This window comes from Oncorhynchus mykiss, chromosome 19 (assembly GCF_057628025.1).
Source record: "Oncorhynchus mykiss isolate SJ-2025 chromosome 19, ASM5762802v1, whole genome shotgun sequence".
Classification (NCBI taxonomy): Eukaryota; Metazoa; Chordata; class Actinopteri; order Salmoniformes; family Salmonidae; genus Oncorhynchus; species Oncorhynchus mykiss.
In genome coordinates, this window is record NC_143040.1 from 22,040,062 (window position 1) to 22,101,009 (window position 60,948).

Consider the following 60,948-nt stretch of genomic DNA (forward strand, 5'->3'; position numbering starts at 1 on the left):
GATGCTGGAGGAAACAGGTACAAAAGTATCTATATCCACAGTAAAAACGAGTCCTATATCGACATAACCTGAAAGGCCGCTCAGCAAGGAAGAAGCCACTGCTCCAAAACTGCCATAAAAAAGCCAGACCACGGTTTGCAACTGCACATGGGGACAAAGATCGTACTTTTTGGAGAAATGTCCTCTGGTCTGATGAAACACAAATAGAACTGTTTGGCCATAATGACCATTGCTATGTTTGGAGGAAAAAGGGGGAGGCTTGCAAGCCGAAGAACACCATCCCAACCGTGAAGCACGGGGGTGGCAGCCTCATGTAGTGGGGGTGTTTTGCTAGTGCACTTCACAAAATAGATGGCATCACGAGGGAGGAAAATTATGTGGATATATTGAAGCAACATCTCAAGGCATCAGTCAGGAAGTCAAAACTTGGTCGCAAATGGGTCTTTCAAATGAACAATGACCCCAAGCAAACTTCCAAAATTGTGGCAAAATGGCTTAAAGGACAACAAAGTCAAGGTATTGGAGTGGCCATCACAAAGCCCTAACCTCAATTCTATAGAAAATTTGTGGGCAGAACTGAAAAAGCGTGTGCAAGCAAGGAGGCCAACAAACCTGATTCAGTTGCACCAGCTCTGTCAGGAGAAATTGGCCAAAAATCACCCAACTTATTGTGGGAAGCTTGTGGAAGGCTACCAGAAAAGTTTGACCCAAGTTAAACAAGTTTAAAGGCAATGCTACCAAATACTAATTGAGTGTATGTAAACTTCTGACCCACTGGGAATGTGATGAAAGAAATAAAAGCTGAAATAAATCCTTGTCTCTACTATTATTCTGACATTTCACATTCATAAAATAAAATGGTGATCCTAACTGACCTAAGACAAGAAATGTGTACCCTGATTAAATGTTAGGAATTGTGAAAAACAGAGTTTAAATGTATTTGGCTAAGGTGTATATAACTTCTGACTTCAACTGTATGGACATATCTAGTTCAATTACCTGGTACCCTGTGTATATTGCCAACCCAGCCAACCTAATTGGTTCTGTGAAGCTTCCCAGAACATTCGTTATGGCGCGGCAAATGTTCTCACAACACAATAACTGTCGTGGTGATGATTATAGAATGTTTGTATAAAACATTCACATAGTTTGCAAGAACGTTCATAGAACACATTTAAACATATGTTCTCTAAATGTTTCCAGAATGTTTTATTAAGTTGTGGGAAGAGACCAAAATGGGGACATCACAAGATACATGTTCCCAAAACACAAAAACTGTCTTGTTGTGCGAATGATTCTACAATGTCTCTTTTAGGGTGCAAAAAACACTCATCTGATTTTACAAGAAATTTCCCAGAACACATTTAGCATTTTTTTTAAAAAAGGTTCCCAGAATATTGAATTAGGTTGTGGGAACAGTCTGGTGGGAACATTCTGGTGGGAACATTGTTGGGACATCACAAAATGCATGTCCCCAAACTATCCAGTTATACAATATTTATTTTAGGGTGCAAAAAACCATTCGCCTGATATTACAAGAACGTTCCCAGAACACATTTAGTATTTTCTTTTGAAGGTTCCCAGAATGTTGCATTAGGTTGTGGAAACAGTCTGGTGCAAACATTGTGGGGAAATATTTTATACAAACACATACATTTTGGGGGAGTGTTCTGGAGTGGTTATTATAGGTGTTGTGCACAACATTTTTGTGAATGTTAGAACATTGCAAGGATATTTCATATTTTTATAAATAAATAGATTTTCTCAGAAACATTCTCAGAATGTTTTTGAGATGGTATCAGCCTAGACATTAGCTGATTTTAGCAACGCTAGTATACACTAGCATTGCTAGGAATTAGCTTGCCAAAAAAACGGGATAGTCCACCGGAAACCAGAAGTTAAATAAAATTCAATTTCAACTGTCAGTAGGGTTGGTCCTTATTTCTTTTTTCTTTTTCACCTTTGTTTAACCAGGAAGGCAAGTTGAGAACAAGTTCTCATTTACAATTGATAAAGCAAAGCAGTTCGACACATATAACAACACAGAGTTACACATGGAGTAAAACATACATACAGTCAATAAAACAGTAGAAAAATAAGTCTATATACAATGTGAGCAAAAGAGGTGAGATAAGGGAGGTAAAGGCAATAAATAGGCCATGGTGGTGAAGTAATTACAATATAGCAATTAAACACTGGAATGGTAGATGTGCAGAAGATGAATGTGCAAGTAGAGATACTGGGGTGCAAAGGAGCTAAATAAATAAATACTGTAGGGGAAGAGGTACTTTTTGGGCTATTTATAGATGGGCTATGTACAGGTGCAGTGATATGTGAGCTGCTCTGACAGCTGGTGCTTAAAGTTAGTGAGGGAGATAAGTGTTTCCAGTTTCAGAGATTTTTGTAGTTCGTTCCAGTCATTGGCAGCAGAGAACTGGAAGGAGAGGCGGTCAAATGAGGAATTGGCTTTGGAAGTGACAAGTGAGATATACCTGCTGGAACGCGTGCTACGGGTGGGTGCCGCTATGGTGACCAGCGAACAGACATAAGGAGGGACTTTACCTAGCAGGGATGCAGTAGATGACCTGGAGCCAGTGGGTTTGGCGACGAGTATGAAGCGAGGGCCAACCAACGAGAGCGTACAGGTCACAGTGGTGGGTAGTATATGGGGCTTTGGTGACAAAATGGATGGCACTGTGATAGACTGCATCCAATTTATTGAGTATGCAGGGAGTGGGGGGTTTAAAAAAATCATCTGATAGAACATAAATGAAACCCACTTTCCAAACCACAGGCAAAGTGAAAAAACTAACATTTAATGAAACGTATAATTAAACTTGGACGTGCACCATACATATACAAAAAAAACAAGAACTTGTGGGGGACTTTTATTTTGACATGAGGGAAGCAGAGAGGAAATGCATGGCTCCACAACAGACCCACGTTGAATTATACGTTCCTTAAAATGTTTTTTTTTCTCCACTTTTCCTGTGGTCTTGGTTATTTCCTTGGTTATGAGGTTGAAGGTGGTATTGTCCAGGGAAGGGGTAGCCAGTTGCCTTGTGCATTTACACATTCTGCATTCGTGGAGATGGGCTGTGCTGCTTTGAGCTGCAGTGGATTCGTGTTTAACTGTTTATTTACCTTCAAAGGTTTATTCAGCTATGTCTGTGAGTCAATTATCTTTTTTGGTGTCATGTAGAGTTGTGTCTTTTAACATTTTCTTCACTGTAGCCTAAACATGGACATTGGACAACCTGCACCACTCCCTCGCTGTAAATAAACCCTTCAGCACTTGAAGACCTGGTTACAAGTCATGCCTTCCTACATCTCCCTTGGCTACTATGGGTCCGCTATTTTACACTACTATTTGCATAACATAATAAAAGTAATAATTTAGAGCCCCCCCACCCCTCTCACTCTCTTTTGCTCTCTCTCTCTCTCTCACACACACACACACACATACATACATACATATACACACCCACTCCTTCCTGTGGTTGTTGTTTATCAATTTTAGGGGAAATGACGTCTCTATCTAGTCCTTCCATAGGCACGTATAATGAATGACATGGTGCTGCATGTGAATTGCCTTCCTGTTATTGGCTACTCTGCTAATGCAAATAGCATATTTCTGTACACAAGTATTATAGCTGAAAAAAATATATTATATACTGAATTACTTATACTGAAATTATAATTTGGTGTCGGATTCCATCAATATTTCTTTACATTATAAATGTAGCTTTTTGGGCTTTAGAATTGGCAACATTGCACCTGTGCACAAGTCATGTCAATCTATTTCAGTAATTTCTGATCCGTCAGCCTTCGCCTGTCGTGTAAATTCTCACACTCACATTGCTCTCATTCTGTCACTGCTGTTACTAAACAGACAGTTTCCCTCCTACAGTAGCCTCAAAAACAGATGTTTTAGCCAGAGTAGTGCTGCTATCTTCTGGTCATTCCGTGGTAGGACACATGTCTCGTTCATTATAATTGTGAGTCGCACTCAATATTGTTTTTCCGTTTGGTGCATTCAGCTAGGTGCGCATTATACACCCCTCCTATTTTTATTCACAAATGCAGGCACATTGTTTACCATTGTATTATTCGTTTTTAATCTGATTGATTCACAAAGCAATGTGGTAATGTATAGAATATCAACCACTTTGAATTACCCAAATATCTATTCATATAACGTCTATTTATCCAGTCAATCAATTCCCACCGATTTTCTTAAATGATACATGAATTTACATAACACGATCATGATAGGGAACACCAAAACGAAATGCATTGTAGGCAATACCGATTATCATTAAACACAGTGCTTGGAATTACGAATTAGAATACGTGAGTATTCGAACGCTCTAACAATGGAATAGAAAATGAGCGAGTTATTTTGGTTGGACTACAATCAGGCGAAGCCTATCTATGGCGACTAGGCACCACCTACTGGTCAAGATGTCTCTAAATAAACCACTGATATGCCTTTAATCGTGAAAATGACGCTTGGTATCTTTGATTGACAGGCTAAACAACCAATGAACGTCTAGAAAGCAACAGCGTGGCTAACACCGTCCGCTGAAGAAGCCAATCGTTGCAGCCGCAGCAAAGCCTATTTGAGCCTAGTACGTCCTCTAACTCTCTGACAATTTGTGTCTGAGCAGCGATTTCAGCACCACTACGCTGTCCACTGACAGGATCACCGAAGGTAAGACGACTCAAGAATGGCACTTTCTTTTTCCACTTTGAATGATTGTAAAACGTCCCTAAGATATTCAGGAACTCAGACCGATAAAGTGTAGTATTTTAAACATAATTTGTGGTTTAATTAGCTCATAAATACATAACCATGTGTGGGTTATTAGGCTAATCGTATTGAATAGACTGGAGTGGAGTCGCCGACGCACCCTTAGATACTGTGGAAACTCGCTGTAACTCTGTGTCCACAACCCATATGTCAACACATTGTGTCATGTATGCAGGATAAACTTGCTTGTGACTTTTACACGTTGTGTAAGTCACGCTCCTGTCATGCTCTTGGACAGAGTGGGTATTGTAATGTAGTTGCAGCTTATGCTAATATGATACGTGGTAGGATAAACTAAGCAAGTGCTAAGTAGCCTAGTCCACCTGGTGTGTTACAGTAAATCTGGGACAACAGTGTAGCATGCAGAGTTTACTCAAAAAGTATATTTATTCTACACATAAGCATGTGAATCATTACATTGGTGGGTTTAGCTTGAATGCTATTATTGCAGATGAGTTTGATCCATCAGACAGCAGTGCTTAACGTACTGTTGCCCAGTGTTTCATGTAAGTAAAAGCCAACCACTGCCAATGACATGTTGATGTGTTGAATGGCAAATGCCTACAATCCTCATGTTCACCTGTGTTTTATGTTATCACACGTTGCTCTGCGTTTTGCATTGGCGCCTTGCATGCAGTGGAACACTGCGTCCCCGGGTGAATTCTCTCTGTCTCCCCACACTGACAGCCAGCAGTGGCATACTCAGGGGTCTCTATTAACATTTCGCATTGACATTGCAGTCATTTACCAGACGCTCTGACCAGACGCTCTGCTCTGAGTCTGTGCATTCATCTTAGGATAGCTAGGTGGGACAACCACGTATCACAGGCATATTAACTCTGACGTTACACAGTACACTGTCATCAACCACCTGTCAGCAAATCACCACATCGTTAAATATCTCCTAAACGGTCAGCGTCAGTTAGAGGGGAGGAACGACGGAGACAGAATTCCACTGAGGATACTGCAGCGAGTAACAGGTGTTTCGTTTTCACACATGAACTGACTGAATGAATTAAGACTAAGCTATTATTAGCTGCTAGTGGCTCTGCGTACTGTATCATCCAAGTACTGGGGAAGAGAATAGCAAATAGAAGCCATACTGTCCTAAATACAGTCCAGCATGATATTGGGGAAATAGGGAGAGAAGCGTTTAAACGTGTCTGTTGATATAACCTAGTCTTGAGTCTGCCGAGGTTGTGTCCATCTTAAAGTTAACCACAGGGTTCTTGATTGTCAACGTGACTGTGATTGTACAGGTGTGCAAAGAGGATTTCGTCTTTGTTAATTTTTGTCAGGGCTGGACGACATTATTTACAGGTTGATATATGTCACCTTTCACAGTACTGGCACTGTATTTATAAACTGTTGACCAATCGAGAGCTTGGGTCTATCTGCATTTTTGACAAAATTGGGTTATTGACATAGCCTTGTTCTGTTCAATGTATTCACACTGCTTCACTTTTCCTAAAAAAGTTCAGGAGTAATAATGTGCTTAACAAGTCACATAATAAGTTGCATGGACTCACTCTGTGTGCAGTAATAGAGTTTAAAAAGATTGATGAATGACTACATCATCTCTGTACCCCTAACATACAATTATCTGTGTAAGGTCCCTCAGTCGAGCAGGGAATTCCAAACACAGATTCAACCACAAAGACCAGAGAGGTTTCCAATGCCTTGCAAAGAAGGGCACCTATTGCTAAAATAAAAAAAGCAGACATTGAAAATCCCTTTGAACATGGTGAAGTTATTAATTACACTTTGAAGGTACAGTATATCAATACACCCAGTCACTACAAAGATACAGGCGTCCTTCCTAACTCAGTTGCCGGAGCTGAAGGAAACCGCTCAGGAATTTCACCATGAGGCCAATGGTGACTTTAAGCAGTTATGGAGTTTAATGGCTGTGATAGGAGAAAACTGAGGATGGATCAACAAAATTGTAGTTACTCCACAATACTAACCTAAATGATAGAGTGAAAAGAAGGAAGCTTGTATAGAATAAAAAATATTCTAAAACATGCATCCTGTTGCAATAAGGCACTAAAGTAAAACTGCAACAAAATTAGGCAGAGAAATGTTACTTTATGTCCTGAATACAAAGTGTTATGTTTGGGGCAAATCCAACACATCACTGAGTATCATGCTTCATATTTTCAAGCATGGTGGTGGCTGCATCATGTTATGGGTATGCTTGTCATCGGCAAAGACTAGGGAGTTTTTTGGGATAAAAATAAATGTAATAGATCTAAGTGCGGGCAAAATCCTAGAGACAAACCTGGTTAGTCTGCTTTCCACCAGACACTGGAACACAAGTTCAACTTTCAGCAGGACACTAATCTAGAACACAAGGCCAAATATACACTGGAGTTGCTTACCAAGAAGACATTGAATGTTCTTGATTGCCCTAGAAAATCTATGGCAAGATCTGAAAATGGTTGTGTAGCAAGAATCAATAGCCAACTTGACAGAGCCTGAAGAATTAAAAACGAATAATGTGCAAATATTGTACAATTCAGGTGTGCAAAGCTCTTAGAGACTAACCCAGGAAGGTGATTCTAACATGTATTGACTCGTGTGTGAAAACTTATAATAACAAGATATTTCTGTATTTCAGTTTCAATAAATTTGCAAAAATGTATAAAAACATGTTTTCACTTTGTCATCGGGGCGGCAGGATAGCCTAGTGGTTAGAGCGTTGGACTAGTAACTGAAAGGTTGCAAGTTCAAATCCCTGAGCTGACAAGGTACAAATCTGTCGTTCTGCCCCTGAACAGGCAGTTAACCCACTGTTCCTAGGCTGTCATTGAAAATAAGAATTTGTTCTTAACTGACTTGCCTAGTTAAATAAAATAAATAAAAAAATCATGGGGTAATGTCTGTTGATGGGTGAGGGGAAAAAAAGATTTAATCCATTTTGAATTCAGGCTGTAACAGAACAGAATGTGGAATAAATCATGTGCTGATTCCTGTTGTGAGGTTCAAAAGAATACCATATAACAATCGCTGACACCATTCAAACCAATGAGGGTTCTGAACTTAAAGACAATTATCTCAGAACCGTCTTGTTGCAGATAGAACCTTATCGTCCCAAGCTCTCCAAATGTAGATTTAACTTATTGTTTTGTTGCACAGTATGTTGTAGCCTATCTGTGTAAGGTCCCTCAGTCGAGCAGGGAATTCCAAACACAGATTCAACCACAAAGACCAGAGAGGTTTCCAATGCCTTGCAAAGAAGGGCACCTATTGCTAAAATAAAAAAAGCAGACATTGAAAATCCCTTTGAACATGGTGAAGTTATTAATTACACTTTGAAGGTACAGTATATCAATACACCCAGTCACTACAAAGATACAGGCGTCCTTCCTAACTCAGTTGCCGGAGCTGAAGGAAACCGCTCAGGAATTTCACCATGAGGCCAATGGTGACTTTAAGCAGTTATGGAGTTTAATGGCTGTGATAGGAGAAAACTGAGGATGGATCAACAAAATTGTAGTTACTCCACAATACTAACCTAAATGATAGAGTGAAAAGAAGGAAGCTTGTATAGAATAAAAAATATTCTAAAACATGCATCCTGTTGCAATAAGGCACTAAAGTAAAACTGCAACAAAATTAGGCAGAGAAATGTTACTTTATGTCCTGAATACAAAGTGTTATGTTTGGGGCAAATCCAACACATCACTGAGTATCATGCTTCATATTTTCAAGCATGGTGGTGGCTGCATCATGTTATGGGTATGCTTGTCATCGGCAAAGACTAGGGAGTTTTTTGGGATAAAAATAAATGTAATAGATCTAAGTGCGGGCAAAATCCTAGAGACAAACCTGGTTAGTCTGCTTTCCACCAGACACTGGAACACAAGTTCAACTTTCAGCAGGACACTAATCTAGAACACAAGGCCAAATATACACTGGAGTTGCTTACCAAGAAGACATTGAATGTTCTTGATTGCCCTAGAAAATCTATGGCAAGATCTGAAAATGGTTGTGTAGCAAGAATCAATAGCCAACTTGACAGAGCCTGAAGAATTAAAAACGAATAATGTGCAAATATTGTACAATTCAGGTGTGCAAAGCTCTTAGAGACTAACCCAGGAAGGTGATTCTAACATGTATTGACTCGTGTGTGAAAACTTATAATAACAAGATATTTCTGTATTTCAGTTTCAATAAATTTGCAAAAATGTATAAAAACATGTTTTCACTTTGTCATCGGGGCGGCAGGATAGCCTAGTGGTTAGAGCGTTGGACTAGTAACTGAAAGGTTGCAAGTTCAAATCCCTGAGCTGACAAGGTACAAATCTGTCGTTCTGCCCCTGAACAGGCAGTTAACCCACTGTTCCTAGGCTGTCATTGAAAATAAGAATTTGTTCTTAACTGACTTGCCTAGTTAAATAAAATAAATAAAAAAATCATGGGGTAATGTCTGTTGATGGGTGAGGGGAAAAAAAGATTTAATCCATTTTGAATTCAGGCTGTAACAGAACAGAATGTGGAATAAATCATGTGCTGATTCCTGTTGTGAGGTTCAAAAGAATACCATATAACAATCGCTGACACCATTCAAACCAATGAGGGTTCTGAACTTAAAGACAATTATCTCAGAACCGTCTTGTTGCAGATAGAACCTTATCGTCCCAAGCTCTCCAAATGTAGATTTAACTTATTGTTTTGTTGCACAGTATGTTGTAGCCTACCTAACACATGAGAATACCTCAGTTCAGATGCTGGTCTAATCTTCCATGTGTCGAATGAGTTCATCTCTGTTTCTAACTGGATGTGTCTCAACTAAACTAGCGATAGCACGGCGTTATGGAAAGCCTATCGATGGAGGATATTGTGGTGAACCATCTGCATTATTTACAGTTAGATTGGGGATACAGTGTCCCTCTGCGTAATTATCGGTAGCGCTTATAAGCCATTCCCACAGGTCAACAACATGGTCCTAGGAGGTGTTTTGTTTCCACTATGCATATTTCCGTAGGTCCACACGCAACACAGATCTGACACCACACAACGTGAATGGCGTTCTCAGGTGGAAATAGTCTGACACACACACACACAACCATAAACAATTCAATCTATTCAACTCAATCCATGGCATCTCACGCTCTAAGGTCAGGGGTCAGGGAGAAGAGAGAGGAAAGAGTGTAGGTAATCATCCTACTGACTGACATGCTACGCACGACTCAGGCTCTTACTAGATAGTAGTGTATCAGGGTGAGTGAATGGCTCCTGTAGCCTGTAGGCTAGGTTTGTGTCCCAAATGGCACCCTATTCCCTATGTAGTGCACTTTTTTTGCCATAGGACTTTAGTCAAAAGTAGTGCACTACATAGGGGAAAAGGTTCCATTTGGGACACAGATAGTTGATGTCAGGTGGCATTGAGTGTACCGTGAGCACAGGACCAGACATCAGCCAATAGGAAATCAGACTTAGTTCAGTATCCTCTGCAAGTCTCTTTCATTGTCAATCATGCTGATCCCCTTAGGGCATAGAGGGGTGTGTGTGTGTGTGTGTGTGTGTGTGTGTGTGTGTGTGTGTGTGTGTGGGGGGATGGCAACTACGTAGACCTAGTCCTTTTCCACTCTCATGTAGTTACAACACTGCGAAATATAAATTATGTTGTGTATGGAATTGGAAACTAGTATTTTAAGGCTGTATATTAACATGTTGAATTAAAACATTACGGCTGTTTGTTGCTTCTTCAAAGGATCAAGGATTTAGTGTCCATTTTTGTCCAGCAGTCCTTCCTTATAAATGGTTTTCATTTCTTTGAAATGCTTTGAATCTATACATAGCCTTACATGTAGATTAGTACTTGATGTAAGAGGTCATTTCCATGTAAAAGGATCCATGAGTACCAGCATGTGAAGTGCATTAGAGCATATCAAATTGGATGTCAAATAAAAGATAAGACTATATATACATGTTTTAATTAAGGCATATATTTATCTTTCAACCATTTTGCATCCTAAAAATTGGGAATAAGCAAAGAATTTGATTTCTGATCTAACAGATGGAAAAGAGTTCTTAAAAATCATGTACCAGGAAAAAGTCTTAAAAGTTCAATAATATCAACACTTACAGTGCCTTGCGAAAGTATTCGGCCCCCTTGAACTTTGCGACCTTTTGCCACATTTCAGGCTTCAAACATAAAGATATAAAACTGTAATTTTTTGTGAAGAATCAACAACAAGTGGGACACAATCATGAAGTGGAACGACATTTATTGGATATTTCAAACTTTTTTAACAAATCCAAAACTGAAAAATTGGGCGTGCAAAATTATTCAGCCCCCTTAAGTTAATACTTTGTAGCGCCACCTTTTGCTGCGATTACAGCTGTAAGTCGCTTGGGGTATGTCTCTATCAGTTTTGCACATCGAGAGACTGAATTTTTTTCCCATTCCTCCTTGCAAAACAGCTCGAGCTCAGTGAGGTTGGATGGAGAGCATTTGTGAACAGCAGTTTTCAGTTCTTTCCACAGATTCTCGATTGGATTCAGGTCTGGACTTTGACTTGGCCATTCTAACACCTGGATATGTTTATTTTTGAACCATTCCATTGTAGATTTTGCTTTATGTTTTGGATCATTGTCTTGTTGGAAGACAAATCTCCGTCCCAGTCTCAGGTCTTTTGCAGACTCCATCAGGTTTTCTTCCAGAATGGTCCTGTATTTGGCTCCATCCATCTTCCCATCAATTTTAACCATCTTCCCTGTCCCTGCTGAAGAAAAGCAGGCCCAAACCATGATGCTGCCACCACCATGTTTGACAGTGGGGATGGTGTGTTCAGCTGTGTTGCTTTTACGCCAAACATAACGTTTTGCATTGTTGCCAAAAAGTTCAATTTTGGTTTCATCTGACCAGAGCACCTTCTTCCACATGTTTGGTGTGTCTCCCAGGTGGCTTGTGGCAAACTTTAAACAACACTTTTTATGGATATCTTTAAGAAATGGCTTTCTTCTTGCCACTCTTCCATAAAGGCCAGATTTGTGCAATATACGACTGATTGTTGTCCTATGGACAGAGTCTCCCAGCTCAGCTGTAGATCTCTGCAGTTCATCCAGCTCTCTGGGCATTTAACGGACCTCTGAGACTATCACAGTGCAGGTGCATTCATACGGAGACTTGATTACACACAGGTGGATTGTATTTATCATCATTAGTCATTTAGGTCAACATTGGATCATTCAGAGATCCTCACTGAACTTCTGGAGAGAGTTTGCTGCACTGAAAGTAAAGGGGCTGAATAATTTTGCACGCCCAATTTTTCAGTTTTTGATTTGTTAAAAAAGTTTGAAATATCCAATAAATGTCGTTCCACTTCATGATTGTGTCCCACTTGTTGTTGATTCTTCACAAAAAAATACAGTTTTATATCTTTATGTTTGAAGCCTGAAATGTGGCAAAAGGTCGCAAAGTTCAAAGGGGCCGAATACTTTCGCAAGGCACTGTATATTTCGTTTTGGAGAAATGTTTCTGCCTTCTGTCAGTTTAAGAAACACTGCCTTGTGCCTTGAAATTCCTGTCCCAAAAACTGACGTATCTGTAAGGCACTTTCTAAGGGAGGATGAGGAAAGTTCACAGAAGTAACAAGTAAAGGTAGACCTACCAATGAGTTATTTTATTTGTATTTATTTCACCTTTATTTAACCAGGTAGGCTAGTTGAGAACAAGTTCTCATTTGCAACTGCGACCTGGCCAAGATAAAGCGTAGCAATTCGACACATACAACAAAACAGAGTTACAAATGAGGTAAGATAAGGGAGTTAAGGCAATAAATAGGCCATGGTGGCGAAGTAATTACAATATAGCAATTAAACACTGGAATGGTAGATGTGCAGAAGATGAATGTGCAAGTAGAGATACTGGGGTGCAAAGGAGCAGGTGGCAATGTAATTACAATATAGCAATTAAACACTGGAATGGTAGATGTGCAGAAGATGAATGTGCAAGTAGAGATACTGGGGTGCAAAGGAGCAAGATAAATAAATAAATACTGTATGGGGATGAGGTAGGTAGATAGATGGGCTGTTTACAGATGGGCTATGTACAGGTGCAGTGATCTGTGAGCTTCTCTGACAGCTGGTGCTTAAAGCTAGTGAGGGAAATATGAGTCTCCAGCTTCAGAGATTTTTGCAGTTCGTTCCAGTCATTGGCAGCAGAGAACTGGAAGGAAAGACGACCAAAGGAGGAATTGGCTTTGGGGGTGACCAGTGAGATATACCTGCTGGAGCGCGTGCTACGAGTGGGTGCTGCTTTGGTGACCAGTGAGCTGAAATAAGGTGGGGCTTTACCTAGCAGAGACTTGTAGATGACCTGGAGCCAGTGGGTTTGGCGACGAGTATGAAGCGAGGGCCAACCAACGAGAGTGTACAGGTCGCAATGGTGGGTAGTGTATGAGGCTTTGGTGACAAAATGGATGGCACTGTGATAGACTACATCCAGTTTGTTGAGTAGAGTGTTGGAGGCTATTTTATAGATGATGTCACTGAAGTTGAGGATCGGTAGGATGGTCAGTTTTACGAGGGTATGTTTGGCAGCAAATACCTAGGTATTTGTAGTTGTCCACGTATTCTAAGTCAGAGCCGTCCATAGTAGTGATGCTGGACGGGCGAGCAGGTGCAGGCAGCAATCGGTTGAATAGCATGCATTTAGTTTTACTTGCGTTTAAGAGCAGTTGGAGGCCACGGAAGGAGAGTTGTATGGCATTGAAGCTCATCTGGAGGTTAGTTAACACAGTGTCCAAAGAAGGGCCAGCAGTATACAGAATGGTGTCGTCTGCGTAGAGGTGTACCAGAGAGTCAACAGTAGAAAGTTATAGTTTCATATGCATTATCAGGTGAATAAAACTGTACTGAACTCTGCTCTACTCTACTCTACTGTACTGAACTCCGCTCTACTCTACTGTACAGATCTCTGCTCTACTCTACTGTACTGAACTCTGAACTCTGCTCTACTGTACTCTACTGTACTGAACTCCGCTCTACTCTACTGTACAGATCTCTGCTCTACTCTACTGTACTGAACTCTGAACTCTGCTCTACTCTACTGTACTGAACTCTGCTCTACTGTACTGAACCGTACTGTACTGAACTCTGCTCTACTCTACTGTACTGAACTCTGCTCTACTCTACTGTACTGAACTCTGCTCTGCTCTACTCTACTGCACTGCATTCTGCTCTACTCTACTCTACTGTACTGAACTCTGCTGTACTCTACTGTACTGAACTCTGCTCTACTCTACTCTACTGTACTGAATTCTGCTCTACTCTACTGTACTGAACTCTGCTCTGCTCTACTCTACTGCACTGAATTCTGCTCTACTCTACTGTACTGAACTCTGCTCTACTCTACTGTACTGAACTCTGCTCTACTCTACTCTACTGTACTGAATTCTGCTCTACTCTACTGTACTGAACTCTGCTCTACTCTACTCTACTCTACTGAATTCTGCTCTACTCTACTGTACTGAACTCTGCTCTACTCTACTGTACTGAACTCTGCTCTACTCTACTCTACTGTACTGAATTCTGCTCTACTGTACTGTACTGAACTCTGCTCTACGGTACTGAACTCTGCTCTACTCTACTGTACTGAACTCTGCTCTACTCTACTCTACTGTACTGAATTCTGCTCTACTCTACTGTACTGAACTCTGCTCTACTCTACTGTACTGAACTCTGCTCTACTCTACTGAACTGAACTCTGCTCTACTCTACTGTACTGAACTCTGCTCTACTCTACTCTACTGTACTGAATTCTGCTCTACTGTACTGTACTGAACTCTGCTCTACGGTACTGTACTGAACTCTGCTCTACTCTACTGTACTGAACTCTGCTCTACTCTACTCTACTGTACTGAACTCTGCTCTACTCTACTCTACTGTACTCAATTCTGCTCTACTCTACTGAACTCTACTCTACTCTACTCTACTGTACTGAACTCTGCTCTACTCTACTGTACTGAACTCTGCTCTACTCTACTGTACTGAACACTACTCTACTGTACTATACTGTACTGAACTCTGCCCTACGCTACTCTACTGTACTGAAGTATGCTCTACTGTACTGTACTGAACTCTGCTGTACTCTGCTCTACTCTACTGTACTGAACTCTGCTCTACTCTACTCTACTGTACTGAATTCTGCTCTACTCTACTGTACTGAACTCTGCTCTACTCTACTGTACTGAACTCTGCTCTACTCTACTGTACTGAACTCTGCTCTACTCTACTCTACTGTACTGAACTCTGCTCTACTCTACTGTACTGAACTCTGCTCTACTCTACTCTACTCTACTGTACTGAACTCTGCTCTACTCTACTCTACTGTACTGAACTTTGCTCTACTATACTGTACTGAACTCTGCTCTGCTCTACTCTACTCTACTGTACTGAACTCTACTCTACTGTACTGAACTCTGCTCTACTCTATTGTACTGAACTCTGCTCTACTTTACTGTACTGTACTGAACTCTACTCTACTCTACTCTACTGTACTGAACTCTGCTCTACTCTACTCTACTGTACTGAATTCTGCTCTACTCTACTCTACTGAACTCTACTCTACTCTACTGTACTGAACTCTGCTCTACTCTACTCTACTGTACTGAACTCTGCTCTACTCTACTGTACTGAACTCTGCTCTACTCTACTCTACTGTACTGAACCCTGCTCTACTGTACTGTACTGAACTCTGCTCTACTCTACTGTACTGTACTGAACTTTGCTCTACTCTACTGTACTGAACTCTGCTCTGCTCTACTCTACTGTACTGTACTGAACTCTACTCTACTGTACTGAACTCTGCTTTACTCTATTGTACTGAACTCTGCTCTACTTTACTGTACTGTACTGAACTCTACTCTACTCTACTGTACTGAACTCTGCTCTACTCTACTGTACTGAATTCTGCTCTACTCTACTCTACTCTACTGAACTCTACTCTACTGTACTGAACTCTGCTCTACTCTACTCTACTGTACTGAACGCTGCTCTACTCTACTGTACTGAACTCTACTCTACTGTACGGTATGGTCTTGCTCTACTGTACTGTACTGAACTCTACTCTACTGTACTATACTGTACTGAACTCTGCCCTACGCTACTCTACTGTACTGAAGTAATCTCTACTGTACTGTACTCTGCTGTACTCTACTCTACTCTACTGTACTGAACTCACTGTACTGTACTGTACTGTACTGAACTCTGCTCTACTCTACTGTACTGACCTCTACTCTGCTTTACTATACTGTACCGAACTATGCTCTACTGTACTGTACTGAACTCTGCTGTACTCTACTCTACTTGACTGTACTGAACTCTACTCTTCTGTACTATACTGAACTCTATTCTAATGTACTGTACTGAACTCTACACTACTGTACTGTACTGTACTGAACTCTACACTACTGAGCTCTTCTGTGCTGTACTTTGATATTCAAACTTGTGAAACATAGTCGTCTATGATTGGTCCGGTCCAGATCAACCAAATATGGTCTTGTTTGGGGCCAGAGCTCATTAAAATAATAGTGTGTAGAATAATACCCAAACATGTGGAGGATATTGCATATTTCTACCTATATCCATAATTATGCACTTCTGTATAGTACAGATCATGGACCCATGAAGAAATTCCATTCCTACAATTCTGTTACCGATTGTAAATCCACTTCACTTACTGAAGTTCAAAACCAAAATAGAATTTTTCAAAGTTAAGGTGTCATGTCATAGCTGACACTCCATTATTTCTGCAGACGTCTTTGAATCATAATTCAGAGCAGATATTTAACATCGTTTTTGGAAAACGTGTTCACCTTCTGTTACCAAACTTTGCATCTCCACAGTTCTTCCAGTAACTGTGTTCAGTGTAACTTGTTAAAAGTCGTCCTTGTCCATAGAGTTGTATGGTTTGTTCGACCTTTAAATCAATGTTTTTTCTTTGGCATACATTTTAAAGTGAAAAATCTCATTCTCAGCGCAATTCCGTTACCGTGAAATTGCCCGAGAGCAAAACGTTTCACAGATTATTGTCTGTTTCATCGCACAACTTTGATTGCCTCTTGTTTTTTCATAGAAAGAGATTTCCATAAACACTATATTGGAAAACACTTCTGGTGTGTGTGTTGTCAGTGTGTACAACCTTCATTTTTTCCACCGTGAACAGAATAAATAGAGGTGAATAACATAGTCTGTTCTTCATGATCAACAGACGGCTAGAGTAGAAAGGAGAGAGAGAGAGACCATTGTAAATACAACCTATATTTATGTTGATTTATTTTCCCTTTTGTACTTGAACTATTTGCACATTGCTATAACACTGTACGTAGCTATAACATGACATTTTAAAAGTCTCTATTCCTTTGAAACTTTTGTTAACTGTTTATTATTTTTATTTATTTATTTAATTTCACTTTTGTTAATTATCTATTTTTCCCATGCCAATAAAACCCTTTGAATTGAATTGAATTGAATTGAGAGAGAGAGAGAGACTCATTTCACTAAAAACACCACATTAAACCCCCATAAAAACACATTGCGTGCCACCCAAACCTCCACACAATCACATTACACAGTACAAAACAATTCACAATCCAGCACCACATTACAAATATACACCCAACCCCTCCTCTCCTGCTGTACAGACAGCCCCCCTGACCCCCCATACCTCCTGAAACATCTCCACACTGTTAATCATTTTATAGAACTCAAAATCGACCCTAAGGCAAAGGCAGAGAGAGAGAGAGAGAGAGAGAGAGAGAGAGAGAGAGAGAGAGAGTTTTTATTCTTGTCATCATTTGTTTTGTTAATGTAAATTCCATTACATTTCATGCCAATTAGACCTAATCTTCCAGAAATCAATTAAATGAAATTCCCAGAGTTAGAAGGAAAGGGGGGGACTCGACGGCAAAGTGGAGAGAGAGGCAGCATATGACTGGCATTTGTAGATCGTGCTGCTGCAAGGTTACAAAAACCTCTGGTCCTTTGGTGGCTAATTAACCCGTACGGCTGTACTTCCCTTGGCGGTAAGGCAACGTGGCTGCAGTGATATAGAGCCTTTGAAAACATCCCCAGCTTTCATGTGCAGAGCTGATATAGGCCTAGGAGTCTGAATAATATTACCCATTGAACATGACCGCGGTCTTGCATTCTGTACTTCAGGCGTCTTCAAAAACATTTGAATTCCCTTGGTTGTCGTGAGGAATTGAATTGTCAGGCGTCATACTAGAGAATGGGAGGTGTTCAAGAAAGGGATAGAACGTTGTAAAACTCTTTATTCGGTTGTGGACTGGTTCGTCCTGCTGCTCCTCTCCTTGGATTGTCCTTGACCTCTGTGACCAGTAACAAACCCTCACCACAGCAGTGTGTAGGGCTTCCAGCCAAGTAGTCCTGCAGGACACTTCTCATCAAGAGATTGGTGTAGCAGTCTAATGACCGGCTGTAGCTGTAGTATTTATACTGTAGCTTAATGGAAAGTGCATTGTCAGGCAACTAAGCCCAAAAAAAGTTGCTTTGTGGAAAAGAAGAGGACTTGGTGTCATTAGTCTATACTTAAGCAATAAGGCCCGAGGAAGTGTGGTATATGGCCAATATACCACAGCTAAGGGCTGTTCTTATGCACAACGGAATGTAGAGTGCCTGGACACAGCCCATTCTTTGGCCACATACCACAACAACTTATTGCTATTATAACTGGTTACCAATGTAATTAGACCAGTAAATACAATTTTTTGTCATACCCATGGTATACTGTCTGATATACCACAGCTTTCAGCCAATCAGCATTCAGGGCTCAAATCACCCGTTTTATAGTTATGATTTTATCATTCGTACTCTGAATGGATTGTTTAACTCTTTCTGTAAGGATGAGCAACTTTCTCTTTCTCACTCACACTCTGTCTGTTCTCCCTCTCCCCCATCTCTCTTTTCTCTCCTTCAAGCAGTGCTCAGTGCTACTCCAGTTGAACAGCTTTCCTGAGTCTGCCTCCATCGCCTAGGTAACGCTGCACCAAGTTTCCTCTCTGTCTCTCACCCCCGTAGCCGAGGGTGCTGGGATGTGAGTCCGATCACGGACATAGTCCTGGCATCACTGAACAAACCCACCTACACATCCATTCACCTCTCCTCCACCCATGTCCACCACATGACACACAGAATAACACATATACCATTAAGTGACTTACAGTCATGCGTACATACATGTTTTTTAACATATGGGTGGTCCGGGTAATACTGTCATGGCGTTGCAAGCACTATGATCTACCAACTGAGCTACCACTTGACTCTCCATCTAATCCATTCATTCATTAGTTGAAGGTACATTTGTCATTCTCTTGCTAATTAGAGACTAGTGTGTCTCTAGTCATTACCGTATCTACTGTCCTGTCCTGTCCTGTCCACACACACACACACACACACACACACACACACACACACACACACACATACATGGATGCCACAGGAGGTTGGTGGCACCTTAATTGGGGAGGACGGGCTTGTGGTCATGGTTGGAATGGTATCAAATACATGGGTTCTATGTGTTTGATGCCATTCCATTTGCTCCGAACGCACACTCCCGCTCACACACAAACTCTCTCTCTCTCTCTCTCTCTCTCTCTCTCTCTCTCTCTCTCCCTCCTCTCTCTCCTCTCTCTCGCTGTAAAATATCATACAAGGACCCTCCAAGGCCCCTCAACCAATCTCAGATCCTCAGATGAGTTTAAAGACCAATCCCATACTCAAAGTCAGGAATATCTCTATCTCCAGCATCCTGTCTTTTTCCACCATCATTGTCATGCAGATTGAGGCTTTATAATAGAGATTGCTAGCCTCTCTAGACCCAGTGAGGGATCTCTCCACTGTGTCCTTATCAGCAGGGGCCATTACGCTGATTGCATTGTTACCATTATCTGACGGATGAGAGAGCCAGCTACACAGGAGACTGGATCCAGGGATGACAAGGGGGAACGGTGGGTTAGTTCGGTGGTTTGAGGTGTGGGGGAGATGGACACTGGGTTGTACACTGAGTCAGAGAGAGAATGGAGGAAAACAACTAACATGACTGGGTGTGGGTGAGGTGTGCAGTCAGGGGGTTAGGGCGAGGAAGTGTGTGTTGTTTACGTTACGCCCCTGAGTGTGTGTAGGTACGTGTATGTTTGTGTGTGCATGCATTGTGCATAGGTGTGTGGAGGTAGGGGATTTATCATCATCATGGTACATGGTAGGTTCACATATGTATGTGTATATCGGGGTGTGTGTGTGTGTGTGTGTGTGTGTGTGTGTGTGTGTGTGTGTGTGTGTGTAGGAGGGAGAGTTAAAAGGCACTAATTTTAATACAGGGAGCTGCAGTTGCCTGGCTACCATCGGGGGCTGCACTTGTCTCCCACACACACACACACACACACACACACACACACACACACACAACTACACTGCACCAGTCAATGAGTGCATACACACACACATACACACACGCACACATACACACACTCCTCCGTATCTATCTCTGAGACGTACACACAAGGCTCCTCTCTCTTCACTCGCCGGCTCTGTCTTCGCTGTGACAACATCACCACACCTCAGCTCTGTAAGTTTAGCTAGATACCTTCCCTCTAACGGAGAGCCTTGTCAATCTGTTAGCTAGCTACCTTGCCTCTAACAGAGAGCCTTGTCAATCTGTTAGCTAGCTACCTTCCCTCTAACGGAGAGCCTTGTCAATCTGTTAGCTAGCTACCTTGCCTCTAACAGAGAGCCTTGTCAATCTGTTAGCTGGCTACCTTCCCTGTAACAGAGAGTTTTGTTAATCTGTTAGCTGGCTACCTTCCCTGTAACAGAGAGCTTTGTTAATCTGTTAGCTGGATACTTTCCCTGTAACAGAGAGCATTGTCAATCTGTTAGCTGGCTACCTTCCCTGTAACAGAGAGCTTTGTTAATCTGTTAGCTGGATGCCTTCCCTGTAACAGAGAGCCTTGTCAATCTGTTAGCTGGCTACCTTCCCTGTAACAGAGAGCTTTGTTAATCTGTTAGCTGGATACTTTCCCTGTAACAGAGAGCTTTGTTAATCTGTTAGCTTGCTACCTTCCCTGTAACAGAGAGCTTTGTTCATCTGTTAGCTGGATGCCTTCCTTGTAACAGAGAGCTTTGTTAATCTGTTAGCTTGCTACCTTCCCTGTAACAGAGAGCTTTGTTAATCTGTTAGCTGGCTACCTTCCCTCTAACCAAGAGTTTTGTTAATCTGTTAGCTGGCTACCTTCCCTGTAACAGAGAGCTTTGTTAATCTGTTAGCTGGCTACCTTCCCTCTAACCAAAAGTTTTGTTAATCTGCTAGCTGGATACCTTCCCTGTAGCAGAGAGTTTTGTTAATCTGCTAGCTTGATACCTTCCCTGTAACAGAGAGCTTTGTTAATCTGTTAGCTGGCTACCTTCCCTGTAACAGAGAGCTTTGTTAATCTGTTAGCTAGCTACCTTCCCTGTAACAGAGAGCTTTGTTAATCTGTTAGCTGGCTACCTTCCCTGTAACAGAGAGCTTTGTTAATCTGTTAGTTGGATACCTTCCCTGTAACAGAGAGTTTTGTTAATCTACTAGCTGGATACCTTCCCTGTAACAGAGAGCTTTGTTAATCTGTTAGCTGGCTACCTTCCCTCTAACCAAAAGTTTTGTTAATCTGTTAGCTGGATACCTTCCCTGTAGCAGAGAGTTTTGTTAATCTGCTAGCTGGCTACCTTCCCTGTAACAGAGAGCTTTGTTAATCTGCTAGCTGGATACCTTCCCTGTAGCAGAGAGTTTTGTTAATCTGTTAGCTGGATACCTTCCCTGTAGCAGAGAGTTTTGTGAATCTGTTAGCTGGCTACCTTCCCTGTAACAGAGAGCTTTGTTCATCTGTTAGCTAGCTACCCTCCCTGTAACAGCAATCCTAGTTCATCTTGCTTTGGAGAGACTAGAGGGTGAAGAGATCCTTCTGGAAAATGGACACAGACAATCTGGAGTGGTACACTAAGAACGATGCCGACGTGAAGGTAGGGAAAAGAGGGGAGGAGTAGATGGAATGAGGGGAGGAGAGAGAAGAGGAGGAGTCAAGCTGTGTTTTGTCTATGAGATTTGTCTATGCGTTTTGTCTATGCATTTTGTCTATGTGTTTTGTCTATGTTCTGTTTCTGTCTGGTTTGTAGCATGAGTGTTATGAGAATTTTGTTATCAATGTTCATAAACTTCAATTAATCTACTCAGTCTGCAACCCAGAGTTTGTAAGATTCTGGTTTAAATGAAACAGACAGATTTCTCAGTTTACAATAGTCAAAATGTTTATTCACGAGGACGTCCTAGTCCGTTGTACAAAAACATCAATTTTATACTGGCTCCTTACGCACATACCTTCACACACAAACAGTAGGTATCCTACGCACATACATACACACACACAGTAGCTGAGTTTGATCCTTCTCCATAGTTCTCACCACTGTTTATCACTACCCAGCCGACAGTTCCGTTCCCCTGAGATGAGGGAAACCTTGAGAAGTACTCCCTATGCTATCATAGGTTCCTCAGAGGCCTAGCCAGGTATGTCCAAACACAGTTGAACTGTTCTCGTTTTTTTTCTTCGGCACACACATACAAGTTCAAATCCTAAACTACGCCTTGTTTTTCCACTATACAGATACATTGTTTGACCTAATTCTGACTAAAACTATACACATCATCAGATTATAATTTTTATGATTCTAATCAATTTCACACGGTTATAAGGTTTCAGAGTGGAATTATTCTATCATTATCTTTCAACGTATACATTATTTTATCAATGAGACAGATTAGGATCTACAGGACTTTGGGATTTTGGGACCTGTCCGCTTGACTATTTATATAAATAATATTGGTCTATCTGCAAAAACCTGTAACATTCATCTGTATGCAGATGTCACTGTACACTACTGTCGCTACGGCTGACCAGGCTATGTTGGAGCTGCAATCTGATTTAGTCTCCTTGCAGAAGGACCTTGTCGATTTTAAATTGGTACTTAATGCCGGAAAAACTAAATGTATGCTGTTTTTTAAATTCTCGTAGAAATATTTGTGATGGCTTACACATTTATGCATTGGATGGTTCTTTAATCGAGCAGGTTCCCGCCTATAATTATCTGGGCTTTTGATTTGACAGTAATTTGACGTTTAAGAAACGTACGGTGACACCATTTATCGCGATGCAGCAGCCACTACTCTTAAACCTTTGGATGCCGTCGACCACAGCGCCCTTCGCTTCATCACAAGTTACAGTTTTACTACGCGTCACTGCATCCTGTATCGAAAGGTTGGCTGGTCCTCATTAGAGTCGCCTAGATCACGCCATGACTCCCTTTTCGCTTACAAAGAGAGCATATTGAGCGACAACCTTCCTGGTTTAGGGACACCGGTCCCGTAGAGGTTCCGACCTACCAAACGTACTGTTCGAAATGTAAAATGCGGGACACCAAACCCGTTCACAGGGATGGTTAACTCTCAAGGTTCCACTAGTACTTATCGATCTAAGTAAATCCTCCTTCAGTTTTAGTCCACCCCATTTTTTTGGAATAGCCTACAAAACTCCCTACATGTACACCTTGACTCTCTGGCGCCTGTAGGGCAATTCAGGACTTTAATGTTGAATGAATCTAATGATAATTGAAACTGTTTGGATTTCATGTAAATAATTGTATTTGTGTTGATTGCAGTGTTGATTCTGTAATTCTGTAAAGATTATTTTATTTGTATGGATCATTTTGAATTTGTTGCATTGTTGTCCTCAGGGCACCATGGCAAATGAGTCTCAGGTCTCTATGGGTTCCCTTGAATAAACAACAGTTCAATACAAAAAAATAGAAGAGCGATGGAGTTAGAGAGAGAGAGAGAGAGAGAGAGAGGCTAGAGGTCATGATCAGATGAGCTCCTGCATTTTTCAGCATTTTCTTTAAAAAAGATAGACTTAGAGTTCGATAAACTTGGATTTTTTTTTGTCAGGAACATATACAGGATGCTACCCTCTACAACATAACCTTCACTTCAAATCAAAACTCAAAACCTACAACCTGATTTTGGATGGAATTACGGAATCACCTGGAAGGTTTACAACTACCAAGGATTATTATTCTATACAGCAAACTCTCTGAAAAACAACAGAAATCTGAAAACACCATCCAACCTGGAACTGAGTGAGTAATGTTTAGTCTGAAACTATATTTGATTTTCCAAAAGCCAAGAAGAAAAATACGCAACATTACTATATAAAGTCTGAATGTTAACATGATTCTGCCAAGCTTGATACAGCTTCAGTTAGCACTGACGTGTCAAGTGAGAGGTGTCAAAGCCCTTTAGCCCAACAATGGCATGAGAGTCAAACAGTCTACCCCAACCAAATGGAGAGGCCTGAGAAGCTGCCTCCCGCTGTTCAGAGGTCATTAAAATACAGTACCCTGTGTATGTAAAGAATGATAAGGCAAGAAAAGATGACAAAGAGACAGTTTTTTCTGACTATTACAAAAATGGGAACATCAGCAACCTTATCTTCCACACAAACCAGCCCCTGGCATGGCACAGTGCTATATTAGCACACTACCCCTTTGTTAAGAGAGGGCGTGTTAACGAGGGGTGGAAACTCAGGATACTTGACAACGAGGACTCTGAGTCAGATAATATAAATCTCTATACGTCTGGAACAGTAATGGTACAGGGCAACCCCAAACAGTTTCAGCTGGACTTTCACCTAATCAAAAAATTAGCCCAGCAGGAGAAGCTCACCCTTGAGAAAGATACCCCCACCCCGAGCGGGTCAGACCAGACTTCTTCGTTATATAACCCCACAAACGAGCCACCCCCAGCGGAAAGTCAACCTCCCAGCACAGAGTACTACCCCTTCATTGAAATGAAGGATACATTTACCTAGCTGGAGGTAAGGCAGGTGGAGCTGGAACAGCAGGTGATTACACTCCAGTCAGCACAGACCCAGACAACAGTCCAGCACAACAACACTCTCTTAACCAGACCTGGAAAGCTGGAGGTAGCAAGAGACATATCTGCACTCTGGACAGTGGTGAGACAACTTCAACAGGAGAAAGACCAGGAGCAGGAGAAGAACAGAGCACGAGAGGAGAGGATCAGACTGCTGGAGGAGAAGTTGAGGGGGATGGCGTGTGACAGAGAACAACCCACTAGAGAGGTGACCACCCCCACAGAGAAGCCAGCAGAACAGCCCACTTCAGCACCCGACAAAAGTCTTGACACCACAGCAGAACAGTCCACACCAGAACCCCAAGCCCAGCGGCTCTCACCCTCTCTGAGCACCCCCCCTGTCAGCCACCCTGATAGCCCTTCTGACAACCCCCCCACATCCACTGATGACATACACAAGACACAGATTGTTCTCCTCATGGACTCAAATGGAAAATATATACAAGAAAAAAACCTTTTTCCCAAACACAGTGTGTCTAAACTCTGGTGTCCAAACACCCAACGCGCCCTAGACCTTCTGTAGGAGGACCAACTAGGTTCACCTAGCCACGTAATAATACACACAGGCACAAACAACCTGAGAGCACAGCAGGAAAGGGTGGCCACAGCACTGAAGGGAGTGATTGAAAAAGCTTATTCTACTTTCCCCAACGCACAAGTGGTTATCTCCATCCTGCTCCCACGAAAAGACTTCCACCCTGCCACAATACAACGGGTAACGCAAGTATTTCCCGTGACTGTGCCTCAAAACCAAATGTTTTCCTGGCCCACCACTCCACCCTGGACTTGAACAGCCTCTATACCTTTGCCCGGACTCTAAAGGACATCGCTCTCAAACGTATCCCAAACACTTCACACAGGAGCAACAGATCAATAGACACCCCGCCCAGACCAGCGAGACACTCTCCCAGACCTGCGGGACCCCCCCTGAACCTACACATAGAGGACCCACCCCAAGAGGACTTACATCCAGACCACAGCACCCCCAGCCACATCCACACCCCCATCCCAACCAATCAACACCCCCCCACGTCAACCATGCCCACACCCCATTTAGGCCCCCTCAGATCAGACCTATGCCCCTCTTTCCCACCCCATGCCCCCCACTCCCGCAAAGAGGGGCTTATCATGGAAGTCACACATATCCCAGGCAGTGAGCGGGCAAACAGGCCCAACCCCCACTCTTACACTAGCCCTAGCCAATGGCATGTACCAGATACTCAGCAGGCTCTGCTCACAAAAATGGGTCACAACTCCTGCAGCAGGCTCTGCTCACAAAAACGGGTCACAACTCCTGCAGCTCTGTCGCACGCTGGGTATGTGCATAGTCAATGGTAGGCTTCGAGGGGGCTCCTATGGTAGGTACACTTATAGCTCATCTCTTGACAGTAGTACTGTAGACTACTTTATCACTGACCTCAACCCAGAGTCTCTCAGAGCGTTCACAGTCAGCCCACTGACACCCCTATCAGATCACAGCAAAATCACAGTCTACTTGAACAGAGCAATACTCAATCATGAGGCATCAAAACCAAAGGAACTGAGTAACATTAAGAAATGCTATACAGTGCCTTGCGAAAGTATTCGGCCCCCTTGAACTTTGCGACCTTTTGCCACATTTCAGGCTTCAAACATAAAGATATAAAACTGTATTTTTTTGTGAAGAATCAACAACAAGTGGGACACAATCATGAAGTGGAACGACATTTATTGGATATTTCAAACTTTTTTAACAAATCAAAAACGGAAAAATTGGGCGTGCAAAATTATTCAGCCCCCTTAAGTTAATACTTTGTAGCGCCACCTTTTGCTGCGATTACAGCTGTAAGTCGCTTGGGGTATGTCTCTATCAGTTTTGCACATCGAGAGACTGAATTTTTTTCCCATTCCTCCTTGCAAAACAGCTCGAGCTCAGTGAGGTTGGATGGAGAGCATTTGTGAACAGCAGTTTTCAGTTCTTTCCACAGATTCTCGATTGGATTCAGGTCTGGACTTTGACTTGGCCATTCTAACACCTGGATATGTTTATTTTTGAACCATTCCATTGTAGATTTTGCTTTATGTTTTGGATCATTGTCTTGTTGGAAGACAAATCTCCGTCCCAGTCTCAGGTCTTTTGCAGACTCCATCAGGTTTTCTTCCAGAATGGTCCTGTATTTGGCTCCATCCATCTTCCCATCAATTTTAACCATCTTCCCTGTCCCTGCTGAAGAAAAGCAGGCCCAAACCATGATGCTGCCACCACCATGTTTGACAGTGGGGATGGTGTGTTCAGCTGTGTTGCTTTTACGCCAAACATAACGTCTTGCATTGTTGCCAAAAAGTTCAATTTTGGTTTCATCTGACCTCTGAGACTATCACAGTGCAGGTGCATTTATACGGAGACTTGATTACACACAGGTGGATTGTATTTATCATCATTAGTCATTTAGGTCAACATTGGATCATTCAGAGATCCTCACTGAACTTCTGGAGAGAGTTTGCTGCACTGAAAGTAAAGGGGCTGAATAATTTTGCACGCCCAATTTTTCAGTTTTTGATTTGTTAAAAAAGTTTGAAATATCCAATAAATGTCGTTCCACTTCATGATTGTGTCCCACTTGTTGTTGATTCTTCACAAAAAAAATACAGTTTTATATATTTATGTTTGAAGCCTGAAATGTGGCAAAAGGTCGCAAAGTTCAAGGGGGCCGAATACTTTCGCAAGGCACTGTATATGGAAGGAATGCAGTTTGGAAACCTACCAAAAAACAAGTAGGCAACAACAAATTCAATCCCTTTTAGACAATTTCCTGGTCAATTTCCACTGTAATAGTGAAGGTGTAAACTTGGCAGTAGAAAATCTTAACAGTATATTTGACCTCTCAGCTTCCCTATCAAATATAAAAATCTCAAATAGAAAACCGAAGAAAATTAACAACAATGACAAATGGTTTGATGAAGAATGCAAAAATCTAAGAAAGAAATTGAGAAACCTGTCCAACCAAAAACATAGAGACCCGGAAAACCTGAGTCTACGCCTTCACTATGGTGAATCACTAAAACAATACAGAAATACACTACGGAAAAAGAAGGAACAGCATGTCAGAAATCAGCTCAATGTAATTGAAGAATCCTTGAAGAATTCCATGAATCCATGGAAAACACTAAACAAACAACAACATGAAGAATTATCTATCCAAAATGGAGATGTATAGGTAAACCACTTCTCCAATCCTTTTGGCTCTATAACAAAGAACAAAGAGCAAAAACATATACATGATCAAATACAAATCTTAGAATCAACTATTAAAGACTACCAGAACCCACTGGATTATCCAATTACCTTGAATGAGCTACAGGACAAAATAAAACCCTCCAATCCAAAAAGGTATCCTGATGGTATCCTTAATGAAATGATCAAATATACAGACAACAAATTACAATTGGCTATACTAAAACTCTTTAACATCATCAACAGCTCTGGCATCTTCCCCAATATTTGGAAATCCACAAAAGTGGAGACAAATTTGACCCGAATAACTACCGTGGGATATGCGTCAACAGTAACCTTGGGGAAATCCTCTGCATTATCATTAACAGCAGACTCATACATTTCTTCAATGAAAACAATGTACTAAGCAAATGTCAAATTAGCTTTTTACCGAATTACCATACAACAGACCATGTATTCACCCTGCACACCCTAATTGACAACCAAACAAACCAAAACAAAGGCAAAGTCTTCAAAAAAGCCTTTGACTCAATTTGGCAAGAGGGTCTGCTATACAAATTGATGGAAAGTGGTGTTGGGGGTAAAACATACGACATTATAAAATCCATGTACACAAACAACAAGTGTGCGGTTAAAATTGGCCGTGGGGTGAGACAGGGATGCAGCTTAAGCCCCACCCTCTTCAACATATATATCAACGAATTGGCGCGGGCACTAGAAAACTCTGCAGCACCCGGCCTCGCCTACTAGAATCTGAAGTCAAATGTCTACTGTTTGCTGATGATCTGGTGCTTCTGTCACCAACCAAGGAGGGCCTACAGCAGCACCTAGATATTCTGCACAGATTCTGCCAGACCTGGGCCCTGACAGTAAATCTCAGTAAGACCAAATAATGGTGTTCCAAAAAAGGTCCAGTCGCTAGGACCACAAATACAAATTCCATCTAGACACCATTGCCCTAGAGCACACAAAAAACTATACATACCTTGGCGTAAACAAGCTGGTCCTGGGGCTCTGTTCACAAACACAAACAGACCCCACAGAGCCCCAGGACAGCAGCACAATTAGACACAACCAAATAATGGGAAAACAAAAAGATAATTACTTGACACATTGGAGAGAATTAACAAAAAAACAAAGCAAACTAGAATGCTATTTGGCCCTAAACAGAGAGTACACAGTGGCAGAATAGCTGACCACTGTGACTGACCCAAACTTAAGGAAAGCTTTGACTATGTACAGACTCAGTGAGCATAGCCTTGCTATTGAGAAAGGCCGCCGTAGGCAGACATGGCTCTCAAGAGAAGACAGGCTATGAGCACACTGCCCACAAAATGAGGTGGAAACTGAGCTGCACTTCCTAACCTCCTGCCCAATGTATGACCATATTAGAGAGACATATTTCCCTCAGATTACACAGATCCACAAAGAATTCGAAAACAAATCCAATTTTGATAAACTCCCATATCTACTGGGTGAAATTCCACAGTGTGCCATCACAGCAGCAAGATTTGTGACCTGTTGCCACGAGAAAAGGGCAACCAGTGAAGAACAAACACCATTGTAAATACAACCCATATTTATGCATATTTATTTTATCTTGTGTCCTTTAACCATTTGCACATTGTTAAAACACTGTATATATATAATATGACATTTGTAATGTCTTTATTGTTTTGAAACTTCTGTATGTGTAATGTTTACTGTTAATTTTTATTGTTTATTTCACTTTATATATTCACTTTATATATATAAGAGAGAGAGAGAGAGAGAGAGAGAGAGAGAGAGAGGGGGAGAGAGACAGAGAGACAGAGAGACAGAGAGAGAGAGACAGACATCGAGAGAGAGAGAGAGAGAGAGAGAGAGAGAGAGAGAGAGAGAGAGACAGCAAGAGAGAGAGGCAGACAGTGAGAGATATACAGACAGCGAGAGAGAGACAGACAGCGAGAGAGAGAGAGAGAGAGAGCGTGACAGAGAGAGAGAGACAGAGAGAGAGAGATTTCAACATTTCAAGGTTTCAAAGACCTCTCTGATGAGAGTAGCTACCCTTCCTGTTGGGGGAGGACGCAGAGAGCTGTGGGTTGGCAGCGCACTACATTGCTGTCTGCCATAAGATGAGGGACAGTGTCTGACAGACCTGCACATGTCCTCTACTGTATGCTTATTGTTATTGTTGAATGTATGGTTATTTTGACCCTTGGTTATTGTTGTTACTGTTGTCCCGTTGACAATTTTGATTCTTATTATTTTCGAATTGTAAGTATAAAAAGTAACATTGTTATGTCATGCGGAGAGAGAGAGAGAGAGCGAGAGAGAGAGAGAGAGAGAGAGAGAGAGAGAGAGAGAGAGAGAGAGAGAGAGAGAGAGAGAGAGAGAGACAGAGAGAGAGAGAGAGCGAGAGCGAGAGAGAGAGAGAGAGAGAGAGAGAGAGAGAGACAGAGAGAGAGAGAGACAGAGAGAGAGAGAGAGAGAGAGAGAGAGAGAGAGACAGGAACAGAGACAGAGAGAGAGAGAGAGACAGAGAGACAGAGAGACAGAGACAGAGAGACAGAGACAGAGACAGAGAGATGTAATTAGGGGGAACCCGACTGTCTCAAGGCTGTTGCTGTGTGCCTCCTCTGAGTGATACCAACATACATGCTGGAGTTTTCACTGATTCATGTACAACATCTCTCGAATCTGTTTGGTTACAAAGTGACTGGCGCTCCATTTGAAACGTCAAACTACGTTTCATATCAGTACTCATTGAAGGCTACTGCGCTGTTATTGTGAGAACGGTCTATTACAGCTGAGTAATAAGCCATGTCAATCTATTATCAGTTCTGAAATGCAAGACTGATGTACATGAGAATAGAACATGCTTTAGACCTGAATGTATCCCTCAATCCATGAATAAGAATCACAGATCATTGCCTGTGTTCTGGTGTAGTCCATCTCCTCCTCTTCTCTGTGTGTCGCAGATAAAGATGTCCCAGGTGAAACAGGTGGGCCTGCTGGCTGCCGGGTGCCAGCCCTGGAACAAAGACGTGTGTGCTGCCAGTGAAGACCGGTTCGCTTACTGTGCAACACTTGCTATATATGTCTACCAGGTAATTAGCTTGGCAAAAATCGGTGTGTGTGCGTGTGCGTCTGTGTGCCTGTGGACGTGTGTGCGCGCATGCGCGTGTGTGCGCCCGTGTTGGCATGCGTGCGCCTCTCGTTGCGTGTGCTCTCTCCCTTCCCTGTCGAAAGGACACTCAAAAGAGATGTCTAATCTGCAAGTGATTTCTGCCATTGACGTTTTCCTTATCTATCGTTATCTCTGCCACCCCATCTGTTTACATATGCAACACCAATACCAATGTATTCCTCGTCGTTCCCATCTGCACCCATGCAGTTGGACCACAGATACAATGAGTTCAAGCTTCGAGCCATCATGTCAGAGCACAAGAAGACCATCACGGCCATATCGTGGTGCCCACACAACCCCGAGGTGTTTGCCAGCGCCAGCGCTGACAACCTGCTCATCATATGGAATGTGGCAGAGCAGAAGATTGTGGCCAGGCTGGATAACACCAAAGGTACTGATAATGAACTATGCCCAGTGGAGGCAGATGTACAGGGGAGTGGGTGGGCCAGAGGTGGGTGTTCAGTAGGGAGAAAACGTTTTGAAACAGAGTGAAACAAGGTGGAGCGGAAAGCTGTGGCCAGACTAGATAACACCAAATGTACTGAACTATAGAGACACGTGGTCTGTATAACGCAAAAGATACTGGTTCTTCATCAGAATGGAAATGAGGGATGACCGTGGACCAGTGGTAAGGGAGTTTACCTGGGAGTAGGCTCCTCTTTAGACACTACTGATGGGAGACGTGTCAGAGAGGCTAGAGAGTAGGTTGGGTTGCCTTGGGAGGGTGACTCAGTGTAGTGAAGTGTTTGTGTGCTTAGTATTGTCATTAGGACTGGCTATTGTTACTGCTACACTGACTCCTATCAGGAGGGAGATGGCTGACGGCTGTTTTTCTAGGAGAGAGAGAGTGTGTGTGTGGGTGGGTGGATGAATGTGTGTGTTTTCTGTGTGTGTGTGTGTGTGTGTGTGTGTGTGTGTGTGTGTGTGTGTGTGTGTGTGTGTGTGTGTGTGTGTGTGTGTATCTAATGTGTCTCTAACCCTTATGTACCATCACCCAGGCATCCCAGCGTCTCTGAGCTGGTGCTGGAACGCAGGTGACGGCGTGGCGTTTGTGTCCCACCGGGGCCCTCTCTACCTGTGGGCCATCAGCGGGCTGGACGCCGGCGTCACCATCCACAAGGAGGCACACAGCTTCCTGTCTGACATCTGTCTGTTCCGCTGGCACCCCGTCAAGAAGGGCAAGGTGGTGTTTGGACACACGGACGGGAGCCTCTCCATCTTCCAGCCAGGTAAGACTGAGGCTGCATCTCAATAATCTATAGATAGTCTAGACTGAGGCTGCATCTCAATAGTCTAAAGATAGTCTAGACTGAGGCTGCATCTCAATTGTCTATAGATAGTCTAGACTGAGCCTGCATCTCAATAGTCTATAGATAGTCTAGATTGTGGCTGCGTCTCAATAGTCTATAGATAGTCTAGGCTGAGCCTGTATCTCAATAGTCTATAGATAGTCTAGACTGTGGCTGCGTCTCAATTGTCTAAAATGGCTTCCTCTCTTTGTCTTATCTCGTTCATTTGCACTGATGTGAAAGAACTGGGCATGCGTTTCTCTATTACAAACAATTTTACATTTGAGTCATTTAGCTAGCAGACACTCTTATCCAGAGCGACTTACAATCATTTTAGTCTGTAAACAACCACATATCACAATTATTGCAAGTACAGATGTAGGATCCACATTTGAGACAGTTTGCTACAGCAGGAAAATAATCCTGCAGCAACAGGAAATGTAAATTATTATGTGGATTATAATTAATGGATATATTTTGTAGAGGTTGATACATTTTTTGTTAAGGCAAATTTTAAAGTGAAAATTACTTTTAAAACCTTGAATACACTACAAGTTCGCATTTCCTGCGGTGCAGGAAAATTCTCAGCAACAAGAGTGATCAAATGAAGATCTTACATCTGTAGACCCTTCTTCGAACGAGCTGCTATCAGCAGAATCAGTGCCAGGAAGAAAAAACAACCTTTAAATATGTATTTGTTGACTGTTTCTTCCACACGAGAACCTTTATTTGGTACCTCCCGGTATTTCATTAGGGGCTGTGGTGACTTTATTTAGTCAGTTGATGCAGCAGGTCTCCTCTCCTGTCCTAGGATCTAAAAACCAGAAGCACGTGTTGCGGCCAGAGTCTTTAGAGGGGACGGACGAGGAGGACCCGGTCACAGCGTTGGAGTGGGATCCCCTGTCTACAGACTACCTCCTAGTGGCCAACCTGCATAATGGTATCCGAATGGTGGACTCAGAGGGGCTCACCTGTGTCACTACCTTCAGCTTCCCCAGTTCAGCTGCCTCTGTACAGTGTCTGGCCTGGGTCCCCAGTGCACCCGGCATGTTCATCACTGGAGGTAAGGACATATTGGGGTAGGGTTTACGGGTAGGGTACAATGGGTTAGGGTGCAGGGTGTAGGGGGGAGGGGGGAGGGGAAGGCTGTGTCCTCAGCGCCCCCGGCATGTTCTTCACTAGAGGTAAAGAAATGGGGGTAGCGTTTAGGGGGTAGGGTATAAGGGGTAGGGTACTGGGGGGTTAAGGTAAGGTCACGAGGTATCAGTGTAGGTAGCTAGAGGTCAGGTGCGTAAGGCTCAGGCCTTTAGAACTGTCAATACCACTGTTCCAACGTGTTCCTTCTGTTCCCAGATTCTCAAGTCGGTGTGCTGAGGATATGGAACGTGTCCAGATCTACACCGCTGGACAACTTTAAACTGAAGAAGACCGGCTTCCATGCTTTACATGTGTTAAACTCTCCCCCAGCCAAGAAATGTAAGCATCTGACACACTACTGATAATCCACAAATTAGGGTAGAATCCACAGTCTGCAGCACACTCTTAGAAAAAAAGGTGCTATCTACAGTTGTCCCAATAGGAGAAACCTTTTGGATCCCTTTTTTCTAAAAGGGAACAATAACTTCAGAGTTTTGGATATGAATGACTGATCTTGTGGAGTAAGATTGCTATATCTTTTGGAAAAACTGTAACTTTTCTATGGCATAGTGTGTTCTTTCCCTATTCTTGCTATCACCTGACCCCTCCTGACCCCTCCTGGCCCCGCCATTATTTGCCTCCCACCCTCTTTTCAGCCTTGAGCTCCATTTCCCCGACAAAGAACCACTACACATCATCCACCAGTGAGGCTGTTCCTCCTCCTACTCTATCCCAGAACCAGGCCTTCTCCCTCCCCCCGGGCCACGCGGTCTGCTGCTTCGTGGATGGAGGGGTGGGGCTCTACGACATGGGAGCCAAGAAGTGGGACTTCCTACGAGACCTGGTGAGGGAGGGGAGGGGAAGAGAGGGGGGGGGGGGGGTGAAAAGAAGGGAGGAAAAGTGGTAGCAAGGGAGGTAGGGGAATTGGGATGATGCTAAGGGCGTTCTTCTATTTCTTGTTTGTGTCTGCATTTCTGTTGTACATAACTCCCAATCCAGTTCATGTTGAAGAAGACCTGACCATGAAACAATATGTTGTTCTCAGGGTCACGTTGAGACCATATTTGACTGTAAATTCAAGCCAGACGACCCCAACCTGTTGGCGACAGCCTCGTTTGACGGGACCATTAAGGTGTGGGACATCAACACCCTCACGGCGGTTAATACGTCTCCCGGCAACGAGGGTGTGGTCTACTCCCTGTCCTGGGCTCCTGGTAAGACACGGGGAGAGAACACACGCAGACCATAATACTTTGGGTGTTTCTCAATATGTTTTCTACCTTGTTCCACGTTGTCGTGCTCCGAGTGCATTCTCCGAGGACGTTCTTGTGAGGACGAGAGTGTGGAGAACTCATAAAACATGACATTTGAGAAGCACTCCCCTTACTGTATTACCTCACGCTGCACCTCCCCCTACTGTATTACCTCACGCTGCACCTCCCCCACTGTATTACCTCACGCTGCACCTCCCCATTCACTGAACCTTCTTTCATCCGAGAAGTGCCCCCATGTCCCATCTCGCATACTTTGATATACGCTCATACTCCGAACCTTCCCATGCTCTAATTCGAAACACCCTTTATATACCATAATTCGTCATATTGACTTTTATTTTGAAAACGGCTCTGCTGGTGATGAATAGATGTTTTATGAACGCCTTAAGTATATATTTTCATGTAAAGTGTTACCTTGAGTTCTTTCCCGTTAGTAATGATTTACTGAATATAAATTAAGAAGTCAACGTAATGCACTTTTTTAAACGATTCAAACCAAGCTATGAAATATGTTGCACTTTCTTGCGTTCATTCATTTGGAAGCCGTAAATATGTCTCTTGTTATCTTCGTGTGTGTTCTTCGAAAGGAGACCTGAACTGCATAGCCGGAGCCACGTCCCGGAACGGTGCATTCATCTGGGATGTGAAGAAAGGCAAGATGATCACACGATTCAATGAGGTGCGTCAACAACCCCGACCAAAAACAAGACAGTCATAAGGGCTTTTCACACTACTGAGCCGAACCGAGTTAAACCAAACCAAGCTGTACTGAGCTAGCCTGGTTACGCATCCAGTATCCAGCAGTTTGTTCGGGTCGGCCTGATAGTGTGAAAAGGAGAATAGAGTGATTTATCAATCATTTCTTTAGTTTATCAATATATTTTTTATGTCACAAACGTTTTTGTTCCCTTGTGTACTCAACAGCATGGGAATCATGGTATCTTCTGTATCGCATGGAGCCATAAGGACTCTAAAAGAATAGCCACATGTAGTGGCGACGGCTTCTGCATCATTAGGACCATCGACGGCAGGGTCTTACACAAGTACAAGCACCCTGCTGCTGTGTTTGGTTGTGACTGGAGCCAGAATAACAAGTAAGAGTCCACTTGTGTAGTTCACCTTCATTACTGTATAACAGGTATACTGGAAGATGTAGTTAGTTACCTATACTCTACTAGATCTATCCTTTCTCTCTCTCTCTCTCTCTCTCTCTCTCTCTCTCTCTCTCTCTCTCTCTCTCTCTCTCTCTCTCTTTCTTTCTTTATTTCTTTCTTTCTTTCTTTCTGTCTGTCTGTCTCTCTGTCTCTCTGTCTCTCTGTATCTATCCCTCTCTCTCTTTCGTTCTCTCACTCTTTTTTCTTTCTCTCTCTCTCCCCCTCTCTCTCTCCCCCTCTCTTTCTTTCTTTCTTTCTTTCTTTCTGTCTGTCTGTCTGTCTGTCTGTCTGTCTGTCTGTCTGTCTGTCTGTCTGTCTGTCTGTCTGTCTGTCTGTCTGTCTGTCTCTGTCTCTCTGTCTCTCTCTGTATCTATCCCTCTCTCTCTTTCTTTCTCTCACTCTTTTTTCTTTCTTTCTCTCTGTCTCTGTCTCTGTCTCTGTCTCTGTCTCTGTCTCTCTCTCTCTCTCTCTCTCTCTCTCCATTCCCAGAGACATGATAGCCACGGGCTGTGAGGATAAAAACGTGCGCGTGTACTACCTGGCCACCAGTTCTGACCAGCCACTCAAGGTGTTCACGGGTCACCTGGCCAAGGTGTTCCACGTGCGCTGGTCTCCTCTCCGAGAGGGTATTCTCTGCAGTGGCTCAGATGACGGGTACACGCAGCACATTAATACAGTATTCATATGTTCTTTCACTGAGTCTCACAGCACATTGCATTAGGGTGATTTATCACATCCACCAATGTGTAACAGTACCTGAATAATGCATGGTAAACACTTTGTACTGATACACAGATACACATGGTAGTTATTTGATATGCCACCATTATCAATACAGATGCCATTGGTTTGAGTAGTCACTCTATTATGTATATGGGAGTCCGCATATAATCTCTCTCTCTCTCTCTCTCTCTCTCTCTCTCTCTCTATTTCTGTCTCTCGCTCCCTTTCTCTCTCTCTCTCTCTTTCTGTCTCTCGCTCCCTTTCTCTCTCTCTCTCCCTCCCTCCCTCCCCTCCCCACTCTCCAGGACTGTGCGTATCTGGGATTATACCCAGGATGCCTGTATCAACGTGCTGAGTGGTCACAAGGCTCCGGTCCGAGGCCTGATGTGGAACACGGAGGTGCCCTACCTGCTGACCAGCGGCAGCTGGGACTACACCATTAAAGTCTGGGACACCAGGGACGGAACCTGCCTGGACACCTGCTACGACCACGGCGCTGATGTCTATGGTACCGGTCCTCAGTAATGAATCAGGAACACCACACTGCAGCCTTCATCAAATAGACTCAGCCACGGGCCCAGGATCATTTCTAGACTGCAAACTGACCACCAGAAGCCCAAACATATCATATTTGACTAAAACATTATCATCTCAAACCTTGCTTGCGTTTGCATACAATCACATATCTCTCTCTATTATGCGTGGGAGTCAAAATTCAAATCACTTGGAGCTGATTTGCTGGTGGGGGGCCACTTTGGGGGCCCCCCACCACTTTGGGGGCCAAATAAAATAATCTATGGACCACCAGTTGGGGAAACCTGCTATGCTTTATAGAGGCCAATGAGTGTGAAATGAAATATATGGTACTGTTTCTACACTGACACTGTGTCTGTAATGCTGCAACCTGATCTGATTCCTCCAGGCCTGACTTGTCACCCCAGCCGTCCGTTCACCATGGCCTCATGTTCCCGGGACTCTACGGTCAGGTTGTGGTCCCTCACTCCGCTCATCGCTCCGCTCCTGGTCAACGTCCTGGCTGACCACAGCTGGGACGACATCATCGGCAACACGGGTCAGTTAAATGTTCCGATACTGAAGAAATGTGTTGTGTAGAACATGTACGGTGGAGGGTAAGGCACGTAAACACCCTTATTTTGTGCCAGCGTTTACCCACCTTTCGCTGAAAAAATGCATTGAAAATAGCGTTTTTGATTTTTACCTCTACATCACTGGCCATGTAGAATAAGGAATCGTGTTAGTTCTATGTGCTACATTTCTATCTGTATACACTCCAGGATTAGAGATTCATCAGTAAACGCTCTTTATCCCTCTCCCATCAGTCACTATGACTATATTGTTATAGACGTGTTGATTACTCATGACATCAATATGTTGATTGCTCAAAACTCTGTCTCCACTGTGAGAGAGTGATACCGCAAATATTTATCAGTCCAAACCCGACATATCCTCACAAGAACAATTCATCTGATCTGACATCATTCTGAACCTGTGTGTGTCTGCATGGTAGAGTACTATATCCCCTCCTCTCCTCCAGATAGGGCCATGGTACCTGGTGCTACCCCTCTGCTCTGTGGGAAGGTGTCCAGAGACATCAAGCAGGAGCTGGATAAACTCTCCAGTGAAGTACGGGTGAAGAAACTCAGGTGGTTCTCTGAATGTTTCTCTGTGAGTACATTTACTCGCAATTTTCCTTAAATGAATAGCACTTTATTTACAGTCATTTAGTTATTCCATTCCTGTAGTCCAGAAACATGGTTTTAATTTGGTTTGATTGAAGTATAGTCGTTTCTTTCTTGGTATAATTTTATATCATCAGGTATCAAATAACCTATAGATAACCCTTCAAGTTAGTACTCCTATTTGGTAGTATATATATACTGGAATCCCCATGTATTATGTACTGTACATACTACCTACTCTTATGAAGTGCTTATGAATACTTGTTCTGTGTTCTTTCCTCCAGCCACCAGGGGGCAGTCATAACCTGTGGGACCTGGTGTCAGTGATCAATGGGCAGGACGACAGTCTGCTTCCCCAGAGCTACGGCAAGGGCATCATGCACATGAAACACTTGGTCCGCTTCAAAACCGTAAGTCGACCACTGACTGACTGACTGACTGTCTCATCTCACACATGGTCCAGTCCCTTCAGATCTGCAAACATCCAAGGGTTAGGGCAGAAGGAAAGGGGGATGGAGTGATTTTGGACCAAGCGTATGAGTCGTATTTCTAAGGGGTTCGTTTTTCAAAAGAACATCAAACGTTTCGACTATTCACTTACAGTACACATTTCAATGTGTCTGTTCTGTAGTCTGAGGCCCAGGAGTTGACCATAGTGAAGATGTCTAAGTTCGGCGGGGGGATCGGGGCTCCCAGTAAAGAGGAGAGACTGAGAGACGCAGCAGAGATCCATCTGAGACTGGGGCAGATCCAGAGATACTGTGAACTCATGGTGGAACTGGGAGAGGTAATGGATGGATTCATTTTAGGCCCTAGGCTACACTCTTAGGGGGAAAAGGGTTCCAAAAGGGTTCTGCGGCTGTCCCCATAGGTAGAACCTTTTTTGCTTCCAGGTAGAACCCTTTTTGGTTCCTGGTAGAACTCTTTTGGGTTCCGTGTAGAAGGGTTTTACCTGGAACCAAAAGGGGTTACTCAAAGGGTTCTCCTATGGGGACAGCCGCAGAACCATTTTTGGTACTAGATAGCATATTTTTTCTGTGTGTAGAACAAACTATGGGTGTATCAATAAAGGGTGTCAAATTAACAATCACAGCATTAATTGCTGTACATAATGATGATGTCTGTCATGTTTTCTGTATTTGACAGTGGGACAAGGCATTGTCAGTTGCCCCTGGTGTATCCATAAAGTATTGGAAGAAACTCATGCAACGGTATGTTTTGAGTTAGTTTGTCAATTCAAGAGGCATGTTTATGGTTACGTGTACATTTGAGCCATTTAGCAGACGCTCTCATCCAGAGCGGCTTACAATTAGAACGACAACAGGGGTTGTTGACTTCCTTGCTCAATGCATGTGCCCTCGTAGAAGAGCCGACCAGCTGATGCAGGAAGAAAACCACGATGTCATCCCGTACTGCATCGCCACGGGAGACGTGAGGAAGCTGGTCAGCTTCTTTACTGCCAGGGGTCAACTGAACGAGGCGCTGCTAGTGGCTCAGGTATGTCGACATTGACATCCGTTGATTAATTGTATAGTTAGAAAACAAAGTGACATAATATAAAACATGTATTGGTTCCAATCGGGAACCCCTGTTCTCTAAAAGAGAGAACAACATACCACCATGTTAATTGGCTTATCTGGATTGAAGGTTCATTCAGCCCAATTGCTGTCGTACGTCATACCTTTGTTCTTGTACAGGGAGCTTGTGAAGGCAACATCCACGTGCCTCAGACCGCCGTAATCAACCATACAACCACTACAGACAGCGACGACATACAGGCATATAACGGGTGTGTCCTTTTCACATGAAAATACACCATTTTGCCTAATGATGGTGTGTTCCACAGCATACGTAATCACCTTCCTGTCCATGGTGCATTGCATCCATGCTGGGCAACTGAATATCCCCTCGTGACCCCAGGCTTGTGAGGGTGAAGTGTAATCTCTGTTGTTCCAGGCTACTGCACTGTGCATGTAAGGAGCTAGCGGAGTGGTATTTCCAAGATGGCCGTGCTGTGCTGGCGGCCTGCTGTCACCTGGCTGTGGACAACACTGAGGTAAACACACAGACAGGGCATGATGGCGTCAAAGGTTACGTATGTATGATCTCTTGTAATACACACATAACATTCACTGTTGCGCATGCTAGTTGTGCACCTGAAACCTAAAGCTGGGCATGAGCTACCCTCCTGCAGGGTTTTGTTCCAACCATACTCCCAATACACCCGGTTCTACTAATCAGCGGCCTCTGGCCCTTGATTGGCTGAATCAGGTATTTACGTGTAGGGCTGGAGAAAAAACCTACAGAGCACTAATGCCTATGAATGTGAACATAAATGTGCATATTTAGGAGATGCATAACCTATCATGTTGTTGTGTGTTCCCCACAGCTAGCCATGGCCAGTCTGATCCGGGGTAATGAGCTGGAGCTGGCTGTGTGTGTAGGGCTGGTGTTGGGAGAATCAGCCAATCAGGCCACTCACTACGTCCTGGAGCTACTAGCCAGGAAGTACATGACCGCACCCACCTGGTAAGAGCCAATTACAACTCTCCATGAGAGGGCTAATGAACATGACAGGCTAGGTTATATATATATTCTCCATATGATTGTGAATATGTAAAGTGCATTTGTTTATCATCTCCATTCTCTCATTTCTCTCATAGCTTTCCATCAGTTGGAAGCAGGTATTACACATGTTTCATGTATCATAACCCTATGTTTACTGCGAGAATGGATTTGACTTTATTCTGGATTCATAAAGACTGCTTAGGTTTTCAAAGGGATGTGTGGATGTGTCCTCTGCAATCCAACAACTAGACTGATGTCACCACCCTTCTCCTTCCCAGGGACCTGGCAGCTGACCTTCTCCAGATGATCCCAGACAATGAGGTCCTGCTGGCCAAGCTGTGTGCCTTCTACCCTGGGAGCTCCTCGGAGATAGACCAAATCCATGAAAAAGTTGGTGCTGAAATTCAGCGGGAATATTCCCCATTGAGCATCCTTTTTAGTCCAAACTGGGTCCAGGAAACCGGCCCTAATTGTTTAAACAGAAGAACATAGAAATAGACCTATCGACAATATGACATGAAAATGTCAACAACAACATTGAAGTAAAAAAATGCATGTTAATAATTGGTGGTGTTGTTTCAGTGTGGTCTTCCCAGTCTGGAAGAGTGTCAGGCGTTAGCTGAGTCTGCTGTCAGCGAGGGAGACATCTTCAACGCTGTCAAGTACTATCTAATGAGTCCAGAACCCGAGGCAGCCCTGCTTGTTGGCATCGCCCACGTCAAAGAACAGCTGAGTGATTCTGACTGGACCGTAGACTCTGTCCATCCTATCCTAGACCTTCTGGGTTACATTAGAACGGACCGGCTCATACTTGCCAAGTTCACTGAGTAAGTGAACGGGAATCAGAATGTGTGACACAACGTCACCTGGGTCTAGGCAGGTAGCCTAGTGTTTAAGAGTGTTGGGCCAGCAACCGAAAGGTTTATGGTTCGAATCCCTGAACCGACTAGGTAAAAAATCTGTCAATGTGCCCTTGAGCAAGGCACTTAACCCTCATTGCTCCTGTAAGTCACTCTGGATAAGAATGTCTGCTGCTGTAGATTGGTCCTCAGCCCTCTCACCTTGGATGTTCTTTCTGTGTTATAGAGCTCGAAGTGAGCTGCTCATCCTATCTGGCTACATCGGTGCACTGTTGGCCATCAGAAGACAATACTCCAGCATTGTTCCTGCACTTTACGAGTACACCAGGTAAGACGCAAAAAAAACACATTATGGAGCACTTTCTAAATGTCTGTGTTGAACCTACATCACCTACATCACCAATTCAATGTTGAATTTAAAAGCCCTATCTCTGACCTCTCACCTTCCTCCCCAGTCAGTTGATGAAGAGGAGAGAGGTGTCGGTTCCCTTACAGATAGAGCAACTCTCTGTAGAGCTGGAGGCATGGATGGCCTGCACGCAGTCTCTCATCAAGTGAGTAGAAGAATTGTCTTATCAATCCATGACTCTGATATACTCTACTCTGGCCTGGCAAATACGTTAGTCATCACGTCCAAGTATTGGACTAGCAAACTCAAGACAGTTTGAGGTTCAAAGTCTGACATTAAAACACACCAGTGTTTATCTGTCTGAATCATTTGATTCTGTCTCCATGCCACCCAGCTCCAGGGGTCCAGATGAGGCTCCCTACACCCCTCCGTCAGAGGCCCAGAAGGCAGAGCACGCCCGTCTGCTAGACAGGCTCCAGGAGGAGCCACTCAGGGGCCTGGAGGGGCCCGACTATGTCACAGGCTCCAACCTGCCCAGCCACTCTGACGTCCAGGTCTCCTGCTTTACCGGACTCAGGATCCAGGTCAGCCTCAAGCAATCAACCAATTAATAATAATAAATCAACCAAAGTGTATTCAGAAAAATACGTTGGTCACAAAGGGACAGTTTGGAGGACACAGAATTTGGTTAGAGACTAGGCTTAATCTGGGTCAGGGAAACAAAGGGCTCAGCAGCAACCCAGACCCGAAACCGCCATGCTTTCTAACCCCTTATAAAGAGGACCATGCTATATATAACCCATAAGTGGTTACTATTTGTAGTCCCCTAGTGGTGGGTAATCACTATGTGGGTGGTAATCAGTAAATTGCTGCTCAAGCTGTATCCACAGCGACGATTTGAAGTGCCTTTCTGCTTCAAGTGTGTCTCAGTCACTTCCTCTGGTGAGTCAAGGGGAGAAAGATGACTTTGTTACAACCTTTAAACTGTTTTGCAGGCCATGGTGATAAGGTCAATGGTAGAGGAATAAAAGTAGTGCTGTGTTTTTCCTTTCTTCACTCAGGGCCCTGTGTTTTTCCTTGAGGACGGTAAATCGGCCATATCATTGAACGACGCCCTTATGTGGGCCAAAGTGAACCCTTTCTCACCTCTGGGTACAGGTGTCCGTCTCAACCCCTTCTAAGAGCCAGCCTAGCCAACGAGGATGGGCTACAGGACTAATAGCATTTGATTGGTCAGCCTCCGAGGCCAAGGTCACACGACGGTAAAAGGGCGACGTCAGGACCGACACCTGCTCTTCCTGAGAGAAAGAAGGAAGAAGGGATGGACATTCCAGGACGAAAGAAGAGAGATGGGAGGAAGGATGCTTAAAATGAGTTCTCTCCACTGTGTGCTTTTTCTATGTGGTTTTACAATGTGTGCAGCACAAGTCATCCAGTCAACAGTGTTACAGCTTCTCACAGAAAACGTGTTGCCGTACTTAGACACTGACAAAGAGGGTTCGCATGGTTGAAACGGGTGATAGTGTTTCTATGTAGGAGTGAGACCATTCTAGTACGGCTGTCTGGTTTTAGAAACACCGTCACATGCACATCACTACACAGACAGACAAGTCGACGAGCCATGTGATTCTTATTGTGCTCATGGTCATAGCACCAGCCTCATTTGATTGGTGAACACCATATGTGTGTTGTATTGCTGTTGGTTTAACGTTGTGCAATGTTGCATCATCCTTTCTGTCTGCTACAGAAACCAGCCCGCACACATACATGCACAAGAGCAGAGCGGATGGTGATGTCGGCTTACAGGGGTAGTTGAACGAAAGCAAAACAAATACAGAGAAACGTACCCGTTAGCCTTTTATTTAGCTTAGCATCAATCAGTCAAATAATTGATGTAGGACGTGATTGCGTTCGCATTAAAACAGCTTAGCAGCATGGTGTCTGTGCAGTACTGTGTTTGACTGTGAAAAAGATGCGGACATGTAATGTTGTCAATTAACTTGTGAATGGGTTCTTGTATTGTACATAAGACTGTCGTTCCTGCTGAGTTGCGTAGCACTGCTTCAGGGATCACAGTGGCTAGCTAGAAGGGGAGGTAGTTGGTACTGTACACGGCTAGGGACTTGCAAGTGTAATAGCTGTTACGACACTTGATTCATAGGATTAAAACTCCTATTCTATGGTGGGGTTTGGAATGCCTCTGAGTCTCGTCAGCGTTGCCTCCTTCATAATCATTTGTAGCCATCACCTGACTGCAGAACTTGTAGTGATTTCATAATGATGACAAGCTTCTGTACGCAAGTCATTATTACCATCACAATTTGGCGGACAGGGTGACAACCTGCTAAGACTAGCTAGCTTATATGTTAAACCGAAAGCTGTGATAAAAAGGCAATGTTTGAGAATCATTTTGCTTTTGAAACACAGACCGGAATAAATAGGCTAATTAATCATTTTAAAAAAAATGTAATACCTGAAGGTTGTGCCTTAAAGTAGAAAACTATTTATCACTGCAACATACAGTATATTGGTAAGTAGGTACATTCATGTAAAGACAAGAGGTTTTCTTGAAACAAACATTTATTCAGATAATTTATACAAGTGTTGTCATTTTTTTTTAAATAATGTATTGATATTAGTTTTCCACCTATACTTAAATGATCTTCAAATGCATTTATTTACATATGTATTTATTGATTGTGTTTTACTTATTGACACATGTACAGTTTGTTTGTACTGCCGTTGCAAGTTTATAAAATGTGTTCATGAAAATATCAAAATGTCAGTTTTTGTACCATAAAGACGACACCAATGTATCGTGAGCAGGATACATTTGAGTTTTGATTGATGGAAAAGGTGAAAGGATCTTCTAAATAGATTGAGAAAATGGGTCCTGCTACAGAGCACCATCTAGTATTGTAGACAAGAAGAAAAAAACGACTGAACTAAACCACAGCCGAAACATGCCAGAAGTATAATCTCCAAGACAACCACATCATGGAATAACATTCTTATTTATTAGAGTGAAACAGGTGAGAGGTATGTGAAATGAGTTTTGGCAAAATACTGTACATTTTTCAGTGAGTTATGCATATACGGGTCACGTTAATATATTAGTTGGCTAATATTATATTAGAAAATAATTGAAATGCAATATTATTCACAGTACCTCTGATTAGCATAAGAGTTGTTGTTTTGGTCAATGTAACAGAATATACATATTTACATGACCTTGTACGTAGGTGCTTCAGAGAAAGAGTGGAAACAGATGTCAGTGAATGGGAGGGATTCAGTGCATTTGAGGTTCTGGGTTAAAAAGAAACAAGGTTCAGTGAGTAATAAAAAATTCCCTTGATGATAAAGATGGACGGAGAGAGAAACAGAGAGAAAAAGAGAGGGTGGGAGAAAGAATATCCTCTATTATGACGATGCTCTCTCATTTAGAAAGAGAGAGAAAGAGGAAGACAGAGAGAAACAGAGAGGGGAAGGGACAGAAAGAGAGCGAGAGAGCGTTGTGTTCTATCTGTACTGGAGGAAGCGTTTGAGAGGGTTGGGGAGGTGTAACTGAGGGATGAGGTGTAGTCGAGATCGGCCCATATAATCTCTGACACTGAGACGACACAGTTGACATAGTGACTGAGGTGTTGCTGCAGAGAGAGAGAGAGAAACAAGAGGGAGAGAGCAAGAGATATAGAGATTATCTGATTAATCCAAGACAGCCTCAATATCATCCACTTTTATAATCCAAATAGTAATGTTTTACAAGGGATTCTGACTTCTTCCCACCAGCTGAATGGGGATATTTCCTAACCTGGTCCCAGATCAGAATTAGTATCAAGAAACTTCAGTATCGGTTTCTGATCAGACCACAAGTTTGGCATGAAAACAAACATATGAGTTTGTTATACAGTACAAACTGATCTGGAATCAGGCTCATATTCCCATGTGAACTGAGCATAATCTTACCTTCATACAGCAGTAACGTCTCCTCTGCTGAGCTGTTAGGTGGGGCTGACTCCACCGGTCTCTTCAGCTCTAGGTTTTTAGCGTTAATGTTCGCTCCAAACTCTAACAACACATTGATGATCTGAGTACAGTCCTTCTGAGCTGCTGCATGGAGTGGGCTCTCCAGGAACCTGCCCTTCTGCACATTGGCCCCTGTGGAGCAAACCAGACAACATTGGTTTTGTTCAATAGGTCACACTGTACCAAAATGGTTTGCAACAGAAAACATGAATCTATGATCGGAAGGGACTCGTTTGTGTAGTTCCTTCCCGTTTCCCTCAGTTTCAAAAGATTCTCCCTACTGAACACGCTCCATGTTTGTGAGTACTGCGTCAGGTAAAACAATGTCCCGTGACATACCTTTCCTTACTAAATGCTGAATACAGAAGGGGAAAAAGTACAAACGGATGAACCGTAAAAAATAAATAAATAAAAATGCATTGATGTCAATGGGAGAGATCATGTGAAGTTAGGACCAAAGTGTCTGGTTAGTTACTGACCTCCATCGAGGAGTTTCTGTGTGCACTGGAGTCCCGAGGAGATGCAGGCGATATACAGGGGGGTTCCCAGGTGAGGAATATCATAGTCCACGTCTGCTCCCCATGTGATCAGTGCCTCCAGACAAGCAATTCTGCCTACACACAATACGCCCTGTGTTACCAGGATACTCTCATTCAGAAACGCATTCAGTACTCTCATCTTAGAATAGAGGGGGGAAACATACCAAAATTACAGCCAGAGTACTTCAAAACCTCACAGTAGTGACAGCTATGACAGCTATGTGTATGACACACATATCCTGCGATGGCAGTACCTTTGCTGGAGGCTTCGTGTATGGGCGAGGGCTGGCACATCTCTGACTGGGGCTTGGCACCATTTTCCAGCAGTACCTCTGTACAGGTGGCACTGCCCGCTGAGCAGGCATTGAACAGTGGTGTCACCCCATCAATGGTGGTGGCATTTACCTGATCAGATAGATGGGGCATTGTCAGTCAATTGGAATGTAAAAAGAGGAGTTGCTGCCACAGCATAATGACGTCTCGTTCTGACGTGGAGCGTTATGTGTTTGTGTGTGCGTCCGTTTGGTCATGACTTACGTTGGCACCAGCTGCAATAAGCGCCTTGGCGCATGACGCGTGGTCTGACAGACAAGCCTCATGCAACGGCGTCACATGGTCTATGGTAGGGATGTTTGCGTTGTAACCCTGGGATGACAACAAGAAATGTTTGCATTCGTTATATAGGTCTCACTTTCCCTACACTTTATTTTGTGTAAATGCTCTACAGATGGTCATACTATCAACACACTGTCTGTTGAGAAGCAGCTGCTTGCTAAGGTTACGGTTAGGTTTCCAATACGGGTTACACTTGTCGTGGGATAATCAGAATTTGTTGGTAACATATGTAAGATGTTTTATATTTATCAAATGTGTGTAAGTTAATTCTCATCAGAATGGTATTTTTGTATAATACTGTGGGCAGGGTTGCAGTATCTGTTCTATGTCAAGACTAAGTTGCATGGCCGCTGAGAGGGGAGAGGTCAAAGTGTCATCATGTGTAAGCATGTCTTTTGCTTCACTGTGTGTGTGCCAGTTCACTCCCTAGTTTTCCCATCGGAGATGGCAGTGTCTGGAATCATTCTCCTCTCCGTGAGCTTGTCCAGGATTGGTTGTATTTAGAGTTGGTTGTATCTAAATGACAATTTGATATATGCCTGGTGATATGGAGGGTTGGTTTATGGTTCTGGGGTTTGAGTAAGGAGACAAAGCTGAACGATTTATTATGTCTATGCTGTCTTATCCTGTGTGTGTGTCTTTACTATAAAGGACCTCATTTGAAATGTGGAAGGGGCTCGGTTAGATGGTTAGACACTGAATCGATCTGAGAGTCACAGGGTTGTGATAGAGCTCATATAATTAAAGATGGACTTTTATAACTAACTCTGACTTGTGTGTGTGGTTTGCTCCCATGATTTGGTAAATAGAGGAAATTTCCACGACACACTCTTTAGAAAAAAGGGTTCCAAAATGGTTCTAAGGCTGTCTCCATACTATAAATCATTTTGGTTCCAGGTAGAACTCTTTAGGGTTCCATGTAGAATCCTTTGTGTAAAAAAAAAGTTCTACCTGGAACCAAAAGGGTTTTTACCTGGAAGCAAAAATGGGTTTTTCAAAGGGTTCTCCTATGGGAACCGGCAAAGAAGCCTTTTTAGTTTCTAGATAGTGTAGAGTGAGGGTTAAGGTTAGGTCAGGGTTAGGGTTGAGTTTAGGTTTAGGATAAGGGTTAAGATTAGGGTTGGCGCTAAAGTTAGTAGATAGATAATTGAAATATTACTGACAGTCTGTAGAGCATCTACAGATGAACTACCCAAATCAACTTTTGGAGATCTGACTACAAGGGAAAATGGCAAACATATATGTATCTTATCTGGGACGTACAGACAGAGCATCAGCATTTTATTTTATATAAAGGTGTCAAAAAAGTCCCTCTGTCTTAACACTGTATAAACAATTGACCAGAAATCTTTGCGATGTGGTGCCCCGCCCCTCTGTGTGTGACTCACCTGTGAGAGAAGGGTCCTGAGGGCCAGGAGACGGCCATGACACGCTGCCTCGTGGAGAGGGGACCGGTCCGCCCATGACCCTGGGAGAGGGACAGACAAAACACTGAGCCTCTCCAAAACAACACACATTACAGTCATTCGTTTACAGTGACAGCCCTTCACTATCACACAAGCTCTTAATGTTCACATCCACAAATATATATATATATAACCAGCACATTCCCATTCAAGTCTGATACAATGACAGCATTCATCATAGCCTTCACTCTCTGTCGGTATCCTTATTATTCAATCATTACCGTAATCCTAATTTAGAATTACTTCCCAAAAGCCAGTAGTACCAGTCCACTATCCATATGTTCATATGTTCAGAAAATTGAAACCCAGTTGTCACAGCTGTCACTAATATCACGGAGCGCTAGATAGATTTTCACTCTCTTACAGTGTGGATGGAGCTATATATAACTTTAGCTCAACCAAGCAGGCCATCTGGCAGGCATAGCCTTGTACAACCAGCAGGCATAGCCTTGTACATCTGGCAGGCATAGCCTTGTACATCTGGCAGGCATAGCCTTGTACAACCGGCAGGCATAGCCTTGTACAACCGGCAGGCATAGCCTAGTACAACCGGCAGGCATAGCCTTGTACAACCGGCAGGCATAGCCTTGTACAACCGGCAGGCATAGCCTTGTACAACCGGCAGGCATAGCCTTGTACATCCGGTACTACCGGCAGGCATAGCCTTGTACATCTGGCAGGCATAACCTTGTACAACTGGCAGGCATAGCCTTGTACATCTGGCAGGCATAACCTTGTACAACTGGCAGGCATAGCCTTGTACATCTGGCAGGCATAGCCTTGTACATCTGGCAGGCATAGCCTTGTACAACCGGCAGGCATAGCCTTGTACATCTGGCAGGCATAGCCTTGTACATCTGGCAGGCATAGCCTTGTACAACCGGCAGGCATAGCCTTGTACATCTGGAAGGCATAGCCTTGTACATCTGGCAGGCATAGCCTTGTACATCTGGCAGGCATAGCCTTGTACAACCGGCAGGCATAGCCTTGTACATCTGGCAGGCATAGCCTTGTACAACCGGCAGGCATAGCCTTGTACATCTGGCAGGCATAGCCTTGTACAACTGGCAGGCATAGCCTTGTACAACCGGCAGGCATAGCCTTGTACATCTGGCAGGCATAGCCTTGTACAACCGGCAGGCATAGCCTTGTACATCTGGCAGGCATAGCCTTGTACATCTGGCAGGCATAGCCTTGTACATCTGGCAGGCATAGCCTTGTACATCTGGCAGGCATAGCCTTGTACATCTGGCAGGCATAGCCTTGTACATCTGGCAGGCATAGCTCAGTCTCTCCCTACACACCCAACAACACTACCATTCACGTCAGAGAACAATATTTAGGTGTTTTTTAAATTATTTTATTAATCCTTTATTCAGGTGAAACCCTATTGAGATATGAGTCTCTTTTATGAGGGAGCCTGTTGTCCGGACCTCTGGCAGTCTCTATGGGGGTGCCACAGGGTTCAATTCTCGGGCCGACTCTCTTCTCTGTATACATCAATGACGTCGCTCTTTCTGCTGGTGATTCTTTGATCCACCTCTACACAGACGACATCATTCTGTATACCTCTGGCCCTTCTTTGGACATTGCGTTAACAAACCTCCAAACGTGCTTCAATGCCATACAACTCTCCTTCTGTGGCCTCCAACTGCTCTTAAATGCAAGTAAAACTAAATGCATGCTCTTCAACCGATCGCTGCCCGCACCTGCCCGCCCGTCCAGCATCACTACTCTGGACGGCTCTGACTTAGAATATGTGGACAACTACATATACCTACAGTGCCTTGCGAAAGTATTCGGCCCCCTTGAACTTTGCGACCTTTTGCCACATTTCAGGCTTCAAACATAAAGATATAAAACTGTATTTTTTTGTGAAGAATCAACAACAAGTGGGACACAATCATGAAGTGGAACGACATTTATTGGATATTTCAAACTTTTTTAACAAATCAAAAACTGAAAAATTGGGCGTGCAAAATTATTCAGCCCCCTTAAGTTAATACTTTGCAGCGCCACCTTTTGCTGCGATTACAGCTGTAAGTCGCTTGGGGTATGTCTCTATCAGTTTTGCACATCGAGAGACTGACATTTTTTCCCATTCTTCCTTGCAAAACAGCTCGAGCTCAGTGAGGTTGGATGGAGAGCATTTGTGAACAGCAGTTTTCAGTTCTTTCCACATATTCTCGATTGGATTCAGGTCTGGACTTTGACTTGGCCTTTCTAACACCTGGATATGTTTATTTTTGAACCATTCCATTGTAGATTTTGCTTTATGTTTTGGATCATTGTCTTGTTGGAAGACAAATCTCCGTCCCAGTCTCAGGTCTTTTGCAGACTCCATCAGGTTTTCTTCCAGAATGGTCCTGTATTTGGCTCCATCCATCTTCCCATCAATTTTAACCATCTTCCCTGTCCCTGCTGAAGAAAAGCAGGCCCAAACCATGATGCTGCCACCACCATGTTTGACAGTGGGGATGGTGTGTTCAGCTGTGTTGCTTTTACGCCAAACATAACGTTTTGCATTGTTGCCAAAAAGTTCAATTTTGGTTTCATCTGACTAGAGCACCTTCTTCCACATGTTTGGTGTGTCTCCCAGGTGGCTTGTGGCAAACTTTAAACGACACTTTTTATGGATATCTTTAAGAAATGGCTTTCTTCTTGCCACTCTTCCATAAAGGCCAGATTTGTGCAATATACGACTGATTGTTGTCCTATGGACAGAGTCTCCCACCTCAGCTGTAGATCTCTGCAGTTCATCCAGAGTGATCATGGGCCTCTTGGCTGCATCTCTGATCAGTCTTCTCCTTGTATGAGCTGAAAGTTTAGAGGGACGGCCAGGTCTTGGTAGATTTGCAGTGGTCTGATACTCCTTCCATTTCAATATTATCGCTTGCACAGTGCTCCTTGGGATGTTTAAAGCTTGGGAAATCTTTTTGTATCCAAATCCGGCTTTAAACTTCTTCACAACAGTATCTCGGACCTGCCTGGTGTGTTCCTTGTTCTTCATGATGCTCTCTGCGCTTTTAACGGACCTCTGAGACTATCACAGTGCAGGTGCATTTATACGGAGACTTGATTACACACAGGTGGATTGTATTTATCATCATTAGTCATTTAGGTCAACATTGGATCATTCAGAGATCCTCACTGAACTTCTGGAGAGAGTTTGCTGCACTGAAAGTAAAGGGGCTGAATAATTTTGCACGCCCAATTTTTCAGTTTTTGATTTGTTAAAAAAGTTTGAAATATCCAATAAATGTCGTTCCACTTCATGATTGTGTCCCACTTGTTGTTGATTCTTCACAAAAAAATACAGTTTTATATCTTTATGTTTGAAGCCTGAAATGTGGCAAAAGGTCGCAAAGTTCAAGGGGGCCGAATACTTTCGCAAGGTACTGTATATCTCACTGGTCACCCTCAAAGCCAATTCTTCCTTCAGCCGCCTCTCCTTCCAGTTCTCTGCTGCCAAGGACTGGAACGAACTGCAAAAATCACTAAAGCTAGAGACTCTTACCTCCCTCACTAGCTTTAAGCACCAGCTGTCAGAGCAGCTCACAGATCACTGCACCTGTACATAGCTCATCTGTAAATAGCCCGTCCAATATACCTCATCCCTATACTGTATTTATTTATTTATCTTGCTCCTTTGCACCCCAGTATCTCTACTTGCACATTCATCTTCTGCACATTCTACCATTCCAGTGTTTAATTGCAATATTGTAATTACTTTGCCACCATGGCCTATTTATTGCCTTACCTCTCTTATCCTCATTTGCACATGCTGTATATATATTTTTCTACTGTATTATTGATTGTATGTTTGTTTTTTCCATGTGTAACTCTGTGTTGTTTTATGTGTCGAACTGCTTTGCTTTATCTTGGCCAGGTCGCAGTTGCAAGTGATACCTTGCTCTCAACTAGCCTACCTGGTTAAATAAACAGCAATGCAGTGCAATATTCAATACTACATACCCATGTCTCCGTCTCCCCACGGAACATCTAGCCATTGATAGGTATATGACATTGCTGCCTGTAGGAGAAGAGGGCGCCTGTCACCTACTGTACTGTTACTGTACTGAAGGGACTTTTTGTCACCGCATGGATTCACACAGGCAGAGCTGTGACTGTGTCGGCCATCTTTGGAAGGGCATCTGCATCACCTGACAATCTCATGTAGTACACTGAAATGGCCTGTCGTTGCTACTATCTTTTATGATGAATAGGACAACTAAAATACTGTATCTTTGTTTTTTGTTGTTGCAAATTGACATTCATTTTGATAGATATTTTTTGGGGGGAAAGGATAATAACTCTTTCAAGGTATACATAGCATAACAACAGGTGCCACTGAGGACCACCACTGTTGCAGAGATAATTAGAGTTTGGAAGCTATTCTTAGGAAGCACATGTTAGAGCCACAGTAAGTAGTTAATTCCAGTCACAACAGCAACCTGGAATCCCCCTCTCTCTATTTTCTCTCCTTTCTCCAGGAACCCAGCCAACCTTTCCCACAGTCCAGATCCTCTATAGCTGGTTGCCTGGTGCGGCTGAAGCCCATTATGCTCATTCGAACAGCACATGGTGTCTCTATTCTAGCAGAGTAAAATGGTAGCTCTCATGAATATTGCAACAGTGCACTGAACATGTGACTTTTGCTTTCATTTAAGGCTCCCCTTTGCCACACTAAGCAATAACAGGAGGAAGCAGAAATGGCTATAATATCTGCAATCTGTATTTTTGTTTATTTACTCTGCTTAAATAACAAACTATTGCATTTACAACATTTGGATGTCAAAGTCAATTAGTAATCAAGCAGTTACAACCCTAATGTGACCCAGCTACAGTTTAGATTGGATACAGCTGATAAAGAGATACAATCAGGTTTAATTGTCTGAAGCTGCTGCTTAGTCCAGTTCAAAGGTCATACTCTTATTGTCTTGTGTGAGAGTCATGAGAGTACATGGTAGCTTCAGCTGTTGTAGGCCAGTCATTATTAAACTTTAATAGACACATACCCTAAGGCCTACTACTACACATAGGCCTAGTAATAATACTAATAAAGTATGTGTTAAATACAATTTAAAAAGCATTTGTGTTATTATGTAAGATGTATGGATCTGTATCCACATCAGTAGGATAAGCACTCGGCTGCTCTAAGGACCCATTTGACCAGATGTGTCCAAGGCGTTTGTTTGATTCATTTGCTTCATTTCACATGTTATAACACAGTCCCAAATAGGCTGGATCCTATGAGAATGTTCCAGAACAGGTGCCTTTTTCACGAAACATTTCTATGTCAACCCCTCTCTCTACCTCAAATAAACTCGACACGAACAGCACAGGAGTCCTATAATAACATTGCACTGTGACAGTCCGAGACGCACTCACCCAGTGCGCAAATACGCAATTGTGTGTGCGTAAAACGCTACTGACCTTGGCTAGTTAAAATACCCCAACAGCGTGGTTTCTTTTTTGCGGTGTAATCATCTGTGTTCTCTAACGTTCTTTTCCTCGACGTGTTTTCTGGCTGTTGCTCGCTCGAGCTCTCTGCAGAAGGAACTTCAGGCATGTTTACATCAGCTATCTGTCCCCGCACCACAGTGCACCATGATCCAGTCTAAAACCTGCTCTCTGATTGGTTGCTCAGCTTGTTGTCATTTCACTGCCAAGGACAAGCACCACAATAACATGAACAGGCAGAGAAGGACCAGAACAGCCTTTACCCCCGCTGGTCTCAGGGTTAGGAACCGTTCTGTTCATTAAGGATTCATTCTGCATGGTTTGAAATACTAAAGTTTGACCTTTGAGTTGAATATAGTATTTGCTATTTTGAGTATGCCTAGTTGCTTGTGTAACAATCATTTGCTTGCAATATTCAAGTGAAAAACCCACATGCTGTTTATAACGTCATTGGTCACATTATAAGGTCATAATTGTCAGGTAATAATTCAGGGATGGACATAATGCAGGTTTTCTTTGGTAGTTAATTCATTGATCGGAGAGTTTACATACCTGATGTCCCTGGTCTGAAATAGTCTGATTAATAAGGGAATTTTAATAACTAGTTAATAAGTATTTTGCCTCTCCAGAGCCATAATTGAATATCCCTACTACAGGTTATCAAATCAAATAGACTAGTTAAACTAGTTGTACTTGGGGATGGAACGCTAGAGCCTCTCTAACCTCTCTCTAACATGCTTCTGTTCAGCTCAAAACATTCCTGGCTGACAGTCGCTGTGCGTAACCTAGGTGGAGTATGACAACAGGCTCTAACTGCCAAGTCTCAGCTTCGATATAATCTGTCTATGAATTGTGTGGCATTTTAATAAGGGCACAGCTCCTAGGTATGACCCCCATCCAAGGGGCATGCGCAATTATACAAACACGTACAGCTGCAAACCTCTGGATTGAATATATTCATTTGACATAGTCTCAAAAATGTGCATTCCCTGTGTCATCCCATCAGATCACTTGACGATTGCAGTGCGTGGAATACGCTAAGGGCGGAAGAAATATTGAATCAGAGACTTCTGTCATGCCAACCCAACGCGTCGTCATGATGCCAAAGGTTCTGGGTCTTTCCCCTCATCCCAGGTGCGGTTGTTACAATGCAGTGCTTTCCCCCAGTACCTCAGCAAGAAAAGAGCATGGAAAGACATCAAGAAGAAAGTATATCTAATACACAATGTATCTAAGTGTTTCTAATGCCCCCGGGCCACAACGATAGGCTGAGTAGTTCCTGGGCAGACTGGATACAGTTGGCCTGGCATGTTACAGACACAGAGCTTTTAGAAAGCTGGAATACCCTAATACACACACGTTACTGTAGAAAGTGTGTGTATGACCCTCTACTATAGAATAATAGTCTGTTGCCTTTCACGGAAACATCTACTTACTGTGCCCTTGTCCAAAATCATAAAACTCTTCTGCAATGCGGGCAGCCTCCTTCCGATTCCCCTTCACCACATAGAAGTGGGTGAGAATATTCAGGCTGATCTTGACAAAGAGCTTGACGCAAAACAGAGCGAATATGGAGAGGTAGACATTGGAGTAGTGCACTGTGCCAAAGGACTGGCTATCCACATTTGGAGTCATTGCTTCCTTGCTTGTCTAGCCTTGCTTATGTCTTGCCTGGCTGTCGGTGGCTGGCTGCTAATGTTTTGGAAATTTAAATGGGGGGCCTGGCTATCTGTGTTGTGTTGACTCTGGTACTGGGTCATATGCCAGCCCAGAATGACACAGAAATTCCCCTCAGCAGCTGGGTCGAGACCAGATAGGATAAGCTGGAGAGAGCAGCTGTATTGTAGCGCTGCCTGCCTGCCTGTGGGACAACTGGGGCCCATAGTCATACAGTGTCTCAGAGTAGGAGTGCAGATCTAGGCTTAGACCCCTTCTATCCATGTATTCTTATTCATTATGATCTAAAATGCAACACTGAATCTAGATCAGCACTATCAGCACTCCTACTCTAAGACGCTTTGTGGATACAGGCCTAGAGCCATTTAGACTCTGCCAGCAGTCCTAGGGCAGGGAATACAGTACAGCTATAGCCAGGGGCTTTGTGACTGTGACCTGTGGTTACAAAAAACTAACCCAGGCCTTAATCTTAGTTGACCTGTGGTTTGTTCCATTTTGTTGTGATGCTTCAGAAAGAGCATTTCTTCTCTTGAGGTTTAACATTATCTCGACTCATGTACTTTTACTTCAAAATTATATTATCCAGTCAATTGTCTACTGTCATGAAATTCCTTAGCCATTACTGGTCGTGTGAACTGTAGTTCGCCTCCATAACACATGGTGGCAATGTTTCACTTTAATGTTCCATCGATTACGGATGAACCATCCTGTTTCGTATTTCGTTGTGTCTAACTACACTTCCTGCTTTTGCAGCTAGAAGTGTTCCGCATCGTTGTGTATGAAACTGTAATATAATTGTATTTCAAAATGAATACAGTGTTGTCGAGGGCAAATTCCCTCTTCGCCTTCTCGCTCAGCGTGATGGCAGCTTTGACGTTTGGCTGTTTTATCACGACAGCGTTCAAAGACCGCAGGGTACCGGTGGATATCCACGTCTCGAGAGTAATGCTGTGAGTGATGACTAGTTATTATTATTAAACTACAGTGAACATGCTTTGTTTTGGTTTAGATATATTTCACTCCGTGATCTATCACATTTGTATTCGTATAAACAGCTATTGGTCTCAATTGGCTACATAGCTAGCTCGGTGTATGCGTGTTTGCAATGGTGCTAACTAATGCTAGCTCGAGGTGATCATTGAATCCATATGGCAATTTTGACGCCAATCAATCTAACAGACACCAGTGTATTAAACTGCCTGAGCAATGAACAACCGTTGTTTTTGTCTTTGGCAACAATGTAGCCTGCCAGCCAGACCGGATGCCAGCTGCTGCTGCTTGCAACATTGTACCCAATAGTTGAACAGCACGTCAGCGCGGTATATTTTGTCAAACTGTAACCTAGCTGCCAGCAGATCAAATGTTTCCGACCTAATAACCGAACTTGTTATTAACTGACTTGCCTAGTTACCACCCCCCCCCCCCCCCCCCCCCCCCCCCTTCCCACCATTAGCATATGAACAGATCATGAGCCATGGCACAATTGTTTTTTTTGAATTTCAGGAAATTAGCTGCAAAACTGCAACATGTTCTCTCAGTATCATGGCAAAATGTATAGAATACCATGAGATCAGCTATAAAACTGCAATTTTTTTCTCTGCCCTGTGGCTACGTGTAGATTTGCAGGAAATTACTTTTAAACAGCAACATTGTCTCTCAGGCTCATGGCATATGTACATATGCACATTTCCTTTTACCACATGGCAAAATGTGTAGAATTGTAGGTAGTTGGCTGTTGTCCCCCCTTGCGGGGGGCCCACTGAACTGTGGTATGCCATTCAAGTAGCTGTACCAAGCCATACAGTGCAAAGTGTAGCTAGAGAACATTGCCTAAATGTACAGCCAGAAACCATAAAGTAAATGTAGCCTACTAATATCTATGGTGTAGCCAAGACAAAAAACTTTTTTTTTTTTTACAGCTTATTGTTCCACGTGGTGAAAGAAATGTCTTGACATAATTCTAGGATGCAATGCACTGCACACAACTAAGTCGGCCTTTACCATTTGACAGGAAAAACGTGGATGACTTCACAGGACCCAGGGAGAGAAGTGACCTGGGGTTCATCACCTTTGACCTCTCTGCTGACATAAAGCCCATATTTGACTGGAACGTCAAGCAGCTCTTCCTCTACTTGTCTGCCGAGTACGCCACCAAGAGCAACGTAAGTGTCTTACAACGGGTGTATACATTACGTCTTGCAACGGGAACGTTTGACCATTTAAGAACCAAGCGGGGAGGTACCTACCTGAACTGATCTCATAGAAAGAAGGACCAAGGCACTCTTCGAACTCTAATTTTCGTTGCGATATGTTTTCCGTTTTGACTAAACGGTTTCTGTTGCAAAATCGGCGTGATGAATAGAACCCAGACCTGTTCTCTTTCCTGTTGATCTATCAATTATCATTATCTTACGTTCTTCTTGGCTTGCTTTGGTAGTTGCCACAACAACAGATCACACAAATTATACTTAATGAAAGCCAATCTGAAGGGATGACCCTTCAGGTTCATGAAGGGATGACCCTATAGGTTCATGACCCTATATATAGAATTGAAGCAGAATAGTCATACTTCTACACCACCAGGAGCAATGTAAGAACTGGCCTCTTTCCTTTATGGTGTAGGGTCATTATCACACGTTCCTCCTCTTGGCATGGGTAGGCTGGTTGCCACACGCTGTTGACACATTGGTTATTCTACAGATCACACACATTTAATTGGTGGGAGCCAAGAAGGCAATATGGTTTGATGGGTGACTTTTTATAAATGGTGTATCCTAAGAAGTAACCTGGGTTGGTCTCAGGTCTGTCTGTGCTGTATAATCCTATGTAAACTATGACTATAGGAATTTGATACACAGTCGTGAAGAGAGCACAACAACGCCTCTCCCCCCTCAGGAAGCTGAAAAGATTTGGCATGGTTCCTCAGATCCTCCAAAAGTTCTACAGCTGCACCATTGAGAGTATCTCGACTGGCTGCATCACCGCCTGGTATGGCAATTGCTTGACAACCCCACCGTAAGGCGCTACAGAGGGTAGCGCGTCTGGCCCAGTACATCACTGGGGCCGTGCTCCCTGCCATCAAGGACCTTTATACCAGGAGGTGTCAGTGGAGGAAAAAAAGACTCCAGCCACCCTAGTCATGGACTGTTCTCTCTGCTACCGCACGGCAAGCTGGACGGCAGCAGCTAAGACTGCTGGACTATTTGTATTGACTCTTGCACCAGCTCTATGCACACTTACTGGACTTTTTACTGGAGTTTTGATACAGATCTGGGATTGGGCCACCTAGGAAGGTGACATGCATGGCTGCCAACTAGTGATATTTAACTGCGACGTGTTGTGCTTTCTTCCAGGCCCTGAACCAGGTGGTTCTGTGGGATAAGATCGTGCTCAGAGGAGAGAGCACCAAGCTCAACCTCAGAGACATGAAGTCCAAGTACTTCTTCTTCGATGATGGAAACGGTCTTCGGTAAGCGCCCTCTGTTCACCCTCTCACTTTTATTCTGCTGCCAGTAACCTAACGATAACAAATCGTGTTTTTGATATAGCATTGGTGTGAAATCGGTCTTGATGCCATTTTATTTAATCAAATCAAATAGTTTGTCACATAGAGTTTACAGCAGGTATAAAAGGCACATTGACATAATCATTTTGCTACACCTTTTAAACCTGCTGTAAGCTATCTGATTTCCCTTTAGTCCTACATTATGTTGAATAGTTACACCCTTCGTATGCAGCAGAGGGCAGTATAGGACCGCTTTTGGCACCTCTCCTGCTCCTCTCCAGTCTTTTGAATGGAAATACTGTAGGAATGTTCTACAATGTTTAAGGCCTTTGTGTGATGATCTCTCCACCAGGGCGAACAAAAACATCACCCTGACTCTGTCCTGGAACGTGGTGCCCAACGCTGGGATCCTGCCCCTGGTCATGGGCTCTGGCCACATGTCGGTCCCCTTCCCTGAATCATACGAGACCACCAAGAGCTACTAAACTGTTCCATCGTTTGTGTTTGTTGTGTCATCTTTTATGACTTTTAATAAAAGTGGACATTTGGGAACCATTCAATTGTATGCCTTTGCATTGATGCTGCCACAGGAAAAAAGGCTGTTTAAATGTTGCTAACAGTGAAATCCTTGCATCTTTTTTCCTAAATTCCTCTCAAAGTTCATTAGAGGAGAGACCTTGGATCATCTACTTCCATGCACTTTGAGAGAGGTAAGGAATCGAGGAGGAAGCAAGGATTTGACTGCTAGCAATCCTTGGTTTAAATGGTCATTGCTGAGATGGACTTAGTAACCAGAAAGTCAGGAATCCTCATGCTTCATGTAACTCTACAGTAGTACTCAGTACCTGTATAATGAATGGCAATGTGAAGTCTTTCGAATAATTCAGTTTTGTTTGTTCACTGTAGCTGTTGCTTTCTTTTTTATAAAAAAAACATCTGAAAGATAATTCTGTATACCTGGTTATTAGTAGAGAATAGGATAGGCCCTGCATCTTAGTGTAAGGGGTGTCACTGCAGTCCCTGGTTCGAATCCAGGCTGTGTCACATCCGGCCGTGATTGGGAGTCCCATAGGGCGGCGCACAATTGTCCCAGCGTCGTCTGGGTAGTCCGTCATTGTAAATAAGAATTTGTTCTTTAACTGACTTGCCTAGTTTAAATAAAGGTTAAATAAAAAAACGTGTAATGTTAACATTTTACTGACAGATGGCGCCATATGACCACAAACACAACCCACCACTTACCCGAAGCGTTCAGAGTAGTTGCCACATTGAGAATGATGGACATAGGCCCATAGAATAATTTTTGATGTATTATAATTGAGTTACCCAAACCAATATCTGCTCTATTCATAATGTTTTGAAATGATGGTATATGAATATAATGGCTACAACGACATTGTTTGAAATGTTCCTATGT

General features: G+C 43.1%; 4 protein-coding genes across 7 annotated transcripts in view; 3 read left to right on the forward strand and 1 right to left on the reverse strand.

Moving 5' to 3' along the window:
- The window catches only part of LOC149975115 (uncharacterized), a 9,334-nt gene extending 7,409 nt beyond the window's left edge, over nucleotides 1–1,925 (forward strand). The window contains exon 2 of the mRNA XM_090209580.1: nucleotides 1–1,925. This exon is cut by the window's left edge and continues 3,813 nt beyond it. The gene's annotated coding sequence lies outside the window, so the exon portion shown is untranslated.
- A 16,837-nt stretch (nucleotides 1,926–18,762) lies between these two features.
- On the forward strand, nucleotides 18,763–45,012 carry LOC110498652 (WD repeat-containing protein 17). Of its 3 annotated transcripts, none has more exons than XM_036954322.2 (28): nucleotides 18,763–18,822; nucleotides 30,978–31,106; nucleotides 31,394–31,577; nucleotides 32,185–32,415; nucleotides 33,287–33,538; nucleotides 33,829–33,951; nucleotides 34,269–34,456; nucleotides 34,658–34,826; nucleotides 35,474–35,565; nucleotides 35,811–35,980; nucleotides 36,530–36,694; nucleotides 37,069–37,271; nucleotides 37,686–37,835; nucleotides 38,319–38,449; nucleotides 38,748–38,873; nucleotides 39,095–39,250; nucleotides 39,610–39,674; nucleotides 39,828–39,960; nucleotides 40,161–40,252; nucleotides 40,420–40,519; nucleotides 40,853–40,992; nucleotides 41,127–41,147; nucleotides 41,310–41,421; nucleotides 41,614–41,858; nucleotides 42,118–42,219; nucleotides 42,347–42,445; nucleotides 42,635–42,824; nucleotides 43,302–45,012. In XM_036954322.2, the coding sequence occupies exons 2-28, from the start codon at nucleotides 30,984–30,986 to the stop codon at nucleotides 43,419–43,421; spliced, it is 3,882 nt and encodes a 1,293-aa protein (XP_036810217.2). In that variant the 5' UTR covers nucleotides 18,763–18,822; nucleotides 30,978–30,983; the 3' UTR covers nucleotides 43,422–45,012. The 3 variants fall into 3 exon arrangements, with proteins under 3 accessions (XP_036810217.2, XP_090065708.1, XP_090065707.1); XM_090209582.1 differs by lacking the exon at nucleotides 18,763–18,822 and adding an exon at nucleotides 20,175–20,411; XM_090209581.1 differs by lacking the exon at nucleotides 18,763–18,822 and adding an exon at nucleotides 21,433–21,841.
- LOC110497394 (ankyrin repeat and SOCS box protein 5) lies at nucleotides 44,803–56,056 on the reverse strand. 2 transcript variants are annotated; one of them, XM_021573480.3, is made up of 7 exons: nucleotides 55,786–56,056; nucleotides 48,809–48,888; nucleotides 47,343–47,450; nucleotides 47,060–47,210; nucleotides 46,746–46,880; nucleotides 46,207–46,398; nucleotides 44,803–45,887 (listed from the first exon to the last, which is right to left on the reverse strand). In XM_021573480.3, exons 1-7 carry the CDS (start codon nucleotides 55,982–55,984, stop codon nucleotides 45,760–45,762), a joined length of 993 nt encoding a protein of 330 aa, XP_021429155.3. In that variant the 5' UTR covers nucleotides 55,985–56,056; the 3' UTR covers nucleotides 44,803–45,759. The 2 variants fall into 2 exon arrangements, with proteins under 2 accessions (XP_021429155.3, XP_021429156.3); XM_021573481.3 differs by lacking the exon at nucleotides 55,786–56,056 and adding an exon at nucleotides 54,323–54,539.
- A 764-nt stretch (nucleotides 56,057–56,820) lies between these two features.
- Nucleotides 56,821–60,470, forward strand: spcs3 (signal peptidase complex subunit 3 homolog (S. cerevisiae)). The gene is given in 4 exon segments (NM_001160538.2): nucleotides 56,821–56,976; nucleotides 58,038–58,188; nucleotides 59,380–59,495; nucleotides 59,884–60,470. Coding segments are annotated over 4 exon segments (543 nt in total). The 5' UTR covers nucleotides 56,821–56,833; the 3' UTR covers nucleotides 60,017–60,470.
- Nucleotides 60,471–60,948: the final 478 nt, after the last annotated feature.

What these genes read in the sequence shown, in the direction of transcription:
- LOC110498652 (XM_090209581.1), top strand. Translation starts at nt 21,791, where the DNA reads ATGGACACAGACAATCTGGAGTGGTACACTAAGAACGATGCCGACGTG. An exon ending in AGAACGATGCCGACGTGAAG is followed by an intron (nt 21,842 to 30,977) that starts GTAGGGAAAAGA and finishes TGTGTGTCGCAG; the next exon opens with ATAAAGATGTCCCAGGTGAA. An exon ending in GACTGGAGCCAGAATAACAA is followed by an intron (nt 35,981 to 36,529) that starts GTAAGAGTCCAC and finishes CTCCATTCCCAG; the next exon opens with AGACATGATAGCCACGGGCT.
- LOC110497394 (XM_021573480.3), bottom strand. Translation starts at nt 55,984, where the DNA reads ATGACTCCAAATGTGGATAGCCAGTCCTTTGGCACAGTGCACTACTCC. An exon ending in TTATTGCAGCTGGTGCCAAC is followed by an intron (nt 47,211 to 47,342) that starts GTAAGTCATGAC and finishes CTATCTGATCAG; the next exon opens with GTAAATGCCACCACCATTGA. An exon ending in GACGTTACTGCTGTATGAAG is followed by an intron (nt 45,888 to 46,206) that starts GTAAGATTATGC and finishes CTCTCTCTGCAG; the next exon opens with CAACACCTCAGTCACTATGT.